Source organism: Stomoxys calcitrans, chromosome 1 (genome assembly GCF_963082655.1).
Source record: "Stomoxys calcitrans chromosome 1, idStoCalc2.1, whole genome shotgun sequence".
Classification (NCBI taxonomy): Eukaryota; Metazoa; Arthropoda; class Insecta; order Diptera; family Muscidae; genus Stomoxys; species Stomoxys calcitrans.
This window is the reverse complement of record NC_081552.1, coordinates 24,515,939-24,586,211: the sequence shown is the minus strand read 5'-3', so window position 1 is coordinate 24,586,211 and position 70,273 is coordinate 24,515,939. Positions and strand designations below refer to the sequence as shown.

General features: G+C 38.6%; 3 protein-coding genes across 3 annotated transcripts in view; 1 reads left to right on the top strand and 2 right to left on the bottom strand.

Moving 5' to 3' along the window:
- The window catches only part of LOC106094208 (probable cytochrome P450 12c1, mitochondrial), a 17,309-nt gene extending 16 nt beyond the window's left edge, over positions 1-17,293 (bottom strand). Inside the window, exons 1-4 of the mRNA XM_059364518.1 lie at positions 17,091-17,293; positions 10,677-11,047; positions 10,506-10,619; positions 1-1,011 (exon numbers count right to left, since the gene is read on the bottom strand). The exon at positions 1-1,011 is cut by the window's left edge and continues 16 nt beyond it. Of these exons, the coding sequence (XP_059220501.1) occupies positions 1-1,011; positions 10,506-10,619; positions 10,677-11,047; positions 17,091-17,186 (1,592 nt within the window). The 5' untranslated portion in view covers positions 17,187-17,293. The remainder of the gene's footprint in view (positions 1,012-10,505; positions 10,620-10,676; positions 11,048-17,090) is intronic.
- Positions 17,294-29,412: 12,119 nt separating this feature from the next.
- Positions 29,413-33,297, bottom strand: LOC131995669 (uncharacterized). The gene has a single exon (XM_059364513.1). It carries the CDS (start codon positions 33,295-33,297, stop codon positions 29,413-29,415), a length of 3,885 nt encoding a protein of 1,294 aa, XP_059220496.1.
- A 25,652-nt stretch (positions 33,298-58,949) lies between these two features.
- LOC106082093 (protein sine oculis) lies at positions 58,950-70,070 on the top strand. Its single transcript, XM_013244419.2, has 4 exons — positions 58,950-59,308; positions 64,320-64,780; positions 64,913-65,430; positions 69,538-70,070. The coding sequence occupies exons 1-4, from the start codon at positions 59,149-59,151 to the stop codon at positions 69,644-69,646; spliced, it is 1,248 nt and encodes a 415-aa protein (XP_013099873.2). The 5' UTR covers positions 58,950-59,148; the 3' UTR covers positions 69,647-70,070.
- Positions 70,071-70,273: the final 203 nt, after the last annotated feature.

The following is a 70,273-nucleotide window of genomic DNA, read 5'->3' as shown; positions in this document are numbered from 1 at the left end:
AAATCGGTAAACTTAAAATTCAACGGTATAATGCAGGTATTCATGAAGTAAGTCCTAAAGGCATTATCCGTCGAATAATTATACTCCATTTTAAAATTACGCACCACGTTGGCCAAAGTCATTTCCATTTCCATATCCACTATGCGTTTACCCAAACACGAACGAGGACCAAAACCAAAAGGCAAAAATATAAAAGGACTATTATTCTTCACGCAGAGTTCATCCATTTGGCCATCGGTGGAGCGTAACCAACGCTCCGGAATATATTCCAAAGGTCTAGGGAAATATCGATCATCATGCAGCAACATATTGGAGGCCATAAAGGCATTGGTGCCCTTGGGTATTTGATAACCACTTAAACTTAAATCTCTGCCCGTTATACGTATATTGCCAAACATTACAGGATAAATGCGCAGGGCCTCCTTTATGCAGGCCCTGAGATAGGGCAAATTTTTCATGTTCTCTAGTGTGAATGGTTGAGTTTTGCCTATGTTACTTAGTATCTCTTGACGCAATTTGTCCTGCTTTTCGGGATTTTTGGATATGCATAGAAATACAGCAGCCAATACGGTGGAGGTAATCTCCACACCACCCATCAACAAATCAATGGCAGTAATAATGGCCATTTTTCTATCGATTTTTAATAATTTCTCCAAAATACTTTTGTCCTCACCAGAGAAGTCATTTCTCTCCAGTCGCTGCACTGTCTCCATAACATATTTGGTACAAATCTCATATACCACATCCATGGCTCTCTCAAAGCGTTTATAGGCTGGAGTTTTCACATATTTGTAGATGGTGGGTTGTACCCCCAAATCATAGAATGAATCACCAAAGGAGAATAAATGTTTGAACATTTCCCGGGCCTCGGGAACCTGGGAGTTATCGCTTAACAGACCCATCTCTTTGTCCAGGGCTATGTGGGCCAATGACTCCAATGACAAACAATTGATTTGGGTCAAAAAATTGCTGGGCACTTCAAAGCTCACAGGATCACGAAGTTCATGGATTCTGAAAAGGTGGGTAGAAATAATTTAATAATTGTCATGCACATGAGAGAATACGGAAAAGACTGAAGAATGAACAAAACAGCACAATTGATGTGCAAGAAGTTAGCCCTCTCTCTCTGGAACTTCGTTCAGTCAGCGACTGTAGGCCTCTACGGTAATGCAGAATGACAAGAGTGAATGCTGAAACCGATAGGGATATGCACCCATCCTGTGTCTTACTTTCCAACTTCTCCTCATCATCACTCATCTTGCAGAAGTCCGCCTCTCAAACAACTTCGCAATAGCCAGTAAGGACTCCTCTCCTAGAGTTTACTGATTTTGTAGATTTGCACTAATCATCGAACTATTCTTGGCTAGCTTCAATGTAGTTTTCTTCAGGCTAAGATACGTTGCGCCTAAAGAGGGCGCAATTTTCATCCGATTAACGATAGAATCGGTTCTATCGATATTTATTATTACAAATATCGGAAATATCAAATTTGCGATTATCGAAAGTTTGCCAGCGCTAATGCAAAGGCATAACACGGAGTATGGCCTTTAACGTTGCTCTTGGGGCATCAGAACCGTTCTGGAACCCTGTAGCTTTTCGATATCGATACTTGTGGGTTCATAGTTGTGAATTGGCCAAACAACCGTCTAGAGTACCGTCCCCGGGCTATGCTCCCAACTCCTTCCTATCGAGTTCCCACAGGAGTAGAGTGCATTCTGTTCCCTTTTCACTCTTTTCTTGATGTTCATCCTCCAGCTCAATTTCTGGTCAAGAACCACACCGATGTACTCAGTTCCAGGATAGGTCCCATGAAAGCACTCTGCTTTCTCCTTCCGGTGCAAAGTATCAGCTCAGCCTTTCTGGTTGTCCCTAGACAAAGAGTAATTCGGTTTCTCCTCGTTTGGAAAAATCTCTTAAGCTCCCGCCACCCAGTCGGTATGAAGTCAAGCAAAACTCAGCATTTAAAAATCAACCCAAGCAGTCGTCTGTAGTGGGATAATATCGAAAAAACTAGTAAACCAGTAAGGAAAGGCAAAAGTCGGGCGGTGCCGACTTTATAATACCCTAAACCTATACTATAGGTACAAAGTGGGAGCTATATCAAATTCTGAATCAATTTTGATGGACCTCGGCGGATGTTTTCAGATAGGTTATTAAACAATTCGTATCAAATGTCGAGCAAATATATTCAAACTGTAATAAATATGGTAGACAAATGGCAACATTATTATTATTATTAAAATATGGCAGCTATATATAAATCTGTACCGATTTCTATGAAATTAGCCATAATATTAAAAGGCATAAGAAAATCTTTCTTGCCAAATATTGAGAAGATCGGTTAACAAATGAGCACTTTATTGCAATATTTCTCAATATCGGACGAACATATATATGGGAGCTATATCTAAATCTGAAAGGATTTCTAGCAAACTTCTTAGATATTGTGGTGGTCATCGGGGAAAGCGCTGTACAAAATTTTGGCAAGGTTGGTCAATAAATGTGTTTGCAGTGAAATAGAAATGAAAATCGGGCGATATATATATATATATATATATATATATATATGGGAGCTATATATTAATCTCGACCTATTTCTGTGAAATTTACCAATAATGTCGAGCATCATAAAAAAATCTTACTTGCCGAATTTCTAGAGAATCGGTTTAAAACTGAGCACTTAATTGCAGTATTTCCTAAAATCGTACGAACATATATATGGGAGCTATATCTAAATCTGAACCGATTTTGAGCATACTTCAAAGATATTGTAGAAGTCGTCAATCAAAAATGCGCATGCAGTGGCTATATTTAAATCTGGGCCGATTTCTATGACAATCACCAGTAATTTCGAGAGTTAAACGAAAATCATTCGTAAGTAAGAAAATCCTTCCTGCCAAATAAATTTTATAAATTTTTTGCAGAATCCATGGTGATGGATTCCCAAGATTTGGCCCGGCCGAACTTAGCACGCTTTTACTAGCTTTACCTCCAGGCTGTATAACTGTTAACCTAATGATCCAATAAGGAAACTTTTTGTATTCAAAGTGATTGTAAATTTGTCAGGAATCCAAATCATGTATAACAAGTAAAAGCGTGCTAAGTTCGGCCGGGCCGAATCTTATATACTCTCCATCATGGATCGCATTTGTTAAGTTCTTTTCCCGGCATCTCTTCTTAGGCAAAAAAGGATATAAGAAAAGATTTGCTCTGTTATTAGAGCGATATCAAGATATGATCCGTTTTGGACCACAATTAAATTATATGTTGGAGACCTGTGTAAAATGTCAGCCAATTCGAATAAGAATTGCGCCCTTTGGGGGCTCAAGAAGTAAAATAGAGTGATCGATTTATATGGGATCTGTATCGGGCTATAGACCGATTCAGACCATAATAAACACGTATGTTGATGGTCATGAGAGGATCCGTCGTACAAAATTTCAGGCAAATCGGATAATAATTGCGACCTTTAGAGGCTCAAGAAGTCAAAATCCCAGATCGGTTTATATGGCAGCTATATCAGGTTATAAACCGATTTGAACCTTATTTGACACAGTTGTTGAAAGTAAGAATAAAATACGTCATGCAAAATTTCAGCCAAATCGAATAGAAATTGCGCCTACTAGAAGCCCAAGAAGTCAAGTCCCCAGAGCTGCTAATATGACAGCTATATCAGGTTATGGACCGATTTGAACCATACTTGGCACAGATGTTGGGTATCATAACAAAATACTAAGTTAAAAAAATTTATTCAAATCGGATAAGAATTGCGCCCTCTAGAGGTTAAAGAAGTCAAGACCCAAGATCGGTTTATATGGCAGCTATATCATTGCGCCCTCTAGAGGCTAAAGAAGTCAAGACCCAAGAGCGGTTTATATGGCAGCTACATCAGGTTATGGACTGATTTGAATTAAATTAATTCTAATCGGATAAGAATTGCGCACTCTAGAGGCTCAAGAAGTCAAGACCCAAGATCGGTTTATATGGCAGCTATATCAGGTTATGGACCGATTTAAACCATACTTGGCACAGTTGTTGGATATCAGTACAAAATACGTCGTGCAAAATTTCAGTCCAATCGGATAAGAATTGCGCACTCTAGAGGCTTAAGAAGTCAAGACCCAAGATCGGTTTATATGGCAGCTATATCAGGTTATGAACCGATTTGAACCATACTCGGCACAGTTGTTGAATATCATAATAAAACACGTCGTGCAAAATTTCTTTCCAATCGGATAAGAATTGCGCACTCTAGAAGCTCAAGAAGTCAAGACCCAAGATCGGTTTATATGGCAGCTATATCAAAACATGGACCGATTTGAACCATACTCGGCACAGTTGTTGAATGTCATAACAAAACACGTCGTGCACAATTTCATTCCAATCGGATAAGAATTGCGCACTCTAGAGGCTCAAGAAGTCAAGACCCCAGATCGGTTTATATGGCAGCTATATCAAAACATGGACCGATATAGCCCATCTACAATACCAACTGACCTACACTAATAAGAGGTATTTGTGCAAAATTTCAAGCGGCTAGCTTTACTCCTTCTGAAGTTAGCGTGCTTTCGACAGACAGACGGACGGACATGGCTAGATTGACATAAAATGTCGCGACGATCAAGAATATATATACTTTATGGGGTCTCAGACGAATATTTCGAGTAGTTACAAACAGAATGACGAAATTAGTATACCCCCATCCTATGGTGGAGGGTATAAACATGTGGGTTCCAAAGCAAAAATACCAAAAACCGGTGCTACGTTTGTATGGGACCTAAACCTAAAATTTGACCAACCTGGATCATATTCGGTACAGTTGAAGATATATTTAAATAAAACTCCCTATTCCAAATTTCAGCTAAATTGGATGGAAACGCATTTTATAAGCTTAATACGCGTTTTATAAGCTTAAGATGTTAAATTTGGACATTTCTCTATATGGCAGCTATAGCAATCTCTAGATTTATAGCAAAAAAAAATTGACAAAGATATTAAAAACACACTGAAAAATCCCAAGTCAAAATTGTGATATTTTAAAATTAATTCAATTCATACCTCGTTAATGATACACGATGGAATAATACATTAGGCATACTCTCTTTCTCTAGAGTCCTAAATCATGCAAATCGGTTCAGTAGATCAAAATGTATGACCCCAGATGGTTGGAGAAGTCAAAAGGGGTCAACTATGACACCCTGTATCTCGCCACCTCTACAAATGTCTAGAACATTTTGTACCGCTAGGATCAATAGATAAAAAGTTGTAGACTTATTTCCGAGACTTATGTACCGAGACCAGGAATTTTGATAGGCATGCTGTCAGCAGTATATCTGGCCCCATATATATCTCCCAGAGAGGAGGATACTATTTCATGTCTCCATTAAGAGTCTGCGCCTGATGGGGAGAGACCCACCTATATTTACAATCAGTCGCCTCATTTGTATCGTTATCCTTTTGTCCTTTGTTGTCGCGGCCAGATTTATCGCAAGCCGAATTTTTAAAATAAAATGTCGCCTCTTGTTTGGTCTCTTTTCGATGTAAAACGCCGTTTCAGGCGCTTTCTCTTTTTGCCTCATCTTCCATAATCAGTGCAATTTTCCCTACTATTTTCGAAAAATATTAATTTTGCTTCACAATGTTATTGATGTGGTCCCTGGGTATTGCAAATGGGCAATATCGGTTCAGATTTGCATACAGCTGTCATATAAACCGATCTCCAGATTTGGGGCCGCAATTGTTATCCGATTTGGCTGAAATTTTCCAGCGAATGTTTTGTTATGACTTCTAACAACTGTATGATTCAAATCGGTCGATAACCGATCTCCCGATGTTACTTCTTGAGCTTCTGGAAGCCGCAGATGTTATCCAAATTGGCGAAATTTCGCACGGAGTTTATTGTTATGACTTTTAACTACCGTGCCAAGTTCGGAGCAAATCGGTTTATAATCTGATATTGCTCCCATATTCTTCAACCATAGGATGGGGGTATATTTACTTCGTCATTCCGTTTGTAACACCTCGAAATATTCGCCTGAGACCCTATAAAGTATATATGTTCTTGATCGTGACATTTTAAGTCCAACTAACCATGTCCGTCCATTCGTCTGTCGAAAGCTCGCTAACTTTCTAAGGAGTAAAGCAAGCCGCTTGAAATTTTGCACAAATACTTCTAATTAGTGTAGGTCGATTGGGATTGCAAATGGGCCAAATCGGCCCATGTTTTGATAAAGCTGCCTTATAAACCGGTCTTGGGTCTTGACTTCTTTAGCCTCTAGAGGGCGCAATTCTCGTACGATTTGACTGAAAATTTGCACGTGGTGTTTTGGTATAACTTCCAATGTTTGTGTGAAGTATGGTCCAAGTATAGGTCCGGTTCATAACCTGGTATAGGTGCCATACAAACCGATCTTGGATCTTGACTTCTTGAGCCTCTAGAGGGCGCAATTCTCGTACGATTTGACTGAAAATTTGCACGTGGTGTTTTGGTATAACTTCCAATGTTTGTGTGAAGTATGGTCCAAGTATGGTCCGGTTCATAACCTGGTATAGGTGCCATACAAACCGATCTTGGATCTTGACTTCTTGAGCCTCTAGAGGGCGCAATTCTCATCCGATTTAGCACAAATTTTGTACAACAGCTTCTCGCATAGCCTTCAACATACGTGAGCAATATGGTCTGAATCGATCTATAACTTGATACAGCCTATACAACCGATCTCCCGATTTTGCTTCTTGAGCCCCTACAATTCGCAACTCTTATCCGAATGGACTGAATTATTACACAATTACTTCTACAATGTTGAGCATTCAATTCATTTATAGTCCGAATCGGACTATAGCTTGGTATAGCTCCAATGACATACCAGTCCTTATTCATTATTCTTTGTTTGCCTAAAATGAGATACTGCACAAAGAACTCGACAAATGCGATCCATGGTGGAAGATTCGGCCCGGTCGAACTTAGCACGTTCTTACTTGTTTATAATACCATCTTACCTTTTAGGCTTATTTGCAAAACCTGGAGTCAATTGATATCGATCTGGCAATACAAAAAACCTCTTGAACTTGTTTTCGTTTTGGGGACAGGACCATCCATAGGATTACAACTAATATTGTCAATCCGTTTGTAACACATCGAAATATTGACCTAAGGCAGTGTCCGTCCGTCTATCTGTCTGTTGGAAGCATGCTTACTGTCCAAGGAGTAAAGCTAAGTGCTTGAGAATTTTGCACAAATTAATGTAGGTCGGTTGAGATCGTAAATGGACCATATCGATCCATGTTTTGATATAACTCCCATATAAACAGAATTCCCGATTATACTTCTTAAGCCTCCAGAGAACGCAATTCTTATCCGATTTGACTGAAATTATGCACAACAATTTGTCATATGGCCTTCAGCATACATATTGGGTTGCCCAAAGAGTAATTGCGGATTTTTTAAAAGACAGTAAATGCATTTTTAATAAAACTTAGAATGAACTTTAATCAAATATACTTTTTTTACACTTTTTTTCTAAAGCAAGCTAAAAGTAACAGCTGATAACCGACAGAAGAAAGAATGCAATTACAGAGTCACAAGCTGTGAAAAAATTTGTCAACACCGACTATATGAAAAATCCGCAATTACTTTTTGGGCAACCCAATAGTACAAATGGTCTGAATCGGTCCATAACCTGATATAGCTCTATAGGGCGCCATTCTTTTCAGACTTTGCACAGTGGCTTCTACTATGGTCTCCAAAATCCAAACCAAGTATGGACTGAATTGGTCCATTACCTGATATAGCTCATATAGCTTAGCAATTCCTACACTAGTAGAAAAATGACGGTACTTTTCCAATACCGCCTAGTATTATTTTGTTCCCGTCATTGAGAAAAATTTTTAATACCATTTGGTATCGATTCAATACCAGACAAAGGAGGCTTCACATTTATATTCACGTCATCGCGCCAGAAGTGTTGTTGAGCTTTGGTCTTAAAATATTGTCGCCATTATAAAATATATGCTAAAGAAATAAATAAAATATTTTAATATTGGGTTGCCCAAAAAGTAATTGCGGATTTTTCATATAGTCGGCGTTGACAAATTTTTTCACAGCTTGTGACTCTGTAATTGCTTTCTTTCTTCTGTCAGTTATCAGCTGTTACTTTTAGCTTGCTTTAGAAAAAAAGTGTAAAAAAAATATATTTGATTAAAGTTCATTCTAAGTTTTATTAAAAATGCATTTACTTTCTTTTAAAAAATCCGCAATTACTTTTTGGGCAACCCTATACAATGTGAGTGAATAAGAACCTGTTGAAAAACTCGAAAACGGTGAAAATCGAAATTGTAGAAATTCTAAGTATAATCTACATCAAAAACATGATAGTGTCTTGTGTGGAAAACAATGCCGTGTTGGTGCATTCGTACGAAAACCACTTCTGGGAATCGATGGATATGAAATCAATTACTGAATACAAAGAACAGAGTGTGAAATTACTTTTTATAACTATTAACAAAAATTATCGAAATAAAATTAAATAAAAATTATTTTTATTGTTTTTTTGTTCATAAGGGGGTGAAATAATCAATAAAGTTTTGGTGCTAAACTAATAGCGGTCTGGTGCTAAAACCAATACCAGCTCGGTAATAAGGCTAGTACCAAACGGTACTAATCATCACGGTGTTGCTTTACTATCAATACCGTATGGTACCGAAGTAAGGACGTTTGGTATCAACTTTTCTCTGGGTGTATCCCTTATGCTTTGTTTGTCCATAAAGAGATAACGGGTAAAGAAATTGAAGAATGCGATTCATGGTGGAAAGTATATAAGATTCGTTTCAACAACTTTTTCTTGCTTATTATACCCTCCACCATAAGATGGGGGTTATACTAATTTCGTCATTCTGTTTGTAACTACTCGAAATATTCGTCTGAGACCCCATAAAGTATATATATTCTTGATCGTCGTGACATTTTATGTCGATCTAGCCATGTCCGTCCGTCTATCCGTCCGTCCGTCCGTCTGTTTGTCGAAAGCACGCTAACTTCCGAAGGAGTAAAGCTAGCCGCTTGAAATTTTGCACAAATACTTCTTATTAGTGAAGGTCGGTTGGTATTGTAAATGGGCCATATCGGTCCATGTTTTGATATAGTTGCCATATAAACCGATCTTGGGTCTTAACTTCTTGAGCCTCTAGAGTGCGTAATTCTTATCCGATTGGAATGAAATTTTGCACGACGTGTTTTGTTATTATATCCAACAATTGCGCCAAGTATAGTTCAAATCGGTCCATAACCTGATATAGCTGCCATATAAACCGATCTTGGGTCTTGACTTCTTGAGCCTCTAGCGTGCGCAATTCTTATCCGATCAGAATGAAATTTTGCTCGACGTGTTTTGTTATTATATCCAACAACTGTGCCAAGTATGGTTCAATTCGGTCCATAACCTGATATAGCTGCCATATAAACCGATCTTGGGTCTTGACTTCTGAGCCTCTAGAGTGCGTAATTCTTATCCGATTGGAATGAAATTTTGCACGACGTGTTTTGTTATTATATCCAACAACTGTGCCAAGTATGGTTCAAATCGGTCCATAACCTGATATAGCTGCCATATAAACCGATCTTGGGTCTTGACTTCTTGGGCCTCTAGAGGGCGCAATTCTTATCCGAATAGAATGGAATTTCGCACGACGTGTTTTGTTATGATACCCAACAACTGTGCCAAGTATGGTTTAAATCGGTCCATAACCTGATATAGCTGCCATATAAACCGATCTTGGGTCTTGACTTCTTGAGCCTCTAGAGGGCGCAATTCTTATCCGAATGGAATGAATTTTTGCACGAAGTATTTCGTTATGATATCCAACAACTGTGCCAAGTATGGTTTAAATCGGTCCATAACCTGATATAGCTGCCATATAAACCGATCTTGGGTCTTGACTTCTTGAGCCTCTAGAGGGCACAATTCTTATCCGATTTGAATGAATTTTTGCACGAAGTATTTCGTTATGATATCCAACAACTGTTCCAAATAAGGTTCAAATCGGTTCATAACCTGATATAGCTGCCATTTAAACCGATCTGGGATCTTGACTTCTTGACCCCTAGAGGTCGCAATTATTATCCGATATGCCTGAAATTTTGTACGACGGATCCTCTCATGACCATCAACAAACGTGTTTATTATGGTCTGAATCGGTCTATAGCCCGATACAGATCCCATATAAATCGTTCTCTCTATTTTACTTCGTGAGCCCCAATGGGCGCAATTCTTATACGAATTGGCTGACATATTACACAGGTCTCCAACATATAATTTAATTGTGGTCCGAACCGGACCATATCTTGATATCGTTTTAATAGCAGAGCAAATCTTTTCTTATATCCTTTTTTGCCTAAGAAGAGATGCCGGGAAAAGAACTCAACAAATGCGATCCATGGTGGAGGGTATATAAGATTCGGCCCGGCCGAAGTTAGCACACTTTTACTTGTATTACACTACCATTTTTACCTTTGAATAAACTTGGCATTAACCTTTTGCATGGGGTCTATATAAAGCGGCATGCTTCTGGGTTGCATTAGTATTGGATTAACCATATGACGAAATTTGCTCCATTGTTTACCACTGAAAGGATAAGAAATTAGTTCTACTAGTTCCGTTATTAGACTTTTTTAAACTCACTTTCCCGCTACACCCAAATAGTCTTCACTATATATGCTATTTTTCCGTGACAAACGATAAAATTCTACAGCCTCCATGCCCGGGCGCAAAGGATTTGGACCCTCTGTGCGAAATACTTTCTCATGATCCTCAAGATTGAAGGTTACCAAATTTGTGCTCATGCCAAAGAGTCCGGGTAGCAGATAGATATCCCCATACCTCTGACGACACATACGTATTACCTGATCGAAAGGTTTCCCATGAAAATCACCACCTTTCATAAAACCTCGAAACATTTCAAATTTCGTTGGACCCGGCAATGATTTGTAAGGGCGGGCCTGATCCCATTCTCTTTGCAATATCTCTGTGGAATCAGAAGATGATGCTTCATGCTGTAAAGAAGAAGAAAGAGAATATTTAAAAGCGGGATGGATTAAGATTTAATAATAATGAAAATATATAGAGGCAGTTATTTTCCGTTTGTTTCTCTTTCCAGACAAGCTTATTGATCGAAGTTTTTTGCAACGGAAAAGGAAACACACCTGCTACAGTGGGACGCGACTCAACCACATTAGGTGTGAAAGCTTTAAGGGTCATACATTTGTACTCGTACTTGTACTTGGTCGTACTTTGTATTGAATATTCCTCGAACACGTATTTACGATGTAAGTACGACTCTAACCAACGTTGGCACCCCTCCCTCACACTAGCTGTTCTTTATTGTTTAAAAAGGAACTCAACGACTTTCAACAACAACAAAAAAACATTTAGAGCCTGTTTCACTAAAGCTGCCATTAGACGATAAGACATGTCATATGAGCTGTCACTTTCTGTTTTCTGTCTTATGTACGTCGAATACGAATAGAGCGCGCTGTAATCGGGATGTATTCTCATATGTTTTGTAATTTTTTAATATGCACATAGTATCCACATGTAGGTTCGATGAAATAAAAGCACGATTTAATCGAAAAAGTTGCATATTTATTCCAAAATCCATTTGTCATATTACATTTTTCGCACGTATCACACGATGTGTACAGCTTTCAGAGTTGCTGTTTTCGAAATTACATATGACATGTCTTATCGTTTAATGGCAGCTTAAGCTATGAGAAAGAGTGGTAGTAACTCACTCTCCCGATCTACAGTTTGGAAAAAACGTACATTTGGAAAAGAAAAACGTAAAAGCTGATAAAATACAGAAAAGTAGTCTTCACCAATCAGAGCAGTGGACACAATATGCAAAAAAAATGTTACAAAATAAATTTAATTGAACCTTCTAGGAACCGTACAAGGATTATCGAGAGACCGGTTTACATGGGAGCTATATCATGTTATAGACTGATGTGGACAGTATTTGGCACAGTTGTTGGAAATCATAACAAATCACTATTTGCAAAATTGAAGATAAATTGGACAAAAATTGCTGGGTGTAAGGCCTCAAGAAGTCAAATGAAGATCGGTTTATATAGGAGCTATATCAGGATCTTTAACGATTTAGACCATATTCATTTCAGCCAAATCGGATGAAAATTGAGGCATCCAGGGGCTCAAGAAGTCAGATCGGTAGATAACTAACTATATCAGATTCACAACCAATTTAGACCATACTTGGCACAGTTGTTGGAAGTCATAGTAGAACACCGCATGCAAAATTTCAGCCAAATTGGAAAACAATTGTGGCTTCCAAAAACTCAAGAAATCAAATCGGGAAATCGGTTTATATGGGAGCTAAATCTGAGCCGATATGGCCCAATTTCTATCCCCAACAACCTACACCAATATAAGGTATCTGTGAAAAATTTCAAGCGGCTAGCTTTACGCGTTCGACCGCTATCGTGATTTCGACAACTAGATCGACTCAGGATATTGAGACGATCAAGAATATATATACTATATATGGTCTTCGATTAATATTACGAGGTGTTACAAACGGAATGACTAGACTTGAACCATATTTTTCATAATCTTCCCCTTTAGCACTTTTTTTTATACCCTCCACCATAGGATGGGGGATATACTAATTTCGTCATTCTGTTTGTAACTACTCGAAATATTCGTCTGAGACCCCATAAAGTATATATATTCTTGATCGTCGTGAAATTTTATGTCGATCTGTCTGTCCGTCCGTCCGTCTGTCTATCGAAAGCATGCTAACTTCCGAAGGAGTAAAGTTAGCCGCTAGAAATTTTGCACAAATACTTTTTATTGGCGGAGGTCGGTTGGTATTGTAAATGGGCCATATCGGTCCATGTTTTGATATAGCTGCCATATAAACCGTTCTTGGGTCTTGACTTCTTGAGGAATATAAATTATTATAATTTCTTTATCCTAATTGATCTATTACAATATTCTATTTTTATACCCTCCTCCAAAGGATGTTTGTAACTACTCGAAATATTCGTCTGAGACCCAATAAAGTATATATATATTCTTGATCGCCATGATATTTTAAGTCGAGCTAGCCATATTCGTCCGTCTGTCTGTTGAAAGTACGCTAACTATCGAAGGAGCCGCTTGAAATTTTGCACAAATACGTTTTATTAGTGTAGGTCGGTTGGGATTGTAAATGGGGCTTATCGGTCCATTTTTATACCCTACACCACCACTGTTGTACAGGGTATTATAACTATGTGCATTTGTTTGCAACGCTTAGAAGGAGAAAAGCTAGACCCATTGATAAGTATACCGATCGGCTTAGAACCAATTCCTGATTCTATTTAGCTATGTCCCACTGTCCGTCTGTCTGTCCATGTATTCTTGTGATCAAGTCACAGATCGCATTTATTGTCCGATTGTCATGAAATTTTACACAAGCCTCTTTTTTGGCCCAATGACGAATGCTATTGATTTTGAACGAAATCGGTTCAGATTTAGATATAGCTCCCATATATAACTTTCTTTCGATATGGAATTTTATGGCTATATCAGCCACAATTTTGGTCGGATCTTTACGAAATTTAGCAAGAAATGTTTTCTTTGAAGTTTCAATACGAATGCAAAATTTCATAAAAATCGGTTCAAATTTAGATGTAGCACCAATTATTATCTGTTATGCGATATGGAGTTTTAAGGCTGTAGCAGCCACAATTTTGGTCCGATCTTTACCAAATTTGGCACGGGGTGCTTTATTTGACGTCTTCATATGTGTGCAAAAAATTTCATAAAAATCGGTTCAGATTTAGGTATACCTCCCATATATATCTTTCATCCGATTTGGACTTTAAAGGCTGTAGTAGACACAATTTTGGCCCGATTTCTACAAAATTTTGAGTGAGTTGTTTTATTTAAAGTCCCAATTCGAGTGCAAATATCATATAAATCGGTCTAGTCCGATCTTAACAAGATGTCGTACGAGGTGTTTTATTTGTCGTCTTAATACGTGTGCAAAACTTCATAAAATTCTGTTTAGATATTTCATTCGAAATTCGAAATTTTAACCTGTGGAAACCAAAATTTTCGTCCGATTTTGCATGAGACGTTTTATTTGACGCTCCAATACGTGCGCAAAATTTCATTAAAATCGCTCCTGATTTAGATACAGCTCCCATATATATAAAGGGTGATTTTTTTGAGGTTAGGATTTTCATGCATTAGTATTTGACAGATGACGTGGGATTTCAGACATGGTGTCAAAGAGAAAGATGCTCAGTATGCTTTGACATTTCATCATGAATAGACTTACTAACGAGCAACGCTTGCAAATCATTGAATTTTATTACCAAAATCAGTGTTCGGTTCGAAATGTGTTCATTCACCGTAACGTTGCGTCCAACAGCATCTTTGAAAAAATACGGTCCAATGATTCCACCAGCGTACAAACCACACCAAACAGTGCATTTTTCGGGATGCATGGGCAGTTCTTGAACGGCTTCTGGTTGCTCTTCACTCCAAATGCGGCAATTTTGCTTATTTACGTAGCCATTCAACCAGAAATGAGCCTCATCGCTGAACGGTGAATGAACACATTTCGAACCGAACACTGATTTTGGTAATAAAATTCAATGATTTGCAAGCGTTGCTCGTTAGTAAGTCTATTCATGATGAAATGTCAAAGCATACTGAGCATCTTTCTCTTTGACACCATGTCTGAAATCCCACGTGATCTGTCAAATACTAATGCATGAAAATCCTAACCTCAAAAAAATCACCCTTTATTTCATCCGATATGGACTTTTAAGGCATTAAAAACCACAATTTTGGTCACATCTCTACAATATTGGGCGTGAGATGTTCTTTTCGACGTCCCAGTATATGTCACAAAATTGGCACAGATTTCGATATAACTCCCATATAATCTTTTATCCGACATGGCCTTTTAAGGATGTGGAAATCCAAATTTGTTGACATATCGTAGGAAAATCTTACAAGGTTCTATTTGATATTTCAATAGGTATCCAAATTAAAGTGTTACTTGTTATAAATTCTACATATAAAAAGTACTACATATACCAGATGGTGTAGGGAATTATATAGTCGGCTCCGCCGGACTTTTGCCTATCCTTAGTGGTTTCATATAGATGCTATATTAACCTATCTTGGGAACTAGAGGGCACAATTCTTATCCGATTTGACTGAAATTTTGGACGACGTGTTTTGTTATGATTTGCAACAACTGTGCTGAGTATGGCTCAAATCGGTCTATAACCTGATATAGCTGTCATATAAACCGATCTGGGGACTTGACTTATTGACCCCCTAGAAGGCGCAATTATTATCCGAAATTATCTGAAATTTTGTACAACAGCTTCTCCCATGACCCTTAACATAGGTGTCGAATATGGTATGAATCGGTTTATAACCTAATACAGATCCCCTATAAAACGATCTCCCTATTTTACTTCTTCAGCCCCTAAAGTGCGCAATTCTTATTAGATTTAGCTGAAATTTTACACAATGACTTCTACTATGGTCTCCAAAAATTCAATTCAATTAAGGTCCGAAATGAACCATAACTTTGTTCAATAGCAATTCTCTTCTTTTATCCTTTCTTTGCCTAAAAAGAGATACCGTGGAAAGAGCTCGACAAATGCGATCCATGGTGGAGGGTATATAAGATTCGGCCCGGCCAAACTAAGCACGCTTTTACTTGTTTTGCCTAAAAAAGAGATGCGAAGAAAATAACTCGACAAATTCGATCCATGGTGGAGGGTACATAAGATTCGAACCGGCCGAACTTAGCACGCTTTTACATGTTTTAGTTTTTCACAATTCTTTTTCTTTTAAATTTACTATTCATCATTATGTGTTATCGTAATATGAGAAAATCGTATGTTAATCACATTTTGCTCCCTTTATTAAACCGGTAAATATAATTGTATTTAAAGGCTTGCCCAAAAAGTAATTGCGGATTTTTCATATAGTCGGCATTGACAAATTTTTTCACAGCTTGTGAGACTCTGTAATTGCCTTCTTTCTTCTGTCAGTTATCAGCTGTTACTTTTAGCTTGCTTTCGAAAAAAAGTGTAAAAAAAGTATATTTGATTAAAGTTCATTCAAAGTTTTATTAAAAATGCATTTACTTTCTTTTAAAAAATCCGCAATTACTTTTTGGGCAACCCAATATAATCCTGTACTGTCATTTATAAGAATATTGTCTTGTTGTGCAGGAGAAGCAAGCAATTAATATATAAATAAATCGCCCTTAACCTATTTTGGTATACCAATTGGAAGGCCTAAGAGTGCTTGACTGCTTGCAGCCTGGATCTGTCTGCATCATATTTGTCTTGGATATTAGCCAATTGTGATAAAAATTGAGTTTTCTACAATGTTAATAATCCCTACAAGGGGATATGATTCTTTTGCAATTTCAAAACGGTAGACGAGTTGGTAGCGTGCTTGGATTACTAGTACAGGGGTCGTGGGTTCGATTCCCACCAGAAGCCTTGGTCTATCGCTACTGTGGTATCACAATGGACTTAAAATTGTCTAAGTGAGTCTGTAAAGGACTGCCACTCTTATCTAACCTAACCTACATACACGATTTCAACGATGAAACGAACATGGGTAGATCAGCTAACGATATGAATACCTCTATTCTATCCTAGTGGGTATATTAAGGAGAGAATAACTCGCCTGTAAAGAGAAAAAAAATCGAACAGCATCTTTCAACCTAATTATTTGGATATTGTAGAGCGTTATTTTACATTGAAGATTTTTTGCTCTTACAAAGATACTAAATCGGTTGCAGGGTAGTATGGTACTCTTCGGGTCGTTAAAATGCTAAAAAAAATACCGAATTACTAATTTTCCATCCCTGCTTTCAATTCATAATGACATCCGCATAGTACAATAAATGAAAGATCTCAATTTCAAATAGTAACATCAATATATAATTAAATAATAATTAAATAAAAAAAAAACTCATCATTATATATATTTATTTTATTTTTTGCTTACTCATTCAATATACTAAAGTCAACAACTCGGACAACATACCTTAACATTAACCACACTGCTAGAGTATTTGTTGTGAATCTGCCGCCATATGAACAAATTATGAGGTTGTTTCAATAACAAGTTTTTTGTTATCATTTCTTAATTTTGTTTTTCTTTAAGTTTTATTTTTTGGAATAATCCTATGTTTTTTTTTGATTCACAATGACTTGCAAAAAACAATTGGCCAAATCGTTAGAACCTTACGCGACGAATGAAAATTTTAGACTGAATGTTGTAGACATTCTAAGGCAGTGCACCTATGGACACATCAGCAAAATATTTATAGCTTCACTTTTGTTTGATTTTTATACCCTCCACCATAGGATGGGGGTATACTAATTTCGTCTTTCTGTTTGTAACTATTCGAAATATTCGTCTGAGAGCGCATAGAGCGCATCTCGAACCGAACACTGATTTTGGTAATAAAATTCAATGATTTGCAAGCGTTGCTCGTTAGTAAGTCTATTCATGATGAAATGTCAAAGCATACTGAGCATCTTTCTCTTTGACACCATGTCTGAAATCCCACGTGATCTGTCAAATACTAATGCATGAAAATCCTAACCTCAAAAAAATCACCCTTTATATACATTTTATGTCGATCCAGCCAGACCGTCTGTCTGTCCGTCCGTCCGTCAGTCTGACGAAAGCACGATAACAGCCGAAGGAGTAAAGCTATTAGTGTAGGTCGGTTGGTATTGTAAATGGGCCATATCGGTCCATGTTTTGATATAGCTGCCATATAAACCGATCTTGGGTCTTGACTTCTTGAGCCTCTAGAGGGCGCAATTCTTATCCGATTGGAATGAAATTTTGCACGACGTGTTTTGTTATGATATCCAACAGCAAATCGGTTCATAACCTGATATAGCTGTCATATAAACATATCTGGGAACTTGACTTCTTAAGCTTCTAGAGGGCGCAATTCCAATCCGATTTGGCTGAAATTTTGCGTGACGTATTTTATTCTTACATTCAACAACTGTGTCAAATAAGGTTCAAATCGGTTCATAACCTGATATAGCTGCCATATAAACCGATCTTGGGTCTTGACTTCTTTAGCCTCTAGAGGGCGCAATTCTTATCCGATTGGAATGAAATTTTGCACGAGATATTTTGTCATGATATCCAACAACTGTGCCAAGTATGGTTAAAATCGGTCCATAACCTGATATAGCTGTCATATAAACCGATCTTGGGTCTTGACTTCTTGAGCCTCTAGAGGGCGCAATTCTCATCCGATTTGAATGAATTTTGGCATGACGTGTTTTGTTATACAACTGTGTCAAGTATGGTTCAAATCGGTTCATAACCTGATATAGCTGTCATATAAACCGATCTGGGATCTTGATTTCTTGAGCCTATAGAGGTCGCAATTATTATCCGATTTACCTGAAATTTTGTACGACGGATTCTCTCATGATCATCAACATACGTGTTTATTATGGTCTGAATCGGCCCGTTACAGCTCCCATATAAATCGATCTCTCTATTTTACTTCTTGAGCCCCAAAAGGGCGCAATTCTTATTCGAATTGGCTGACATATTACACAGGTCTCCAACATATAATCTATTGTAATTGTGGTCCAAACCGGACCATATCTTGATATCGCTCTAATAGCAGAGCAAATCTTTTCTTATATCCTTTTTTGCCTAAGAAGAGATGCCGCGAAAAGAACTCGACAAATGCGATCCATTGTGGAGGGTATATAAGATTCGGCCCGGCCGAACTTAGCACGCTTTTACTTGTTTTTTCTTACCATATGTTCGATTATGTATGACCACTAGACAAACCGGTAGATAAAAATGCAGATAACAGTGAGTAGCAATGTACCTCATTTTTTAACATTTGAAGGGGGATCCAACATTAATAACTAATTTAAATGTTCAAAATTAAAAAAATGCCCAAAAATATGTTACAATTGTGAACAGAAAAACAAAGAAGCTCAAACTCGACTCGGCCACTATCAGCAAAAAGTTAATGTTTTATAATTAGTTGGTGTCTTCTTATCTCATTTACCTTTCAATGCTTTGCTAATGCACAAAGCATTGAAAGTTAAAATCAAGTTGAACCTTAAAACCTTTGCAGACTGCCCAAAATAATGCACTGAAAATTGTTTTAATAATCTGTCTGAATGGTTTTGAACAGTTAGGATGTTGACCGGGATGCTAAATAGAGCTGGCAAACTATCGATAATCCCAAAATTCGATATTTTCGATATTACTAATAATAAATATCGCAAGTAACGATACTACCGTTAATTTCTCATTTCCCGTATTTCAAACGAAAATGAGAAGTAACAAGTAAAAGCGTGCTTGGTAAGTTCGGCCGGGCCGAATCTTATATACCCTCCACCATGGACCGCATTTGTCGAGTTCTTTTCCCGGCATCTCTTCTTAGGCAAAAGCAAGTAAAAAGGTGTTAAGTTCGGCCGGGGCGAACTTTGGATACCCACCACCTCGAGAATATATGTCAACCACCTTTCGTCAAAATCCGGTGAAAATTGCATACATTATGCCCCATAACAGCTATATCGAAATATGTTCCGATTTGGACCAAATACTAATAAGTAAATGTCATTGTTCAACTGTGTATAACAAAATATTGATCTCTTTAGTAGCTATATCTAAAATAATAAAATGATCTGAACCATATACGACACGGATGTCGAAAAGCCTAACATAAGTAACTGTGCCATATAGGTCTCTATGGCAGCTATATCCAAATCTGGACCGTTTTGGGCCAGGTTGCAGAAAAATGTCGAAGAGCCTTACACAACACACTGTCCCAAATTTCGGCGAAATCGGGCAATAAATGCGCCTTTTATGGCCCCAAAACTTTAAATCGAGAGATTGGTCTATATGGCAGCGATACCAAAATCTGGACCGATCTAAGCCAAATTGAAGAAGAAAGTCGAAAGGCCCAACACAACTCACTGTCCCAAAATTCGGCGACATCGGACAATAAATGCGCCTTTTATTGGCCCAAAACCTTAAATCTAGAGATCGGTCTATATGGCAGCTATATTCAAATCTGGATCAATCTGGGCCAGATTGAAGAAGGATGTCCAAGGTCCTAAGATAACTCACTAACCCAAATTTTTCCAAAATCGGACAATAAATGCGACTTTTATGGGCGCAATATGAAGGGCTATATGAAGATATAGTACGATATAGCCCATCTTCAAACTTAACCTGATTATGGACCAAAAAAGAAACTATGCAAAATTTCAGCTCAATATCTCTATTTTTAAAGACTATAGCGCAACAGACAGACGGACAGGGCTAGATCGTCTTCGCCTTCGGTGGTGGGTATAAAAGTATAAAAGAAAAGATTTGCTCTGCTATTAGAGCGATATCAAGTTATTGTCCGATTCGGACCATAATTAATTTATATGTTGGAGACCGGTGTAAAATTTCAGCCTATTCGTATAAGAATTCCGCCCTTTAGGGGATCTAGAATAAAATAGAGAGAGCGGTTTATATGGGAGCTGTATCAGGCAATAGATCGATTCAGACAATATTAAACACGTATGTTGATGGTCATGAGAGGATCCGTCATTCAAAATTTCAGACGCATCGGATAATAATTGCGCCCTCTAGAGCCCTCAACAAATCAAGATCCCAGATCGGTTTATATGGCAGCCTAATCAGGTTATAGACTTATTTGAACCACATTTGGCACTTTGTTGGAAACTATGACAAAACACTTGATGCAAAATTTCAGCCAAATCGGATAAGAATTGCGGCCTCTAGAAGCTCAAGAAGTCAAGACCCCAGATCGATTTATATGACAGCTATATCAGGTTAAGAACCGATTAGAACCATACTCAGCACAGTTGTTGAAAATCATAACAAAACACGTCATGCAAAATTTCAGTCAAATCGGATAAGAATTGAGCCCTCTAGTGCCTTAAGAAGTCAAGATCCAAGATCGGTTTATATAGCAGCTATGTCAAAATCGGATAAGAATTGCGCCCTCTAGTGCCTTAAGAAGTAAAGATCTGACATCGGTTTATATGGGCTTAATCAAAAAATGGACCGATAAGACCCATTTACAATACCAACTTTCAAGCGGCTCCTTCGAAAGTTAGCGTGCCTTCGACAGACAGACGGACGGACATGGCTAGATCGACAAAAATTGTCATGACGATCAGGAATACATATACTTTATGCGGTCTCGAAATTAGTATACCCCCATCCTATGGTAAAGGGTATAAAAATCGGGAGATCGATTTATTGGGTTGCCCAAAAAGTAATTGCGGATTTTTTAAAAGAAAGTAAATGCATTTTTAATATAACTTAGAATGAACTTTTATCAAATATATTTTTTTTACACTTTTTTTCTAAAGCAAGCTAAAAGTAACAGCTGATAACTGACAGAAGAAAGAATGCAATTACAGAGTCACAAGCTGTGAAAAAATTTGTCAACGCCGACTATATGAAAAATCCGCAATTATTTTTTGGGCAACCCAATATATAGAAGCAATACCGATGCACAGACCGAATAAAACCGAATTTAATAAGTCAGTTGGAAGTCATGAGAGAAATCATTGTACAAAAGTGTAACCCAATCGGATGAAAAATGCGCCATCTATTGGCGCAATGTATCGTATAGGACACATTCAGTGTCGGATCGCTTAATTTTGTTCAATATTGCAAAAAATTGTACTTTGCCGATAATATCGATAGGAATAATATAAATCGATATTCAGACAAAAAATAAAATATCGATAGTGCCATCCGTATTTTGCCAGCTCTAATACTAAAGGGGTAGTGATGCGATTAATATTTGGGTTGCCCAAAAAGTAATTGCGGATTTTTCATATAGTCTGCGTTGACAAATTTTTTCACAGTTTTTGACTCTGTATTTGCATTCTTTCTTCTGTCAGTTATCAGCTGTTACTTTTAACTTGCTTTAGAAAAAAAAACGCGAAAAAAAGTATATTTGATTAAAGTTCATTCTAAGTTTTATTAAAAATGCATTTACTTTCTTTTAAAAAATCCGCAATTACTTTTTGGGCAACCCAATAGCATCTCTTACCCAATTGACAGCCGCATCTACAAGTGGCGTATCTTCCCGATAACATATGGGACTATGTCGACCGATATTGGTCGGAAAAGCCCTGAACCTTCTGAAGTGACTGAATCCACTACCACACCAGAATGAATGGCAGCTGGTTCATCTTTGGGAAGCCTAACGAAGAAAACGACGTGTCTACCACACATCAGCAGTCGGCGCAATGGCAACTACATAAACGGTGGCTGTACAGCGAAAAATCGGATGTCTGCCTTGGATCAAGCAATTCACTATACAAATGTGGATTTACGCAAGGTGGAATTAAGTCTTGAAACTGGCAGTCCCAGTACTATCCTAAGATACATTAGGTCAATCACCCGCATATCGGAACAATCAAACGATTTGTGGAACCACTACAAGAATAAATGAAACCCCAATCTCGATGACAACCTTTGGCACTCGTAAACGGATAAGAATAGGACAATGAAACGTGAGGACACTATGAGAACCGGCAAGACAGGCACAGCTAGAAGTTCAAGTAAGCAAACTAAACGTGGCTGCCTTGGGCATCAGCGAAATGCAATGGTGTGAAAATGGGCACATAACAACAGCAAATGGTAACGTGATGTTTTTGAGTGGAGAAAAGTAGATGCGAAAGCGGAGTTGGCTTCTTAATATCAAAGGAACATCGGAAAGCCCTTAAGTAATGGAAACGGATATCTGATCGTATAATAACGGAACAGTTAGAAAATGTAATACTATTATGTAATGATGTTAGGGGCCCACAGAGGATGCCAACGATGTTACAAAAGATGAATTTTATGAGAAACTGGCTGCTACTATACGGCAAGTACCATATCGTGATATTCTTCTGCGGACGGGAGGCTTAAATGCGCAAATTGGTAATGCAAATAATGGATTAACTCATCCAATGGGCCCTCATGGCATGGGAACAAAAAAACTAAAATGGAGAACAGCAACCAGAGTTTAGTTAAAATTAACTAAATGTCAAATAAATTGAACTTCGTCAAGCGCTAAAGACATTTTTATTCGATTTTAGTTTATGTTCTTGTTAAAAATAGCGAAATCATATAAACTTGTAACTAGTTTAGCGATTACTTTGCCAAATTATTTTTTTTTTTCTTAATTCTGTACATTTGCAAGGAAAACCTTTTTCCAAATTTTATTAAAATTGATTAACTCAACTGGAATAAGCTTTTTAATAAATTTTCTGAACCACTTTTTTTCTGAGTGTATGTCAAACATCTGACTTGGTAATTGGTGGTTCAATCTTCCCTTACAAGAACATTCATAAATATATCTGAACGTACCCAAACAGACGCACGCTTAACCAAATGGACCACATTTGCATTCGCCGTAAATGGAGGAGGTGCCTGGAAGACGTGCGCTCTAAAAGAGGAGCCGACATCGACAGTGATCACGAGCTTTTGATTGCCACGATAAAAATTAAACTTTACAAAACAGAGGCACATAAAGGGTAAGAGAAAAGAATTGCCATGACATTGGAGCTATATTAAGTTACTGTCCGATTCTGGCCATAATTGAATTAAATGTTGGAGACCCTAGTAAAAGTCATTGTGTAAAGTTTCAGCCAATTCGAGTAAGAACCTTTAGGGGATCAAGAAGTAAAATAGAGAGATCGGTTTATATGGGAGCTGTATCAGGCTATAGATCGATTCAGACCATATTGGACACGTATGTTAAAGGTCATGGGAGAAGCCGTTGTATAAAATTTCAGCCAAATCAGATAAGAACTGCGACCTCTAGTGGCTCAATAAGTCAAGATCCAAGGTCGATTTATATGGCAGCTATATCAGGTTATGGACCGATTTAGATCATACTTAGTACAGTTGTTGGGAGTCATACCAAAACACTTCATGCAAAATTTCACCCAAATCATATGAGAATTGAGCCCTCTAGTGGTTTAAGAAGTCAAGACCCCAGATAGGTTTAAATGACAGCTATATCTGGTTATTGACCGATTTCAACCATACTTATCACTGTTGTTGGAAGTCATAATAAAATACTTTATGCAAAATTTCACCCAAATCGGATAAGAATTGCGCCCTCTAGATGCTCAAGAAGTCAAGATCCAAGATTGATATATATGGCAGCTACATCAGGTTATGGACCGATTTGAACCATATTTGGCGTCATGTAAAATTTCAGCCAAATCGGATAGAAATTTCGCCCACTAGATGCTCAAGAAATCAAGACCCCAGATATGGTTAAATAACTGCTATATCAGGTTATGGAACGATTTAAACCATACTTAGAACTGTTTTTGGAAGTCATAACAAAACACTTCATGCAAAATTTCAGCCAAATCGGATGAGAATTGGGCCCTCTTGTGGCTCAAGAAGTTAAGATCCAAATTGGTTTATATGGTAGTTATATCAAAACATGGACCGATATGGACAGACCATTTACAATCCCAATCGACCTACACTAGTAAGAAGTAAATATTTGCGCAAAATTTCAAGCAACTAGCTTTACTCCTTCGAAACCTAACATGTTAGATGGTAATCCTTCTTGGGGTGAACCCCACTTTTTACTTTTACTGCAAATTTTTGGCCAAATCGGACACAAATTGCGACTCCCAGGGGCTCAAAAAGTCAAATCGGGAGATCGGTTTATATGGGAGCTATATCAGGTTATAGACCGATTTGGACCGTACCTAGCACAGTTGTTGAAAGTCATAACAGAATACTATGTGCAAATTTTTAGCTAAATCGGACCAAAATTTGCGGCTTCCAGTGGCTCAAGAAGTCAAATCGAGAGTTCGGTTTATTTGGGAGCTATATTTAAATCTGAACCGATATGGCCCATTTACAATCAATATTAAGTATCTGGGCAAAATTTCAAGCGGCTAGTTTTACGCTTTCGACCTCTATGGTGATTTCGACAGTCGGACGGACATGGCTAGATCGACTCAAAACGTCGAGACGATCAAGAATGTATATACTTAATGGGGTCTTAGATGAATGTTTCGAGGTGTTCCAAACGGAATGACTAGATTAGTATACCCCAATCCTGTGGTATATACTCGGGTATATGTGTATGTTAACTACCGTTCGCCATAATCTGGTGAGAAATGCATCATTTATGGACCCATTGCAGCTATATCGAAATATGGTCCGATGTTGACTAAACTTACCAACGTCAAGTGGTCTAAAAATACAATTTTCTATTCAAATTTGTAAAACAGAATATTGGTCTTAATGGCACCTATACCCAAATATACACCGATCTAAGTCATGTATGGCACGAATGTCGAAAAGCCTACTTTTGGTCACTGTGCAAAATTTCAACGAAATCCGGCAATAATTTCGGCTTTTATGGGCTTAAGATACAAAATCGACAGATCGGTCTAAATGAGGGCTATATCCAAATATAGACCGATTTGGCGCATTTAAGAACTTAACCTGCGTATGGAAGAGATACGAGAAACGCATTATGTTCGGCCGGGTCGAACTTTGGATACCCACCACCTCGGATATATATGAAAACCCCCTTTCGGCACAATCCGGTGAAAATTGGATAACTTATGCACCCATATTCGACACGGATATTGAGTGAGCTAATAAATATAAGTCACGATTTTGTTGAAATTTGAAATACAAAATTCAATAAAATCGGGTAATAAATAAAGCTTTTATGAGCTTCAGACCCTTAATCGGCACATGGGCCTATATAACAGCTATATCTAAATATAGTCCGATCTTTACCATATTTGGGTCGGATAGCGGCTGGCCTAAAACTACTTACTGTTTTAAATTTCAGCGAAATTGGATAAAAATAAAGCTTTTATTCGCTTCAGACTCTTTATCGAGATATCGGTTTGTATGGCAGATATATCAAAATATAATCCGATCCGTACCATATTTGGGACGGATGTCGGGAGAACTAAGACTATCCACTGTTTCAAATTTCAGTGAAATCAGGTAATAAATAGAGCTTTTATGGGCTTTAGACCCTTTATCGGCAGATCGGTCTATATTGCAGCTATATCTAAATACAGTCCGATCTGAACCACATTTCGGTCTTATGTTAGGAGGAGTAAAGGTTTTAAATTTCAGCGAAATCGGTTAGAAAATAAAGCATTTTTGGGCTTAGACCATTTATCCGGAAATCGGTCTATATGGCAGATATACCAAAATATAGTCCGATTCGATCCATACTTAGGTTAGATATCAGGAGGCTTAAGATAGCCCTCTGTTTCATATTTCAGCGAAATCGTGGAATAAATAAAGCTTTTATGGGCTTCGGACCCTTTATCGGCAGATCGGTATATATGGCAGTCTGGGGTGTAGCCCCGCCCATAATGATTTTGTCTGAAGAAAAAAAATTAAATTATACTTATTCTAAACAAAAACTTTCACTTCACATGCAAAATGTCATACAAATCGGCCAAAAATTGAGGCTTCCAGGGGCTCAATAAATCAAATCGTGAGGTCGGTTTATATGGGAGCTATATCAGGTTATAGACCGATTCGGACAGTCTGAGGCACAGTTGTTGGAAGTCAAAACGGAACACTACATGCAAAATTTCAGCCAAATGGGACAAAAATTGCTGCTTCCTGGGGCTCAAGAAGTCAAATCTGGAGATCGGTTTATATGGGAGCTATATCTAAATCTGAACCGATTTGCAATTACCAACGACCTACATCGATACTAAGTATCTGTGCAAAATTTCAAGCGGCTAGCTTTACGCGTTCAGAACGACGAGACGATCATGAATATAAATACCTTATGGGAACTTGACGAATATTTTGAGGTCTTACAAACGGGACTAGATAAATATACCCCCATCCTATGGTGGTGGGTAGAAAAATGTGGTGCAATGATAGATTAAGGAGAATAATTTATTAGAGGCGCTATGTTCCTTTAAGGAATAAATAAAGGAAAAAATCGTGTTAAAGTTCCGCCGTGACGAATCTTATTTTAGATACCCTCCACCATGGATAGCATGTGACAAGTTCTTTGAATTAGTTTTTTAAATATTTCAAAAAATTTTTAAATAATATACTTCTATATCCTACAAGTTTTTGTAAACGTTTGCATTAAGATATGATCAAATCTTTGTATTTTCATAAATGGGAGGTGTTAAGAAAACTTTTAAATTCAAAATTGGTGCATTTTTATGTCTTAACCACCCAGCCATCTTAAAGTCAACATGGCTAATATTGTATTTCTTACTAAATTTCAAAAGTTTCACATTCCCGCTTATTATACCCACCACCGACGGACATCTAAATATCCATTTCCGACCCTATAAAGTATATATATTCTTTATCAGCGTAAAAATCTAAGACGATCTAGACATGTCCGTCCGTCTGTCCGTCTGTCTGTTGAAATCACGCTACAGTCTTCAAAAATAGAGATATTGAGCTTTGCACAGGTTCCTTTTTTATCCATAAGCAGGTTAAGTTCGAAGATGGGCTATATCGGACTATATCTTGATATAGCCCTCATATAGACCGATCCGTCGATTTAGGGTCTTAGGCCAATAAAGGCCACATTTATTATCCGATATTGCTGAAATTTGGGACAGTGAGTTGTGTTAGGCCCTTCGACATCCTCCGTCAATTTGGCTCAGATCTGTCCAGATTTGGATATAGCTGCCATATACACGGATCCTCCAATTTAGGGTTTTAGGCCCATAAAAGCCACATTTATTATCCGATTTTGCTGAAATTTGGGACAGTGAGTTGTATTAGGCCCTTCGACAGCTTCCGTCAATATGGCTCAGATCGGTTTAGATTTTGATATAGCTGCCATATAGACCGATCCTCCGATTTAGGGTCTTAGGCCAATGAAAGCCACATTTATTATCGGATTTTGCTGAAATTCGGGACAGTGAGTTATGTTGGGCCCTTCGACATCCTCCGTCAATTTGGCTCAGATCGGTTTAGATTTGGATATAGCTGTCATATAGACCGATCCTCCGATTTAGGGTCATAGGCCCATAAAAGCTACATTTATTACCCGATTTTGCTGAAATTTGGGACAGTGAGTTGTCTTAGGTCCTTCGACGTCCTCTGTCAATACGGCTCAGATCGGTTCAAATTTGGATATAGCTGCCATATAGACCGATTCTCCGGTTTAGGGTCATAGACCCATAAAAACTACATTTATTATCCGATTTTGCTGAAATTTGGGACAGTGAGTTGTGTTAGGCCCTTCGACATCGTCCGTCAATATGGTTCAGATCGGTTCAGATTTGGATATAGCTGCCATATAGGCCGATTCTCCAATTTAGGGTTTAGGCCCATAAAAGCCACATTTATTATCCGATTTTGAGAAAATTTGGAACAGTGAGTTGTATTAGGCCCTTCAACATCCTCCGTCAATTTGGCTCAGATCGGTCCAGATTGGGATATAGCTGCCATATAGACCGATCTCTCGGTTTTAGGTTTTGGGTCCATAAAAAGCGCATTTATTGTCCGATGTTGCCGAAATTTGGGACAAAGAGTTAAGTTAAGCCCCTCCACATATTTCTGCAAGTTGATCTAGATCGATCAAGATTTGCATATAGCTGCCATATAAACCGATCTCTCGATTTAAAGACTTGGCCCCATAAAAGGCGCATTTTTAATCCGATTGCGCTGAAATTTGACACACTGACTTATGTTATGCTTTTCGACATCCGTGTGGTATATAGTTCAGATCGGTTTATTTTTAGATATAACTACTAAAAAGACCGATATTTTGTTATATACAATTGTTGAGCTGAATCTAAAACGCACTTCTCTGATGCTAGATTTATACTGACTATTTATTTTCAAATTTCCTATCACTACAATAAATGAAAATCTTAAAACTAAACTAGAACGAGATACCAACGCAGTGATATCTCCGTTTCTCCTTATCTGATATTTTACGATCCTAAGTAAACACACACATGCATTTCTTAGACTCATTATCTATTCCCTTTTTAAAAGTACACATGCAGGGTTTATACGGCTGTGCGTATTGGTTTTATGAGATAGGCGATCGTACAAATAGACCCTAAACCGCACACAGACTCTATAAGATAACAACGCGTGGGCTATGAAATGCTAATGCGTTATCTCTCATGTTCAAAATAAATGTATTTTGAACATTCTGCCGGGCGCGTAAGTCTACATAGTGGACTGACTGTATTTTTGTCTAATTATATCTTTGATTTGTCGTTCGATAATTTGTAATAGTGGACTGTAATATTAGATATATTATTTTACATAAGTTCTAAAGATCTAAAAATTTAAAGCTGATACATTTTGCCTTTGAATAAACTTCTTAATAAAACATATCGCTAATATTATTATTATGAGAATAACTAAAATAAGAGCAGCATGACCACTCATATGATGAATACCTTTCTATCAAATCGTTCAATAAGGTAGGTGCTTCCTTGGAAGCCGTGGAAGCGCATGTCTTCAATTCTGGAGGGGTTAGAGACCATTCCGCCTCCGGCAACAGCAGCCACTGGGGACCTTCCCACCATAGCTTTGAGTCTACAAGTTTATCTGGGGACACGCCTCTTGACCCCAAGTCTGCTGGATTCTCTTTTGACTTTACATACCGCCACTGCGCCTGAGATACCAAATTTTTTATGCCGGTTACTCGTGACCTTATAAATTTATCTTTGCTCTTGTTATTTTCAATCCAAGCAAGTGTAATTGTGGAGTCACTCCAGGCATAAACTTCCGATTCGGCTTTGACCACACTAATTATTCTATTTAGCAGCCTGGCCAATAGGAAGGCTGCACACAGCTCTAATTTCGGAAGCGTCTTTTTGTTTTTAATCGGGTTTACTTTGCTTTTTGCAGCCATCAAGGAAACTCCTTTATCGGTTTTAATATAAACCACTGCTGCATAGGCCTTCTCTGATGCATCCGCAAATCCCAAAATTTTAATTTTACTTTCGGATGAAGAGTTTAGCCATCTAGGTATCTTAACGTCTTGTAGAGACGAAATACGTGTCACGAATTCTTTCCAGCTGATCTCCAAATCTCCATCGATTTTCTGGTCCCATTGCATCTCTAGCAACCATAAACTCTGAATAAACAACTTCGCCGTTATTATGACTGGTGTCAGCAACCCAAGCGGATCAAATATTTTTGCTAGATATGATAAAGCCAGCCTCTTTGTTGTACTCTCCGCTGGGTATTCCGATATTTTAAATCGAAATTCGTCTTCCTTCGGTTTCCACTGAAGTCCCAGGGTTTTTACATTAGTGGTTTCATTGATGTTTATTATTTCGTTCTCCTTGTCTTCTTTCGATGATTTCACAATGTGTTCATTGTTTGAACACCATTTTCTGAGATGGAATCCATAACCCTCTAAGTGCCTTGATATTTTGAATCGAAGCTGGAGACACTCTTCTATTGTGTCTGCCCCCGTAAGAAGATCATCCATATAAAAATCTTCTTCAATTATTTGCTTCACCTTCGTATCCGCGCATTCTTTCGCAATCTGCATTAAGGTTCTTACGGCCAAGAACGGGGCACTTGCTGTTCCGAATGTCACTGTTGTCAGCTGATATTCTTTGATTTCCTCATTCCTATCTTTCCGCCACAGAACATGTTGATACCGCTGGCTCTCCTCATCCACCATTATTTGGCGGTACATTTTTTCAACATCTGAAGAAATCACGAACCTTTTTAAACGAAAGTTGAGTAGTATGTCGAAGACGTCTCTCTGCAACCGTGGCCCGACATGCATTATGTCGTTCAGACTTCTTCCATTATTTGTACTCGCGGAACCGTCGAAAACCACTCTGACTTTCGTAGTCAGACTGTCCTCTCGAACAACCGCTTGATGTGGTAAATAATATTTACCGCTATGAATCTGTTTCACTGGCTTCATGTGCCCCAGTGCAATATATTCCTCCATAATTCTTGAGTATTCATGCTTCATAGCATTATCCTTGATGAGCTTTTTCTCCAGGCTAATGAGTCTGGCTGCTGCCTGTTTATACGATGTTCCCAGCTCTTTATCTTCTTTGAAGGGGATTTGAACTATAAACCGCCCTTCTTCATTTCTTTTCGTTGTAGCAGCATAATTATCCAAACATTTTTCGTCATCGTTTGTAACCATGTCCATATCCAACTCTTCAGTTTCCCAAAATCTTTCAATCTCTGTAGTGACATTGACACCTTTTTTCGCTACTGGGACTCGAATCGTTAATGGGCCGGACAACATTAATCCCAGCTTGGTATGTTGCCCCAACATTCCATGCTTCTTATGTATTCCGTTCTTTAGTATGTCCACATACACATCTCCGCCAAGCACCATATCTATCCTCTCGTTCTTGTAGTAGTTTGGATCAGCCAATTGAAAGTTTTTCCATACACCCTGGTTGTGTACTAACGAAGAATCCAAATGGACGGAAGCTAACGCTGGTAAAATAAGAGCTTCGACATCGAGTGAATAGTTGCTGGGAAATCTCGGATGGATCCTAACTTTTACTTTTGATTTTGCAACTCCCACCAAATTGTCACCTAGTCCATGCAATTCCATATTGGCCTTTTCTCGAGGGATTTGAAGTATCTGTGCTGCTTCTTCCCTTAAAAACGTTGACTGTGATCCTTGGTCCACCAAAGCTTTCAAGGTAACCATCTCTCCATGTATATTCTTGACCTGCACCTGAGCCGTTGCCAGTAGGACACTCCTTGTCCCGTTAGCAACACATGTAGTGGATGTCTTAGTTAGATGGAGTACCGAATGATGTTTAAACCCACAGGTTCCACATTTGATGGTACTATCGCATCTTGCATTCTGATTGTGGTTCAAGCATCTATGGCATATATTTTTTGTTTTAACCCATGATACTCGTTCCGCCACTGGCAATCTCAACAGACTTCGACATTCTTCCGTTAAGTGTCCTTGTTTTCTACAGTATAGACACGCACTTTTATCCGTATAGAGTGTCGTACTTTTCATAGGCTGCTGTTGCCGATGATTGTAATTGCTGCTGTACTTCTTTGTACCTGCTGCCTCCAAATTTTGATATCGTTCCTCCAAGAACTCCAAAACATCTTTAAGCTCCTGAATTTCTTTCGATTTCTTTGTATGCTGCTCGTATAATAATAAACCTTCTTTGTCTAGCTTACGGATGATTACACGCGCCATTACAGCATCCTCGATGTTGCATTTCATTGCTTTTAACCCTTGGACGCATTCAATTGTTGTATCAAGTAATCCTTTTACTTGTTTAGCGTTCTCACTACACACATGGGGTTGATCTAACAATCGGTCTAGTATCGTTTGAAACAAAATTCTTTTATTTCCAAAGCGTTGATTTAGTATCTCCCACGCTGGCTGGTAATTGCTTCCATCTGCCGGTAAATGTTTAATTACTTTTGACGCTTCTCCTTTAATATGAGCTTTCAGATAAAACATTTTCTCAACGTCCGATAAGCTCTCGGCATCATGTACGAGCTTTTTGTATAAATCATGGAAAGATGGCCATTCTTCCACGTTACCGTAGAAGTCCGGTATTTTTATCTCCGCTAGTTTTATAGGACATCTCTCCTCCTTACATTTGTCCAATCTTAAGATCAGCGTTGTTTTACTTCTTTTGTAGAGGTTTTCTACTTCATCAACTTCTTTAGTGATGTCTTCGTAAGACCCCTCATGGTTGATAGTGAGTTCCCATAATAGATCATTAATTTGATTCATCTGTGTTTCCCATGATCTTTTTGCTTCTTCCAGCAAGACTTTAATATTGAGTTGTTCCAACTCTAGTAGTTCTCCTACTAACTTTCGAATAAGTTTTCTTATTCTTTCCTTCCTTTTTCCCGCTATTCTTTCCTTCTCATTTTTGGACTCCCCATTTTCCTGCGGTTGGATTTGTTGTAATTTCAACCCCGACGATTCAGTTTTTCCAGTTTCCAATTGGCTGGCTGCATCCTCGTTCGTCTCTAGGGCTGCACAGATTTCCTCCACCAATGAGTTCACCTTCTCATAATACTTGTTTTTAAAGTACGGTTCCTCGGTGATACCCAATTCGGTTAACTTCGTGTGGTTATTTTTGAATTCCTGCCAAACTTGCCCCAACTGGGCTTTGCAGGTTTCCTTAGCCACACTTCTTGCGGTTTCCTTAAGGCAGCTTTGCTTCAAATTGATGATATATTCACCAATCTCATTTTGACGCTTGTATAACTGCTGACGAACCATTTTACTTTATTTGTAGTTTTGTTTGTTTATTTTGCTGATATTTTTATTATGTGTTTTTTTTTTTTTTCTTCTCGTTGTCTAAAGCCACGAGAACGCTTCTTCACTGTATTTCCACTTTTTAGTGGATTGTGATTTCTATTATTATTTTTCTTCTCGTTGTTTAAAGCCACGAGGACGCTTCTTCACAGAATTTAATTTTTCAGTGGGTGTTAAACAATTTTTATTAAATTGCTTTATAGGCCTAGTTCCATTGAGCTTCTTACCTCGGGTGGGGGATAACTCAATTTTACGAAGGACCAAATGTTGAGCTGAATCTAAAACGCACTTCTCTGATGCTAGATTTATACTGACTATTTATTTTCAAATTTCCTATCACTACAATAAATGAAAATCTTAAAACTAAACTAGAACGAGATACCAACGCAGTGATATCTCCGTTTCTCCTTATCTGATATTTTACGATCCTAAGTAAACACACACATGCATTTCTTAGACTCATTATCTATTCCCTTTTTAAAAGTACACATGCAGGGTTTATACGGCTGTGCGTATTGGTTTTATGAGATAGGCGATCGTACAAATAGACCCTAAACCGCACACAGACTCTATAAGATAACAACGCGTGGGCTATGAAATGCTAATGCGTTATCTCTCATGTTCAAAATAAATGTATTTTGAACAACAATTGAACAATAACTTTTACTTATTAGTATCTAGTCCAAATCGGAACATAGCTGCTATGGGACATAAGGTATGAATTTTGCACCGGATTTTGAGGAAAGGTGGTTCACATATATATCCGAGGTGGTGGGTATCCAAAGTTCGGCCCGGCCGAACTTAACGCCTTTTTACTTGTTTTTCCCTTTTTTACACCCTACACCACTACTGTGCTTTGCTTGTAACACCCAGAAGGAAGAGAGATAGATATACCGAACGACACAAAATCACTTTCTGATTCGATTTAGCTATTATTTTTATTTATTTATTTATTTTATATATAGCGGTTTATTTATATATATAGCTACTAAAAAGACCAATATTTTGTTATACACAATTGAAGAATAACTTGTACTTATTAGTATTTGGTCCAAATCGGAACATATTTCTAATTAACTGCTATGGGACATAACGTATGCACTTTCACCGGAAAAAATGGTTTACATATATACCCGAGGTGGTGGATATCCAAAGTTCGGCCCGGCCGAACTTAATGCCTTTTTACTTGTTTTCTTCTCGCTTCTAGTTTTTCCATATTCAATAAACCGTTGTGCTTTGCGGCACCACTTCCCACTAACGCAAGTTTCAAGTTTGTGGAACTCATCAAAGAAATTCATCATATAGGCATTCCCACCTTTATTTCTTAACCCCTTGGCAATCCTATTATTGTAACCATTGGCAACACCCTTCAAGTGTTAACCCTCGTGTTGGGCGCCAAGTGCATAGCTTGTCAATACCCTTCGCATAGCATTGTCTGCTAATTGGCTGCGTGTCGAAGATTAGCACCCCTTGGATTTAATTAAACCAAATAAGGCAACAATAACAAAACTTCAACCACTATCAACGAATGACGCATTAAATTAGCCATACGTTATGCCAATTGCCAATATTCTGGCAATTCCCTTAAAATTTTGCGTTTCACAATTGAAGTCCAGATTTTTGTGTTTCAGTTTTTCCCCCCTTCTTTGGTTTACATTATGAAACAATAACCCCAAAACCAAACAGCAGAAAAAATCGTAACATTTAATTTTTTTTTTATTTTTTTTTTTTTTGAACGGTAATGCTATTATTAAATTACTTTGGTTCCCACACTCGGGAAATTGGAAATATCAGCAAAATATGGTAGAGGAGCTACGTATTCGTTTTTTGCCATATACCTTCCCAAATAAGAGGTGATTAAGAGGTGCTTTTATTTATTTCGGACATTAAAACATTGACTTTGTTTGTCTGCATGCAATTTTTCGTTGTTGTTATAGTTGGTTTAGAGCAACTGGTGTCATATTTAATTTATTGTAGTTGTTGTTTTAGCATTTTGAAGCACAGAGACAATGATAAGGAAGAAGAATTCTGACAAACAAAAACAATGCAATGACTTGAAAAAAATGCTGAGAGTAAATCAAATGAGAAACACGCCACAAAAGCTTGAAAATATTCTCTGGAAATATAGTTAAATTTTTAACAATATTTACATTTTAACAACAATCTTGGAGAGCCGAGTTTAAAAATAGTGTTTATTAAAATCAAATTCAAAAAATTTTTTCTTATATATGAAATTTTGATGAAATTTCCTATCAGAACATCAAGGGTTGACAAATTTTTCTATAAAATCTAATTTTTTTAGCTCACCATAACGATGAGCTCACTCGCAGATCTATCCATTTCCGACCCTATAAAGATTATATATTCTTGATCGCTGTAAAAATCTAAGCCGATCTAGCCATGTCCGCGAAGTCATGCTAGAGTCTTTAAAAATAAAGATATTAACCTGAAACTTTGCACAGTTTCTTTTGTTTTTGTCCATAGGCAGGTTAAGTTCAAAGATGGGCTATATCGGACTGTATCATGATATAACCCCCATACAGGGCAATCTGCTGATTTAAAGCCTTAGGCCTATTTAAGCCACATTTACAATCCGGTTTAAAATTAAATCGATAAAGTGAGTTGTGTTAGGCCTCTCGACATTCTTGTTTAATACGGCCCAGATCGTCCAGATTTAGATATAGCTGTCATATAGACAATCCTCGATTTAAGGTCTTGGGCCCATTAAAGCCACATTTATTATCCGATTTCGCTGAAATTTGGTACAAATCCCCTCAACTTCCTTGTTACATTTCGCCCAGATAGGTCCAGATTTGGGTATAGCTCTGACCGATCTCTCGATTTACCCAGGCAAACGAAAAAGGACAACGTTGGACGCAACGTTACGGTGAATTAACACATTTCGAACCGAACACTGATTTTGGTAATAAAATTCAATGATTTGCAAGCGTTGCTCGTTAGTAAGTCTATTCATGATGAAATGTCAAAGCATACTGAGCATCTTTCTCTTTGACACCATGTCTGAAATCCCACGTGATCTGTCAAATACTAATGCATGAAAATCCTAACCTCAAAAAAATCACCCTTTATTTGCGGATCTGCACCTGGAATGTTCGTACTCTCTATACAGAATTTGGAGTATACGCGTATGCCAATACAAGGCAGATATTACCGCCTTGCAGAAAGTGCGATGGATGGAAATGGCGTCACAACGACAACAAACGTCGACGAACTATACTATAGCTGCCATGACACGAGGCATGAATTTGAGTTTAGTCGGAGACTGAAACACCTTGTCTCCAGCTTTACTCCGGCGGATGAAAGGCTAGCCACAATCCGCAGAAAAGCTAATTATTTCAACATAAGCCTTTTTAATGCCCACGACCTGACGGAAGACAAGGACGAGCAGACCAAGGATATTTTCTACGAGCGCCTAGAGATAATACGACAGCTGCCCCGTCCATGATATTAAAATCGTTCTGAGAGATTTTCATGCCAAGATAGGGAAGGAAAAAAAACGTTCGATAATGGGTTGAGGTAGATAGAAACATGGTAGTTAGCAATAGAGGTGTGCACGTGAGATGTCGTTTCATGCGTGAGTCACATGATTCGTGAGTGAGATCCAAATCTAATTACGTAATCGTACGTGACCGTGTTTGAATTAAAATTCATTCGTGCATGAGCGCGAGTGGGTAAAATCATGCTCACGACACTAATCACTACTCACGAGAAAATCACGACTCACAAAAAGATCACGAAACAAACAAACAAAAAATAACGACAAATAAAATTTTTCGCATGGTCTCAAATTATACGGTATTTTAACGTACGAATTTGTCTACAGGTGCAAAGACAGGAAGAGAGCAAATTTATTCAAATGATGTATGATTTGAGACGCATGGTAAAAAAAAACATGACTAGTGAGCGCCTGGTGAGTCGTGAATTTCTGGTGAGTCGTGAATGCCTCGTGAGTCGTGATTGTGTCGAGAGTCGTGAATGTCTCGTGAGTCGTAATTTTGCGTGAGTACCATTTTTTTTCGTGAGCGTGCGTAAGCGTGAGTGAAAAATCACTCTCGCCCACATCTCTAGTTAGCAGCAGCAGATTTCAGCATGAAACCAGTAAAGAAAGGCAAAAGTCGGGCGGTGCCGACTATATAATACCCTACATCTACCCTATAGGTACAAAGTGGGAGCTATATCTAATTCCGCACCAATTTTGATGGACCTCGGCGGATGTTTTCAGATGATTTATTAAACAATCAGTATCAAATTTCGAGCAAATATGTTCAAACTGTAATAAATACGGTTGACAATTGACAACATTATTGCAGATTACCCAAAATCTGACGAACATTAACATATATGGGAGCAACATCTAAATCTGAACCGATTTTGGACAAACTTCTTAGATATTGTGGTAGGCATCGAGAAAAGCGTTGTACAAAATTTCGGCAAGATTTGTCAATAAATGCGCTTGCAGTGGCTCTAGGGGTAAAAATATAATATATATATATATGAGAGATGTATCTAAATCTGAAACGATTTCTATGAAATACACCAGTAGTGTTGAGAGTCAAGAAAAAATACTTGCTGCTAAATTTCGAGAGAATCGGTTAACAAATTACCACTTTATTGCAATGTTTCTCAAAATCGGACGAACATATACATGGGAGCTATATCTGAATCAGAACCGATTTCGACCAAACTTTATGGATATTGTGGAAGTCTTCGAGAAAAGCGTTGTACAAAATTTTGGGAAGATTGGTGAATAAATGAACTAGCAGTGGCTCTACGAGTGAAAATCGGCTGATATATATATATATGAGAGCTATATCTAAATCTGAACCGATTTTTATGAAATTCATCAATAATGTTGAGATACAAGAGAAAATCCTTCCTGCCATATTTCGAGAGAATCTGTTAACAAGACACTGATACTACCCCTGTTGTTATATGGTTCCGAGGCTTGTGTACCAGAGAACTGCATGAGACCCAAAATTTGTGGACTCAATAGCCACTTTGACCAAAGCAATTGTCTGTATCGCATGCCACTTAGAAACAAAGTTAGCTAGAAACATACGCACAAATACAATAGAGTGAGAGATCTCCGAACGTTTTAGTAATCGTTCGGTGTATGTAATTTTTAATTTGGTCATATGTTATTTGCAAAACAAAAAACAAAAAAAGGAAAAGCGTGCTAAGTTCGGCCGGGCCGAATCTTATGTACCCTCCACCATGGATTGCATTTGTCGAGTTCTTTTCCCAACATCTCTTCTTAGGCAAAAAAGGATATAAGAAAAGATTTGCTCTGCTATTAGAGCGATATCCAGATATGGTCCGGTTTGGACCACAATTAGATTATATGTTGGAGACCTGTGTAAAATGTCAGCCAATTCGTATAAGAAATGCGCCCTTTGGGGCTCAAGAAGTAAAATAGAGTAATCGATTTGTATGGGAGCTGTATCAGTCTATAGACCGATTCAGATCATAATAAACACGTATGTTGATGGTCATGAGAGGATCCGTCGAACAAAATTTCAGGCAAATCGGATAATAATTGCGACCTCTAGAGGCTCAAGAAGTCAAGATCCCAGATCGGTTAATATGGCAGCTATATCAGGTTATAAACCGATTTGAACCTTATTTGACACAGTTGTTGAAAGTAAGAATAAAATACGTCATGCAAAATTTCAGCCAAATCGAATAAGAATTGCGCCCTCTAGAGGCTCAAGAAGTCAAAAGCCAAGATCGGTTTATATGACAGCTATATCAGGTTATGAACCGATTTGAACCATACTTGGCACAGTTGTTGGATATCATAATAAAACACGTCGTGCAAAATTTCATTCTAATCGGATAAGAATTGCGCACTCTAGAGGCTCAAGAAGTCAAGACCCAAGATCGGTTTATTTGGCAGCTATATCAAAACATGGCCCATTTACAATACTAACCGACCTACATTAATAAGAAGCGGCTAGCTTTCCTCCTTCGGAAGTTAGCGTGCTTTCGACAGACGGACGGACGGACATGGCTAGATCGACATAAAATGTCGCAACGATCAAGAATATATATACTTAATGGGATCTCAGACGAATATTTCGAGTAGTTACAAACAAAATGACGAAATTAGTATGCCCCCGTCCTATGGCGAAGGGTATAAAAATATAATTGTCAATTAGATTATGCAATACCTCAACGAATTTAAAGGAGCATTTTTTGTCTTGATCCTTGAGAGTCGTAAGCCTCATCAACAATTGCTGGTAAATTGTGTGAGCGTGCCTTTCGCTTCATGTGTACGTGAGCACCCAATTTTATTTTGGCTTGCTGCTGTTCTCTGGTGGGTACTTTTGAAAGCAGACGAGGCAGTGCTTGGAGTGTTTGAGAGAAAGATTCTTTGAAAAAATTTATGGACCAGTTTACATTGATGGAGAGTATTGGCGTCCTATGAACCACGAACTGTATGAGCTGTATGAAAACATTAAATGTGTCAAAATACAACGGTTGCGTTGGCCATATTGGTCATATTGTCTGATTAAAAGAACAGCTCCCGGGTCGGCCAAGAGCCCGATAGAACGATCAAGTGGTGAGAGACACCTCAAAACTTGGTGTCAGAGATTATAAAAGGAACGCTTCGAACGCTGTTCTACAACAAACAAACAAATAACAAATTTTGCCCATGAACATTCCACTAAGGAACAGGGGCAAACTTTGCACATATTGTTGAGTGCAGTCCGGTTCAAGTTTTAAGCTCAATGATAGTCGAGTCCGAACGGCGTGCCGCAATGCGACACCTCTTTGGAGAGAAGTTTAACATGGCATAATACCTCACAAATGTTCCATTTCCAGCATTAGGAGTGGAAAACCACCGCTGAAATTTTTTTTCTGATGGTCTCGCCAGGATTCGAACCCAGGCGTTCAGCGTCATAGACGGACATGCTAACCTTTGCGCTACGATGGCCTTCTATTCTACGTTCGGCAAATGGGACAAATGTTATGTCATATCCAATTAAAGTAAAGTAAGTTGCGTTAGGCCCCTCGATATTTGTTCCGAGTATAATAAAGATCGGTCTATATTTCGATATATCTGTCATATATGCCGATCATTCAATTTAAGGTGTTGGACCCGTTACAGGCGTATTTATTGTCCTATTTCGCTGAAATTTGGTACAGCGAGTTGCGTTAGGCTTCTCAGCATAGCTGTTATGGCTTCAAAAGTGGTAAATTTATATATTCGAGGTGGTGGGTATTCAAAGTTAGGCCCGGCTGAATTTAATGCCTATTTTATACTGAATTGTTCCTGAATATGGTGCAGGTCGGACTAAATTTAGGTATAGCTGCTAGGGTTCATAAATGATGCATTTCTCACAGTATTGTGGCGAAAGGTCGGTAATACATATATCCATGGTGGATAATGCTTTTTACTTGCTATAAATTTATATAGATCGAGTAAATTTGAGTCGATCCAAAAGATATTTAGGTTCCTGTTTGTATATAATCTTGTACAATGGACTGTCATCAGTATACTTCGATGTTCTTGCGCAATTTCCTGGGGGGCTGATAAAGACTAATTGCCTTCGGGGATCAACGCTGAATTGAAATGTATCGTTGCACCTTAAAAAAGATTGGTGAGATCTGGCTAGGAGCAGCACTAGATTTAGTCAAGAAGGAAGATATTCTTTTTTTTTGACCAATGATGCATGCTTGGATACCAAGGATTCCCTCAGATCCTGAATCTATACTTAGAAAACTTAGGGAATGTAATCCCAATCTTTCAACCACCGACTGGAAGATTGGTATATTGGATGAGACTGATGGCGACCGGAGAAATGCAGACTTTTTCGCAGACCTCAACAAGAATCCTACGGTTTCAATAAGTTGAAACTAAAGGTCTATAGAAGCGGTGGGGTTGGGGAATCAGGAGACGACTCAGCAGTTGTTGCTGAACACTTGCCTGGGAAACCATCGACCACATCGCTAAAGTCTGGCGGATAGCAGGAGACTGAAAATACCCCTGCCACTATCGTGACAGGAGGGGAAGGCATCGAAACGGGACCCGACAAGCCCTGTGTGGGTTGAACTGGGCTCAAGGTGAACGCCAGCGGGGAAGGACGGAACCCATAAATTACTTCGACAGCAGCAGCTAGTGAAGCATCTAAGTGTCCTGAGGAAGATTGGTTCCACAGCTTTCTCACCTGCGTACGGAAGCTCATCATAACAAGATCTAACGAATCTTGTGAGAATGAACTCATTGTGGAATCATATGATGAGGCTAACACAACAGTGGCGGAAGTTTTGAATCCTGACTATGGTCCGGTTTCTACAGATAAATCTCCACCATTGTAAGGCCGCTTCGGCGGCACTAAAGGTCCTCCTGATGGCAAGGGGATTTGACGTGGTTCTTATCCAGGAACCATGGGAGTGTGAAGGAATGGTTCGTAGACTAAGAATTCCCTTAATTTTAGGGGAATGGGAGACACAGGGCCTGTATTCTAGCAGGGAGTAGTCTAAATGTTTTTCTTCTTCCGTCGCTTAGCACTGAAAATTTAATAGTAGCCAGACTTTAAATGAATAAGTCTTATTATTGGCTGGCTTCCGTATATATTCAGAGATGCCACCTTCAAACCTTAAGTTGCTGGTTGAAGCCGCTTCTGCAGGGAAAAAGAGCCTCATTGTAGGAAGTGATGCTTATGCACATCACCAGCTATGCGGAAGATCGGATGTCAACGAAAGGGATGAGCTGCTAATTTGTAATAAAGCGGCTAAACCGACCTTTATTACCAGAAACAGGCAGGAGGTACTAGATATAACCTTTGTATCGGAAGATATAAGCGCAAAAATATGCCACTGGGAAGTATTGTATGACCACAGAGAGAATTTTCCATTTATAGAAATCGCAAAATACTTGGGTGTTTTTTGATGGACAGGAAATTAAACTTCAAATCCAACATTTTGAAAACGGCAAGAAAGGCAACTCTTGCCCTATACACCTGCAAGAGAGCAATTGTCAAAAGTTGGGGGTTTGGACTCCGCGTCATGCATTGGCTATATACTGCAGTTATCAGACCTATAATGCTATATGGTGTTGTGGTCTGATGGACGTCGCTTCAAAAGTCCACCTACTGTTCAATAGTCAACCGGATCCAAAGGATTTGTGTTGTTTGTGCATCACAGCCGCATTGAGTACGACATTGTGCTCAATGTGCAAAGGACATTGTGTTATCCTTAATACAATGTCCGATGTTCCAGGCTGTGTGGATTACACCCTACCTGAGCAGCTTTATGATAAAAAGTACTGTACCACTATTCCCGATAGAACCGATTGGAACTACAATATCCCTGGTAATAGAACTTACAAAGACTTATATACGGATGGTTCCAAACTTGACGACCAGGTGGGCTTTGGGGTGTATTCTAAAGATCTAGAACTGGTTATATCGAAAAGGTTACCCGACCACTGCAGTGTGTATCAAGCGGGGATCCTGTAAATTAAGTAAGTGGTGAAATGGCTAAGATATAATGTCATTACGACGATTGGGATAAATATCTTCTCAGACAGCCATTGAATCCCTGGAGAACGTATTTCTGAACACAAAAACTGACCTCGACTGTCGCAGATCAATCAACGAAATGGCTGGCAGTTCAACATTCACCTGTTCTGGGTGCCGGGAGATATACCAGGGAATTGTAAAGCGGACGAGCTTGAGAAAATAGGAACTACAATACCTTACACATTCCAGGGAAATTCGAATCTGTGGGTATGCCTATAGCGACATGTAAGCTAAGTTTTCAGGACCAGGCCCGAAAGTCAGCGAATGATAGATGGTCACAAGGAGGGGGCTGTGAACATTCCAAAATTAATCTAGACTTGAAGAGGTGTACCGCTTTGCTGTCCCTGGCTAGAACCGACGTCTCAGTTATTATGTCCGTCATGACAGGTCACTGTCTAATCGGAAAACATGCTGACAGACTGAAGGTTACCAGCAACGACTGTGAGGTCATCGAAGAAGAAGAAGAAGAGACTATTGAACACCTTCTATAGTATGTGTATCCCGCACTGGCAGTCAGAAGTAGTTCCGCTTTAGGTTCTCATTTCTTTGAAAACCTGTCTTATTTAGTGGATGTGAACATTCGCAAGTTGTTGGGCTTTTTAAAGCGAATTGGATAACTCAACGGTAGGAACTAGAAGGCATCTTCCTTCTTCTGTTCCTGTGGTATCACAATGGACGAAAACTACTAAGTGAATCTGAGGGCAAAATGCCTCTTAACCTTACCTAACAGCTTACCGTAAGAAGTATAGCTCTCGGTATCATAACGGGGCACATAGGACTATTGGAGAATTTCCTATGTCATTGCCCGGCTTTTGCATCTAATAGATACCGCCACTTAGGTGGGACACAATACAAGACATGGAAAACAATCAAGGATTTTGGAAGTAGCACGGTATTCCTAACTTAGATTTGCTTTTTCGAGGTTACTTTTTTAGTATTTAGAGCGCACCGATGTAGTCGAGAGTACTGCTTCAAGCCCACATCCAGTCGTCAAACTAACAAATGAGGAAGAGACGGATAAACCAGAGGGATGCGCAGTTCGTCCCCAGCCTCTAAGCGACAATGAAACAATCATCACAGCCGAATCGAGAGATGAGAACAACGGGACAAGAGATAGAGAAAATTAATTAAAATGAGCTCCCACGATCACGGAATGCGTGAGGTGGTGTGGTGTTCACGAGAGGACGACGAGGGTAAACTGGCCATCAGGGCAAAATCAACCAGGACGGTAAGGTCATGAACAGTCTTGGAGGGTAAGAAGGAGATTAACGCCTTCTCTGAGGATGGAACAATCCGCACCGTTTGCGTGCCGGGTCATAGGGGAGTAAGGGGGAAAATGAAAGAGCAGACGATTTAGCAGTGAAGGCCAGAGGACTGCCGTCAAAAAACTTGGTTAACCCTAAGCCTTTCGGGTCCACGCAGTCCGAGTCAAGAGCGTAGTCGACAAACGCGCATCGTCGGGTCCCTGTTCGCTAGGCTGTATTGTGGCTCCCGTTCCCGCACTGACTTATGTTCCAATATTAGGTGTAGCTTTGCGCACTTCCGACGAGCTATTTGACGTATCAATATATTCAATATATTCTGCTGATGTCAAGATATCCCTTTATACTCGCAGCTCATCATTTGTATGGATGGATCCTCTTTAGACTTCCACACATGTACGATCGTTAATGAGATCCTCCACTTGGGACCCATGATCTGGAAGAATCCTACCGAATGTACTGCCGATATCGATGAATGCATAAGTCAGTCCATCTTTGTTGTGATTCCTTCCCACTCTGGTTTTAGAGGGCGGCTTCTTACCATTTTCGGCACCCATCTTCGCCATACGTGTGGCTGTGGCGTCCCTTTGAAAGTCACAGTCCTCCATAAAGACTCAGGGGCCGTGCACGATTTCTTCGTTCTTGTAACAATTTTGTCTCCCTCCGCAGGATAGTGCCTGGGATCTCCATTTCGGGAGGGCTGGCTTGGCCTTCCCAGAGCACTTGAAAGCAGGGAGCTTTTTTCGGGAGATTCTGATTATCCTTCAGCTTCTATAGAAGTGCCTGGAATATCCGTTCTATCCCTTCCAGCATCTGCACTTTCGCCCGATTACTCTGCCGGTGCATACTCCTCAGTCTGCTTCGTCGTACCCCGGATTGTGAACTTAGCAAAGTCCTAGCTCACTACTGCCGTCATCCCGCTGTCCTCATCTCTCGATTCGACTGCGATGACTGTTGCATTGACACTGTCGCTATCTGAATCTGATCGGAAACACCACCTTTAACTAAAGGCTCGGGGGACGAACAGCTCATCTTTTTGTCATCAGTCTCTTCCCCATTTGTTAGTCTGACGACTGGTTGTGTGCTCGAAGTATTACCCTCGAATACAGGTGCCAAGGATCTGATGCCATCACCGCAGCTGTTGTGTCTTTGGAGTGCAGTTTGATCCTACTCCTGAAAGGCTTTAGCAGTATATGTTCCGAGATACGGATATTTTTCAATGGGGAGCAAAATGAAAACGCATCCACTCCACTCAATGGTTACTTTAAGACCAAAAATGATGTACCGAATAACTCCGAGTGAAGAGCACCAGCCCTGTCTTCCTTGGTTTAGTCCCAATCGATAGCCTATTTCGACAGACATCTCTGTGACATTTCCAGAAGCACAACATCATCTGTATATGTGATTAAATGCGTGCCATCCTTGAAAGTGAAAGTCCAATTTTGAAAAAAATTTCTATGAAAATCTGAATTTGATGATTTAAAAAAAATTGACAAGGTTCTCATTAGATATTTAATTTCAACACAATTTTCTCCAAAAATTAAGCTTTGACAAACATTTTATGAAAGTTCAATTTTTTATTCCAGTGTTTTATTCCAGCTGAATGATCAGTCGAATGTTAAACAACAAGTAAGGGCGTGCTAAGTTCGGCCGGGCTAAATCTTATATACCCTCCCCCATAGACCACATCTGTCGAGTTCTTTGCGCAGTATCTCTTTTTAGGCAAACAAAAAATAATGAATAAGGACGAAGAAGGAGCTATATCAAGTTATAGTCCGATTCGGGGCTCAGGAAGCAAAATCGGGAGTTCGGTTTATATGGGAACCGTATCAAGCTATAGATCGATTCAGACCATATTGCACACGTATGTAAAAGGCCATGGGAGAAGCCGTTGTACAAAATTTGTACAATTTCGGATGAGAATTGCGTTCTCTAGAGGCTCAAGAAGTCAAGATCCCAGATGGGTTTATATGGCAGCTACATCAGGTTATGGACCATACTTCGAACAAATGTTGGAAGTAATACCAAAACACCACGTGCAAAATTACAGCCAAATCGGATAAGAATTGCGCCTTCTAAAAGCTCAAGAAGTTAAAACCCAAGATCGGTTTATATGGTGGCTATATCAAAACATGGACCGATTTGGCCCATTTACAATGCCAACCGACCTACATTAATAAGAAGTATTTGTGCAAAATTTCAAGCGGCTAGCTTTACTCCTTCAAAAGTTAGCGTGTTTTCGACAGACAGACAGACGGCCGGACGGACGGAGGGACGGACATGGCTAGTTCGACTTAAAATGTCATGACGGTCAAGAATATATATATTTTATGGGGTCTTAGACGCATATTTCGATGTGTTACAAACAGAATGCCGAAATTAATATACCCCCATCCTATGGTGCAGGGTATAAAAAAGCCAAAACAAATAAAAATTAATTTAGTAAGATTTCGTATAAAAATCCAGTTGTACCAAATTTTCTATGAAAATCCAATTTGACATAATTTTCTTAAAAATTAAATTTCACTAAAATATTCTCTAAAAAAAAATTTTAATTTAAGAAATCCCTTTTTCCTATGATAACACTCATTTCATATACTATGCTAAGACAGCATTTCTTTACACTTCACATACCCAGCCCCATTATCACACGACATTGTTGAAAATACTAACTTAACACTTGTCGTTCTCACGTAGTTTTTGCATTTACTGCTCAGAGAATATGAGAATATCCCCGATAATTGTCAATGGATCTTTTCTCAAAGTGGTCATATTGGCATACAAGAAATTTCATGTAAACGAGATATGAAGGCATGTATGTGTGTGTGTGTGTGTGTGAGTATGTAACCATATTACTGTTTTGTTTACATTTGCAAACGTTTTATTTATTTTAAACAGACTTACAAATGCATATATTGGGTTGCCCAAAAAATAATTGGGGATTTTTTAAAACAAAGTAAATGCATTTTTAATAAAACTTAGAATGAACTTTGATCTAATATACTTTTTTTACACTTCTTTGCTAAAGCAGGCTAAAAGTAACAGCTGACAACTGACAGAAGAAAGAATGCAATTACAGAGTCACAAGCTGTGAGATTTGTCAACGCCGACTATATGAAAAATCCGCAATTACTTTTTGGGCAACCCAATAAAATAATATTTGTATGGGAACAACACATACAAGCATACGCTAATAACGTTTGCTGCAAACATTTTTCAATGAATGGCTTTTTTTTAATGAATGATAGACAAGCCTTTGAATAAGCACCGAAAGCAGGGGAAATACAGGTAAATCTCTGAGTATGCAAAATTTGAAGTTAATGAGAGTAGCATTTGGAGAAAAAAAAAACTTGAAATTCAGTGCTACTGCATGTCATTCCACACAACCACACAAATTTTAATAACCATATGTGACGAACATCAAAAGGCTATCAAATATTGGTTGCCTAAAAAGTAATTGCGGATTTTTAAAAAGAAAGTAAATGCATTTGTAATAAAACTTAGAATGAACTTTAATCAAATATATAATTGCCAGTTTGTTCGGTAACCTTTTGCCATATTCTTGGCAAATTTAGTATTCCACGCTCATAGAACTTCTGGCTTTTATCTGCAAAAAACTGAACCAAGTGCGTTTTTATAGCCTCATCATTGCCGAAAGTTTTACCATTTAAGGAGTTCTGCAAAGATCGAAATAAATGGTAGTCTGATGGTGCAAGGTCAGGGCTATATGGTGGATGCATCAAAAGTTCCCAACCAAGCTCACTCAGTTTTTGGCGAGTGACCAAAGATGTGTGCGGTCTAGCGTTGTCCTGATGGAATATGACACCTTTACGATTGACCAATTCTGGTCGCTTCTTCTTGATAGCTGTATTCAATTTGTCCAATTGTTAACAGTAAACATCCGAATTAATCGTTTGGTTCCTTGAAAGCAGCTCAAAATATACCACACCCTTCCAATCCCACCAAACAGACAACATAACCTTCTTTTGGTGGATATCAGCCTTTGAAGTGGTTTGAGCTGGTTCACCATGCTTGGACCATGATCGTTTTCGACTAACGTTGTTGTAAACAATCCATTTTTCATCTCCAGTTATGATTCGTTTTAAAAACGGATCGAATTCATTGCGTTAAAGGAGCATATCACAAGCGTTGATTCGGTTTGTTAAATGAATTTTTTTCAATACATGTGGTACCCATATTAAAATTGACGCCAAACAAACAAATGTAAACAAACTTTCGCGCACTTTTTTCTAAAGCAAGCTAAAAGTAACAGCTGATAACTGACAGAAGAAAGAATGCAATTACAGAGTCACAAGCCGTTGAAAAAATTTGTCAACGCCGACTACTATATTACCGACAATTACTTTTTGGGCAACCCATATGACATTGAGTATTTGGGTATAGTTGGAATCGTTTGTATCATTGGGGAATCTTTACACCATCGACTCTCACCACGAATATATATAAAGGGTGATTTTTTTGAGGTTAGGATTTTCATGCATTAGTATTTGACAGATCACGTGGGATTTCAGACATGGTGTCAAAGAGAAAGATGCTCAGTATGCTTTGACATTTCATCATGAATATACTTACTAACGAGCAACGCTTGCAAATCATTTTCAGTGAATCATTTTCAGTGAAATCATTTTCAGTGAATCGACAAATTTTGTTCAGCGATGAGGCTCATTTCTGGTTGAATGGCTACGTAAATAAGCAAAATTGCCGCATTTGGAGTGAAGAGCAACCAGAAGCCGTTCAAGAACTGCCCATGCATCCCGAAAAATGCACTGTTTGGTGTGGTTTGTACGCTGGTGGAATCATTGGACCGTATTTTTTCAAAGATGCTGTTGGACGCAACGTTACGGTGAATGAACACATTTCGAACCGAACACTGATTTTGGTAATAAAATTCAACGATTTGCAAGCGTTGCTCGTTAGTAAGTCTATTGATGATGAAATGTCAAAGCATACTGAGCATCTTTCTCTTTGACACCATGTCTGAAATCCCACGTGATCTGTCAAATACTAATGCATGAAAATCCTAACCTCAAAAAAATCACCCTTTAGATATATACATATAGTTATATGTATATATATATATACATATATATATATATATATATATATATATATATATATATATATATATATATATATATATATATATATATATATATATATATATATATATATATATATATATATATATATATATATATATATATATATATATATACATATATATATACATATATATATTTTCTCAATTTCTTTATTTACAATCTGCTTTGTAGCAATAAGTAAATTTGCTTAAAATATTGTATTACAATTGACATCTTCTTATATATAAAACTAGCTGAACAGGGTGCTACTCGCCTTTGCCAACGATATCGATATCATAGGTCGGCCACCGGAAGTAGTAACTGCAGCCTTTGAAAGAATCGAAAGAGAGTCAGTGAAAATGGGTCTGGCAGTAAATGGAGATAAGACGAAATGCATGGTTTCAACTCCCAAGAAGCCTTGCACAACCGAGCAGATAAAGAAAATGGAGAAAGTTGGGAACCACAACTTTGAGATAGTCAGTAACTTTATCTACCCCTGCACCGCCGTAACCGAAACGAATGACACCAATCTTGAGATAAAACGAAGAATAATACTGGCAAACAGATGCTACTTTGGACTAAGTAAGCAGTTTAGAAACAAGGCCTCCTCTCGACAGACGAGGCAGTGCTTGGAGTATTTGAGAGAAAGATTCTTCGTAAAATATATGGACCAGTTTGCGTTAACGGAGAATATAGGCGACGTATGAACCACGAGCTGTATGAGCTGTAGGACAACGATAGCATAGTTACACGCGTCAAAATACAACGGCTGCGTTGGCTAGGTCATGTTGTCAGAATGGATGAAGAAGCTCCAGCAAAGAAGTCTTTTGAAGGCAAACACGGGGGTACACGCAAACCGGGAAGACAGGTTTGTCAGAGATTTTAGAATGAGCGCAGAAGATCGAGGCGCTTGGAACGCTATTCTACGCTCGGCTAGTGGAACAAATATTCTGTCATAGCCAATTAAAGTAAAGTAAGCTGGACAGGGTCCGCTCCGCTGCCCCTTCTTTCAGGGTAACATCAGGAAATAAGTCCTGTTTGGGGGTGCTGGTACGGCCTTTCAGATATTTCGCGCAAATGTGGATATTATATTGGTGCTCTTCTCTCAAATACCTTTCCTTGGGGCCGTATACTGCTATGGTCGGTAAATATGTGCGGAATGGTGGTATTTTTGAGAGTGAGGCGGATCCCCATATATCAGATTCGTGCTCTGGTTTCAAATATCTTTCATTTGAGTCCCATATTCTCATTGTTGGCTTATATTTCATTTGGCTGGTGGCTTCGGAGGGGGGGGCGGCTCCCTAGATATCCCACCCATCTCCGAGATCTGGCGTTTTTGGAAACAGGGTGAGGGGAGGGTCCTCCCATTAAAGTTTGGATGTTAGATCAACTTCATTCTCTTGGACTTGGTGGGGGTAGGAGTAGCCAAACTCTTTGCCCCAAAAGTGGATATCAGATTCATACTCCCCTCCCAAAAACCACATTGAAGCTGCGTATTGCTATAGTCGGTATATATGTGTATTGAGGCGTCCCTGAAACGTTTGGCCGTGAAAAAGATACAGATTTGAGCTCCTTTTTGCCATAATCCACAAATAGGCCCAGTTTGAGGGGTATGAAGGGTGGGGCGGCCACCCACGTACTTAGCCCTAAAAATATATCAGCACCGTGCTCTACTCTCAATTTTGTTTTTTTAATTTGAGCCCCAATTGCCCTTGGTTTAAGGGGAGTTTATGGGTTGGCACGACCCCCAAACATTTGGCCTCAAACTTGTATATCAAATTCGTTTTCTACTATCAAATACCTATTATTTATCGCCATAGTAGGCAATCATGACCGGTTTGAAGGGACTTTAGAGGCGGACTCTGAAGTAATATCAGCATCGTGCTAGAGCACGATTTTGTTTGAGCCCCATAATATCAAGCATTTTGAAGGACGCTGTCAAGATATTCACGGCTAGAGGGTCTCGTTCAGATTCACACTAATTAATTTTTTTGTATTAGTTATCTACATTCAAAATCATATTTCAAAGCGACCACTTGGGATACTACATTCTTAAAGATCCTCAGGTCCTCCTGTGTCCATCCCAATCTGAGGGTAAAAAGCGTACTCTACTACCAAAGACCTTCTATTTCTGTCCTATTCTATCCTGATCGGCCTTCATATATTATTTCATATTATTCACATATTATTCTTAATTACTTTTTTATGGGTAGGATATGGTGAGGGACCCTATCCTACCCTCTGACATGTCCTTTCATTTGAGTACAATATGTTCTCGGTCATCCTACATGACAGTTTGGCGTTGCATTTATTGGGAGGAGAGGGTCGGTCCCCCCACGCTAAGAACCAAACGACAATTTATTTGAGCCTTTTATTGTCGGGTTCTACTGTGCTGCGGAATAGTAGGACGTGATACTTGAATCCTTATACCAACATTGGATTCGAAATATACTGTCATAGACCTACACGTCCTATTGAAGGGTATTTAGTGGGTGGGCAGGGTCCCAGACTCTGTCCTAATTGTACATACCAGACAGGCAGTCAAGTCCAAAAGACCATTCATTCGATACCCATTTTGTGACGTTGGACATTTATCCCGTTTTGGGGCTTTTTGAATTAGGGAGGCCCCCTAGACACCTTGGACCAAATTCTTATAACAGACTTGTACTCAGCTCCCAAATATCTTTCGTTCGATACCCATATTGTCCTAATCGGTAAACATGTCCTGTTGAGGGGTTTTGGGGGGTGGGGAGGCGCCTCAGACTGCAAGGAATACATTTTTATACCATCCACCATAAGATGGGGGGCATACTAATTTCGTCATTTTGTTTGTAACTACTGGAAATATTCGTCTGAGACCCCATAAAGTATATATATTCTTGATCGTCGCGACATTTTTTGTCGATCTAACAATGTCCGCCCGTCTGTCCGTCCGTCCGTCTGTCTGTCTGTCGAAAGCACGCTAATTTCCGAAGGAGTAAAGCTAGCCGCTTGAAAATTTGCACAAATACTTCTTATGTAGATGGGCCATATCGGTCCATGTTTTGATATAGCTGACATATAAACCGATCCTTGGTCTTGATTTCTTGAGCCATTAAAGTGCGCTATTCTTATCCGATTGGAATGAAATTTTGCACGAAGTATTTTGGTTCAAATCGGTTCTTAACCTTTGGTTCAAAATCGGTTTATAACCTGATATAGCTGTATGAGGGTATAAAAGATTCGGCCCGCCGAACTTAGTACGCTTTTACTAGTTATATCTTCTATGGACTCTACCTTTAAATAGCTTTCATTTGATATCCATATTTTCCCAATAGGTAAATTTGTCCTGCTATGGGGTTTTGGGTGGTAGAGAGGGCCCTCAAACATCAAAAAATAATTTTTTGTCTCAGATTTGTATTCTACTTTTAAATACCTTTTATTAGATCCCCATATTACTCAAAAGGGTTAAAGTGTCCTGTTGGGTGGTGTTTTTGGGGGTGGGGGCCCCCGACACTTAGGGTAACGTTTTAATGCCAAGTTCGTACTCTAAATCCTTTCTCTCTTAAATACCTTTCATTTGATACCCATATTGTCCCAATCAGTGCACACGTCCGTACGGGTGGGTTTTTGGATGGGGCGTCCCCCCGTTTATTTGACCCCCAAAATTTTTCGTCATTCTGTTTGTAACTACTCGAAATATTCGTCTGAGACTCCATAAAGTATATATATTCTTGATCGTCGCGACATTTTTTCTCGATCGAACCATGTACGTCCGTCTGTCCGTCCGTCTGTCTGTCTGTCGAAAGCACGCTAACTTCCGAAGGAGTAAAGCTAGCCGTTTGAACTTTTGCACAAATACTTCTTATGTAAATGGGCCATATCGGTCCATGTTTTGATATAGCTGACATATAAACCGATCTTTGGTCTTGATTTCTTGAGCCATTAAAGTGCGCTATTCTTATCCGATTGGAATGAAATTTTGCACGAAGTATTTTGGTTCAAATCGGTTCTTAACCTTTGGTTCAAAATCGGTTTATAACCTGATATAGCTGTATGAGGGTATAAAAGGTTCGGCCCGCCGAACTTAGTACGCTTTTACTAGTTATATCTGCAATGGACTCTACATTTAAATAGCTTTCATTTGATATCCATATTATCCCAATAGGTAAATTTGTCCTGCTATGGGGTTTTGGGTGATAGAGAGGGCCCTCAAACTTCAAAAAATAATTTTTTGTCTCAGATTTGTATTCTACTTTTAAATACCTTTTATTAGATGTCCATATTACTCAAAAGGGTTAAAGTGTCCTGTTGGGTGGTGTTTTTGGCGGTGGGGGCCCCCCGACGCTTAGGGTAACGTTTTAATGCCAAGTTCGTACTCTAAATCCTTTCTCTCTTAAATACCTTTCATTTGATACCCATATTGTCCCAATCAGTGCACTCGTCCGTTCGGGTGGGTTTTTGGATGGGGCGTCCCCCCGTTTATTTGACCACCAAAATTTTTACGAATTTCGTGTTTTTGGGGTACCATAAATCGGTGCACGCATCTCCGAGATCTGGCGTTTTTGAAAATTGTGGTGTGGGGGAGGGTCCGCCGACACTAGACTACGAATCTTACATATAAAATTCAATTTGTGCATGTTTGTTCCGTAGACTCACAAACGGCTAAGAAGATTACCTTGAAATTTTCAGGTTAGTCTGAAAGGAAACATAGTCTATATAATTTTTTGATATCGGGAGGGGGACGGATCCTCCCCCTTACCCCCAAAGTACTACTCAAAAATAAGCATAACCTGATGTAGCTACCATAGCTACGATTCATAACCTGATATAGCTACCATATAAACCGATCTGGGATCTTGACTTCTTGGGCCTCTAGAGGTCGCAATTATTATCCGATTTGGCTGAAAAACGACGGATCCTCTCATGACCATCAACATACGTGTTTTTATGGTCTGAAACTGTCTATAGCCCGATACAGCTCCCATATAAATCGATCTCTTCTTGAGCCCCCAAAATGCGCAATTCTTATTCGAATTGGCTGACATTTTACATAGGTCTCCAACATATAATTTAATTGTGGTCCAAACCGGACCATATCTGGATATCGCTCTAATAGCAGAGCAAATCTTTTCTTATATCCTTTTTTTGCCTAAGAAGAGATGCCGGGAAAAGAACTCGACAAAGGCGATCCATGGTGGAGGGTATATAAGATTGGGCCCGGCCGAACTTAGCACGCTTTTACTTGTTTTGATATAATTTCTTGCAAGAATTTGTGAAAAATATAAACGTTTTTTTTTTTTTCACTGACAATACCTTTCATTCTAGATAAATAAAATGTTGTTCGGGGTTTCAAATAGTTTTTCTTCACTTATAATTTAGTTCAACCTCATGCTTATGTGTTTGTATATTCTTTTTATACCCTCCACCATAGGATGGTGGAATACTAATTTCGTCATTCTGTTTTTAAATCCTCGAAATATTCGTCTACGACCCCATAAAGTATATATATTCTTGATCGTCATGACATTTTAAGTCGATCTGGACATGTCCGTCCGTCTGTCTGACAAATGCACGCAAACTTTCGGAGGAGTAAAGCTAGCCGCTTGAAATTTTGCACAAATACTTCTTATTAATGTAAGTCGGTTGGGATTGTAAATGGGCTATATCGGTCCACGTTTTGATATAGCTGCCATATAAACCGATCTGGGATCATGACTTCTTGAGCCGCTAGAGGACACAATTCTCGTCCGATTTGACTGAAATTTCGCACGTGGTGTTTTGGTATCACTTCCAGCAACTGTGTTAAGCATGGTTCAAATCGGTTCACAATCTGGTATAGCTGTCATATAAACTGATCTTGGATCTTGACTTCTTGAGCTAATAGAGCGCGCAATTCTCATCCGATTTGGCTGAAACTTTGCATGAAGTTTTTTGTTATGACTTCCAATAACTGTGATGAGAATGGTTCAAATTGTGTTAAGAATAGTTGAAATCGGTCCATAACCTGATATAGCTGCCATTTAATCTGATTTGGGGTCTTGACTTTATGAGCCACTAGAGGGCACAATTATTATCCGATGTAGCTGAAATTTTGCATGAGGTGTTTTGTTATGACTTTCAGCTGATGTGCTAAGCATGGTTCAAATCGTTCTATATCCGGGTATAGCTGCATATAAACCAATCTGCGATTTTGACTTCTTGAGCCTGAAATTTTGTACAATGCGTTCTCTCATGATCTTTAACATACGTGTCGAATATGGTATGAATCGGTTTATAGCCTAATACAGCTCCACTATAAACCGATCTCCCTATTATACTTCTTCAGCCCTTAAAGTGCGCAATTCTTACTCGATTTGGCTGAAATTGTACAAAATGACTTATACTATGGTCTCCAATATTCAATTCAATTATGGTCCGAAATGAACCATAGCTTAATATTGTTCCAATAACATAGCAATTCTTTTCGTTTATCCTTTGTTTGCCTAAAAAGAGATACTGTGGAAAGAGCTCGACAAATGAGATCCATGGTGGAGGGTATATAAGATTCGGCACGGCCGAACTTAGCACTCTTTTACTTTTTTAGTTTAAAATAATGGGTTGCCCAAAAAGTAATTGCGGATTTTTTAAAAGAAAGTAAATGCATTTTTAATAAAACTTAGAATGAACTTTAATCAAATATACTTTTTTTACACTTTTTTTCTAAAGCAAGCTAAAAGTAACAGCTGATAACTGATAGAAGAAAGAATGCAATTACAGAGTCACAAGCTGTGAAAAATTTGTCAAAGCCGACTATATGAAAAATCCGCAATTACTTTTTGGGCAACCCAATAGATTGTGCATACTCAATTTTATGTTGTTACATAATTCTAACTCAAATTTTTACCAACTTTAAGCAAATCTAAATTGGTAATCCATACTCTTCCAGAGTATATTTGGATTTATTTCGATGTTATGATACACTGTTGCATTAAAAGCCTGCCATGTTGCTCTAATATTTTTGCCATTGAACTTACGTATTGCGAAATTTTACGAATTGTCAATATCCGAGTTTACCATCTGCCCACCACTTTTTATCCATTACTGGTCTATACGTTAAAATACTCACCCTCTCTCTCTAGTAGGAGAGACACTAGATAATAACTATTGGTTTGGTAAACGAATACTCGTTTGTGGATATCAAAACACTTTTGCCATTAAAGAGTTTTTGGATGCTAAAGGGTTTACAATAAACAAAGTTAGTAACATTCAATTATGACACGTTTATGGCTAACGTTTAATATGTTGAAGCGAACCGTTGCATAGTTGCAATAAATGAAAACTTCGTAATTAAAGCATTTTCTTTCTCGTAAAAATGTCTCAACCGTTTTATTTTTTTGCGTGTAGAAGCTTAAATTTTACCTGAATTGGCAGAAATTTTTAGCAGAACCCATGGTAATGGGTTGCCAAGATTCAGCACTACCCGACCGGAACCTTTTATATCATAATGGCAAAAAATTTTATTTTATTTATTAGGACTTTTCGTTATTCTGAGAAATAATTATACAAATTTCCTCTAATGACATCCCTAGTCTCAACTAACATCTCTTTTGCAAAATCTCAACGTAATAAAAAAACTTCAACGAAATGCAAAATTTGTTTTTTACTTCATTCCAATGCAATAAAAAATGGAACTGGGAAAATTCTTAAGAATTTCAGCAAAAACATTTGATACTTTGAATGGCAATTGCGCTAAAATGACAACTAGACAACAAAAACAACGACACGCCACTTTGAACAAGAGATAAACAAACAAATCAGCCAAGCAACTACAAACCAAACTGTACTCGCAGCAAGAGATAATATAAAGGGATTTTGGAAATAATAACAAAAGAAAAACAGTAAAGAAAGGCAAAAGTCGGGCGGAACCGACTATATAATACCCTTCAATTATAAATTCGGGCAATATATAAATACATATGTATATGAGAGCTATATGTATATCTGAACCGACTTTCGAACAGATCGTTTGAAAATTGTCGTTACTACGGCAATATAAGTGCAAATCCGACGATAAATATGTATGGGTGCTACATCTAAATTTGAACAGATTTTGATGAGATCTCGCAGATATGTTAAGGTCAGTAACAAATCAATCCGTGCCAAATTTTATGCAGATCGGTTACAAATTGTGTTAATTACAGCCTTATAAGTGTAAATCGGGCGATATATATAGATGGGAGCTATATCCAAATCTGAACCGATGAAATCTTGTTAATATCAGTAACAAGTGCAAATCGAGCTCTATCTTAATCTGAACCGATTTTGATGAAATCTTGCACATACGTTAAGATCAAAAACAAAACAATTCGTGCCTAATTTTGTGCAGATCGGTTGAAAATTGTAGCTACTACAGCCATTTAAGTGCAAATCGGACGATACATATATATGGGAGCTATATCTTAATCTGATCCGATTTTTACCAAAATCAATAGCATTCGTCCTTGGGCTAAAAAAGTGATATGTGCAAAATTTAGTGATGTTTGGACAACAAATACGACCTGCACTTTGATTACAAGATTACATGGACTCACAGACGGACATGGTTTAATCGAATAAGAAAGCGATTCTGAGTCGATCGGTGTACTTAGCAATGGGTCTAGCTCGTCTACTTCTTAGCGTTACAAACAAATGCACAAACTGATAATACCCTGTACGACAGTGGTGGTGTAGGGTATAAAAACAAAGGCAACTAAACTTTGTAGAAGTAGCAAAAACCTAAATTAGCCAAAAGGATAAACAAAGAGAGGAAGAGGCAAATTTAAAATATAGAAAATTATCTATAACCCTTGGCCAAATCTAGGTCAAGGCTGTAGAGAAAGGAAAATTCAAACAAAAAAGTGAATAAAAAAAATTTACCAAAAAGCATGCTCAAATTGGCGTCTTATTTCTTCCCTGGAAAAAACCGGCAACAAATGATGTCAATGAAAATTTAAGCCGGAATTTAAAGAAGAAAGGTGATTTTAATTTTTCCTCCTATCGGCTCATATAACCGGGGAACTTTTCAAAAACAATGATGTAACATTGAACAATGGACAATGAACGAATAAGAAACCCTGACACACAACAATAGCCAGCAAAGCCTATCAACCAGTTCCTCTTAAGGGCCTTTATCTAAAATGGCGTAACGCGATGCTTTGTTGTAGACAACCAACAACAGCAACAAGAAAAAGTAACGCCCTCTTCAAAAGGAAACAGGATATGGAATGAAACAACCCCTAAAAATGTATAAAATAAAGTGTTTCAATTCCATGGCGGTCAACATAGCAACAATAGAGATAAACACACAAACACACACACACACACACCCAACTGAAACAGTAGCCCTACAAAAGTAGCCCTGCAATTCGTCCGTTTTCGTGCGTTTATGAATGGGGTATGATTCGTTGAATGCGAACACATTGTCTACTTCTCATCGCAATGCATGGGTTATTGCATGAGTGGGTGTGTACGTGTGTGCATGACTGTGAATTCTTGGCCAAGGGAGGCTCGCTCTGTCAAATTCATTCTCAATCTGTGTATGTGTGTTTGTGTAAATGTAGGTAGCCAATTGACAACCGGTTGTTGTGGCTCTGAACAGTTCTATTAGAACTTCGCAGGCGTAAGGTTCTCTAGCTGTTTGCTCTCAAATAGAGTACAACTTGCATGTATTTATAAAAAAAATTGTAAAACGGAAGTGAGAAAGTGTTAACAAAAAATATTCAAAAAAGTTCTAAAAAAATAAAATTATAAGAAACAACAAATAAATAAAAATGCAATTTTAATTCAGAAAAATATAAAAAAAAAACAACATATAACCACTTTTGTGATTACCATTAACAGTTTATGCGAAATTTTTGGAAAATGTTTTAAAAATCTATTGTTAGCAAAAAAAATATTACTTTAATGTTTATCAAAAGTATGGATACTACCCTATCGTCATCATTGAATGGTGGTGATTTAGATTCAACAAGTTCCGGCGGTGCTTCTTCAGATAATTCTACACTTAATCAGGATAATATGCATTCTCCCATATCATATGGTGCTCTCTTCTTACCAAATTCAGGTAAGTTGACAAAATTAATAAGAATAATACAATTTAAGCTTCAATAAACTACATTCCGGCGGATCAACGTATTCCCCAAAGAAGAAAAGGCTTTAAAGTAATATGTCAAAGTCTTATCTTCCATTTCAATTATCTCTCATAAGTTGCGTGAGTTTCGTTAAGCCAACAAAAGTCCCAAACAAGTAAAAAGTGTTTAGTTTGGCAAGGTCGAACTTTGGATACCCACCTCCAAATTCCATAAAAAATTCACCGTTTACGAACTCAAGAACTTTATTCGGTAGATCGGCCTATCCACTTCGCTACCCTGTTTTTGATACCCCCTTTTTAGTGTAGGGCTTCCACAAACCTAGGTAGTCGCTCGATTTATAATTAGCTTGCATGCTACTAGAGGTTACATGCCTCGCAAGCTCGTCTGCTCTCCAAGGTGAATTTTGAATTGTTCAGCCATCTGCTTGAGAGATATGCGACTGTCGAGGGCGCCTATCTCTGAATTCAGAAATCTGTTTTCCATTTAATGGTTGCCTGGCTGCCTGAGAAGACATTTATGCCAATCAACCACCATTTCTCAATAGCAATGACACTACAGTGGTAGGCTAACCTTCTCAATATGACCAGTCCAAGTTCCACCCCAAAGCCCAACTGGTCGTCGTTTTGTTTTACCAGGAATATCGTTGTTCCAATTGGTTCTATCAAGAATAGTTATGCGGTACTTTTTTTATCAAAAAGGAATGTGTAATCCATAACACAGTGTTAATAGCCGCTGCATGCTTACAGCCACCTTCCTCCTGGAAGTCCTGGTGAAAAGGACCAGATCTGTCTTTCAGAGATTTATGCCAAGTCCGTTGGCCCTCGCCCATCCGGACAGCTTCCTCAAAGCTCCCTGAACGAGGTCCGTAATAATAGAGAGGAAACGGCCACCCACCATGATGACGACGTCTACCGCGTAGGCAACGACCTTCACCCTCTCCCTCTCGAAAGATCTCAGAATCTCTCAGAAAGAGATAAAACTCCTCCTCTGAGATCCTCTGTTCACAATCTTCCTTATCGAGCCCTCTGCGAGTGATGTTTTACGAATCCGGCCTTTCAGTCTTCAAAAAGAAGAATGAGAGGTTTATTGACTCGGTTTTCTCACTTTCGGGATAAAAACCTTCCTTACCTCCCGCCACCCAGTCGGTACATAGCCCAGCAAAACGCAGCCCCTAAAAATCATCTCAAGGTGTCGTATAACAATCGGACCTGTCCCGTTGACATGTTGGGCGCAAACCAATTCACCGCCCAGTCTATCCTTCCCTCCGTTATCGTGTCCTCAACAACGGACGGTGACACGCTGTAGTACATAGGACACATAGTCCTCTGGTCATTATGGACCTCTGAAGAGGCTTGAATTTGCTGGCTAGACCATCCTCCCATCGGTACGAGTTCCTCCCCGGTACACCTGGTTAGCTAATTTTTTCCTTGTGCGTTGGTTTCCTTTTCTGTTGCTAAAAGCCTCTATCTGCGCTTTCATCGCAGTTTTTATACCCTCCACCATAGGATGGAGGGCATACTTATTTCGTCATTCCGTTTGTAACACCTCGAATATTCATCCAAGACCCAACAAAGTATATATATATTCTTGATCGCCATGACATTTTAAGTCGATCTAGTCATGTCCGTCAGTCTGTCCATCCGTTTGTCGACAGCATGCTAACTTTCGAAGGAGTAAAGTTAGGCGCTTGAAATTTTGTACAAATATATCTTATTAGTGTAGGACAGGTGGGATTGTAAATGGGCCAAATCGGTCCATGTTTTGATATAGCTGCCATATAAACCGATCTTGGACCTTGAGTTCTTGAGCATCTAGGGGGCGCAATTCTTGTACGATTTGGCTGAAATTTTGCCTGAAGTGTTTTGGTATCACTCTCAACAACTGTGCTATGTATGGTTTTAATCGGTGCATAACTTGATATAGCTGGCATATATAGCGATCTTGGACCTTGAGTTCTTGAGTATCTAGGGGGCACAATTCTTGTACGATTTGGCTGAAATTTTGCCCGAAGTGTTTTGGTATCACTCTCAACAACTGTGCTATGTATGGTTTTAATCGGTGCATAACTTGATATAGCTGGCATATATACCGATCTTGGATCTTGACTTCTTGAGCCAATAGAGGGCGCAATTCTCATCCGATGTGGCGGAAATTTGGCACGAAGGGTTTTGTTATGACTTCCGATAACTGTGCTATGTGTGGTTCAAATCGGATTATAACCTGATATAGCTGCCATCTAAACCGATATGGGATCTTGACTTCTTGAGCCATTAAAGGTCGCAATTCTCATCCGATTGGCTGAAATTTTGTACAACGTCTTCTCCCATGACCTTCAACATGCGTGTCAAAATTGATCTCAATCGATCTATAGCCTCATACAGCCCCCACATAAACCGCTCTCCTGATTATGCTTCTTGAGACCCTTCAAGGCGCAATTCTTAACCGAATGGACAAAAATATAACGCAATGACATCTACTATGGTCTTCAACATACAATTCACTTATGGTACGAATCGGACTATAGCTTGATATATTTTCAATAGCATAACAATTCTTATCCATTATTCTTTGTTTCCCTAAAAAGAGATACCGCGCAAAGAACTCGACAAATGTGATCCATGGTGGAGGGTATATAAGATTTGGCCTGGCCGAACTTAGCATGCTCTTACTTGTTTTTTCTATCTTCTTCTAGGGCGAACACAGTTGTCCGACGGTCTCCGAGTGAAGCGGCTTGCAACCGAGGTTCCGAAAGACAAAACTTCACATGTACTTAATCTGAAAACTTCCCAAAGAAATAAAAACCTAAAGTGGAACTCCTGGAGACCACCGTAGCGCAGAGGTTAGCATGTCCGCCTATGACGCTGAACGACTGGGTTCGAATTCTGGCGAGAACATCAGAAAAATTAAATCTCAGCGGTAATTATTTCCTCCTAATGCTGGCGACATTTGTGAGGTACTTTGCCATGCAAAAACTTCTCCCCAAAAAGGTGTCGCACTGCGGAGCGCCGTTCAGACTCGGCTAAAAAAAACAGGCCCCTTAACTTTGAGATTAAACTTAAATCGGTTAGTTCCCATTGATATTTGATAAGTGCCCCTGTTCCTTAATGAAATGTTCACGGGCAAATTTGCATTTGTAAATTTGTCAGAAGGAGTTCTGACTACCAGTGAGGGACACACACACAGCAGATGTTCCCTAAAAACTAAATTTCAAGAAAAATTTTCTTAAATACAGCTTAAACACAAAATTTCGTGGAATTTTTGCTTAAAGACAAATTTATATCATAATATAAGACAATGTCATTAATTTTTTATCTTTGAAAAAAAAATTTGGCCACTAAACAAAATGTCATAGATAACAGATAAACATTTGTCGTCTTTTTTTTTGTCTCAGGAATTTTCAGTAGGACATATTTTTATACCCTCCACCATAGGATGGGGGGTATACTAATTTCGTCATTCTAATTGTAACTACTCGAAATATTCGTCTGAGACCCCATAAAGTATATATATTCTTGATCGTCGTGAAATTTTATGTCGATCTAGCCATGTCCGTCCGTCTGTCCGGTCGTCCGTCTGTCTGTCGAAAGCACGCTTTATTATGATATCCAACAACTGTGCTAAGTATGGTTCAAATCGGTCAATAACCTGATATAGCTGCCATATAAATCGATCTTGGGTCTTGACTTCTTGACCCTCTAGAGTGCGCAATTCTTATCCGATTGTTATGAAATTTTGCACGACGTATTTTGTTATGATATCCAACAACTGTGCCAAGTACGGTTCAAATCGGTCAATAACCTGATATAGCTGCCATATAAATCGATCTTGGGTCTTGACTTCTTGAGCCTCTAGAGTGCGCAATTCTTATCCGATTGGAATGAAATTGTGCACGACGTGTTTTATTATGATATCCAACAACTGTGCTAAGTATGGTTCAAATCGGTCAATAACCTGATATAGCTGCCATATAAATCGATCTTGGGTCTTGACTTCTTGAGCTTCTAGAGGGCGCAATTCCTATCCGATTTGGCTGAAATTTTGCAAGACGTTTTTTATTGTTACTTTCAACAACTATGTCAAATAAGGTACAAGTCGGTTCACAACCTGATATAGCTGCCATATAAACCGATCTGGGATCTTGACTTCTTGAGCCTCTAGAGGTCGCAATTATTATCCGATTTGCCTGAAATTTTGTACGACGGATTCTCTCATGACCATTAACATACGTGTTTATTATGGTCTGAATCGGTCTATAGCCCGATACAGCTCCCATATAAATCGATCTCTCTATTTTACTTCTTGAAGCCACAAAGGGCGCAATTCTTATTCGAATTCGCTGACATTTTACACAGGTCTCCAATATATAATTTAATTGTGGTCCAAACTGGACTATATCTTGATATCGCTCTAATGGCAGAGCAAATCTTTTCTTATATCATTTTTTTGCCTAAAAAGAGATGCCGAGAAAAGAACTCGACAAATGCGATCCATGGTGGAGGGTATATAAGATTCGGCCCGGCCGAACTTAGCACGCTTTTACTTGTTGATTTTTGCCTCTTTTCTATCAAAACCTTTTTTTAACAAAAACATCGCAACATATCCTCCTTTACAACAGGCGTTTCATATAGCATTATTTGTCATCAAATGCAAATCGTGTGACCAAAATGTTAAGCGTCATATTGACGCTGGGTTAGATGTTTTATTTTTATAAACTAGATCAGCACATTTTTAAGGGATCCCATTGCAAAAAGCAATGCAATGCAATATTCAACGTACAAGCAACAACACAACAACAATTTACTGTTCACTGAAGGCATTAACAAATAAAGAGAGAGTAGGAGAGAAGGAGAGAGAGAGAGAAAACTTGAGCAATGGATTGTGAGGGGGAATCATAAATGCTCATTCTATATTTACACTTAGGACAAAGAACATACATCACTATCACCTAAAACAAAATAATCGTTGGCTCTACCCTCCCTATAGGTTATCGCGGCAATATATCCTGCAAGACTGTCTTACATTTAGATAAATTCTCTCCCTATGCCAACGACAAAGAATTGGATCGGCGATTTCATGATATAACCAGCGACTACGATAAATCTCCACCGCCGACGGCAACTACTTCACCCGTATATCCTTCGCTAAACGGCATGATTTTTGACAGTGGTGTTGGCGGCGGTGTGGTGAGTGGTGGTGGCTTGCATAATGATCTCAGTGGCAACACCAAACCTTTGCCTTTGAGTAGTAGTAGCATGAATATTGGTGCCCAGATGAACATGTCCAACAACACACCCACCACACAGACAGATGCTTTAAGTAGCTTAAATCGAACAACGGCGGGCCTGAATGTCACCGGGGGCCTGCTGTCGAATATCACGGGTTCACACAACAGTGCAAGCAACATACAAATGGATAGAAAGTTTTTGCAATTCACCACGGATCAGGTAGGTCAAACGAAAATGTCAACAAGCTAATATTAATGTAAGGAATAACTGTCTTAATATCTGCTTCCCTTATCTTAACTTGCTTTTAATTCCTTGTTTACTTTTTTTATTATATTCCTTATTCTCTTTTAGATTCAATGTATGTGTGAGGCCCTGCAGCAAAAAGGCGATATAGATAAACTCACCACCTTCTTGTGCAATCTACCCACCTCGGAGCTTTTCAAAAACAATGAAAGCATTTTGCGAGCACGCGCCATTGTCGCCTATCATCGTTTTCAATTTCATGAGCTCTATAATTTATTGGAGTCACACTGTTTCTCCATCAAATATCATGCTGATCTACAAGCTCTGTGGTTTAAAGCCCATTACAAGGAGGCGGAAAAAGTGCGTGGTCGCCCCCTGGGTGCTGTCGATAAATATCGCCTGCGTAAAAAATATCCCCTGCCCAAGACAATATGGGATGGTGAGGAGACGGTTTATTGTTTCAAGGAGAAAAGTCGCAATGCCCTTAAAGATTGTTATCTGACCAATCGTTACCCCACACCGGATGAGAAAAAGACTTTGGCCAAGAAGACCGGCCTAACACTGACACAGGTATCGAATTGGTTTAAGAATCGCCGGCAAAGGGATCGAACGCCGCAACAAAGATCGTAAGTAAAATTTGAAAGTTAGGTTAGTTTGAAAATAGGGTGCAGATATTAATCCGCCCCATGTCACATACACCTAAGCCAGTAATAGGCTTGTTGTGTGCTTTAAGAACTATAAAGTAACCTCTAAAAGAAAATTTTAAGTAAGGAATTCCGTGCTACTTAGAAAATCCTTAATTGTTTTCAATACCACACCACTTCACGCATTCCGCGATCGCCCGGATCTCCGCCTGCAGGACCGTATTATGGTTAGGCAGTCTAAAACAGATCTCAGTCCCTGGGTTTTCAATGTAAACCCCCAGGTCCACTCTCTCCTCTAGCTTTGGTCCATCCGTGTAACATGATCTTCCAGATGGCAAAACTAGGGTTCCGTCAATCCACGACAATGCCGATGGCAGCAGTGCGTCGCACTCGACTTCAAGGTTCATCTCAGGTATCCGAAGGGAAACCTCTTCCCTTCCTTCCAGGTTTCCTATCGTCGCCTCGATGGTATGAGCTGCTCCCATCCTCAATACATTCTCCCATCGCCTTAAATCTCATAGCCATAGTGGCTGCCTCACACTTAATCTGTATGACAATGGGTCGAATATCTAGAATAGTATCCAGTGCCTTAGTCGGCGTGGTCCTCATTGCTCCGCCTATGCCAAGACAACATGTTCTTTGAACCTGTTGTATGGTCCTTATGTTGCAATTTTTCTCCATAGCAGTCCACCAAACTACAGAGGCTTAAGTAGGAATTGGTCTAATCACGCTCCTGTAGAGCCAGTTGACTATCCTAGGATTCAGGCCCCATTGCAAGCCTACGGCCCATCTACATAGTGCCCAACATCTGTGAGCCTTCTCAGTACGCTCCTGAATGTGACACTTCCAATTCAGTTTCCTGTCCAAGATCACACCCAATTATTTGACCTTGTCAGATATCGAAATTGTCTTATTGAGGAAACCTGGTGCGTTAAATTGGCCCACCTTCGTCTTCCTCGTGAACAGGCATATTTCAGTCTTCTCTGGGTTACCATTGAGACGTCTGGGTCTAGCCCAGTCATATGCCATATGCAAGACCCTTTCGGCCCTTCTGTATAGCTCGTTTGGATCCTTACCCCTTAGAAGTATTATAACATCGTCTGCGTAGCATACGGGCTCTAATCCCTCCTCAGTCAGCATCCGTAATAAGTCATTTATGGTGGTCACCCATAGGAGAGGCGTTAAAATTCCCCTTGTGGCATGCCCTGTGCCACTTTCTCCCTTATTCTTATGCCATTGAACACACAATTTATCCACCTGTTCCTTTGCAATATGGTTTATCCAGTCTCTAAGGACCGGGTCCATCCGGTACTGGTCCAAGGATTGGATCAGTGTGTCAGTCCGCACATTGTTAAAAGCCCCCTCGATCTCAATGCATACCGCACGTGGCATCGAAAGATTCTTCAATTTTATGCACAACCTCGTGCAGGGCAGTCTCCACCGACCTTCCCTTGATATACGCATGCTGTTTGTATTTGAGCAGTTCGCTGGATGTCCTACTCTTTATCATGGTGTCCACAATACGTTCCATGGTTTTGAGTAGAAAGGACGTAAGGCTTATGGGTCTGTAGGCAACTGATGTCGTATAACTTGCCTTGCCGGGCTTGGGTATAAACATCACCCTTGCCTCATGCCAGGCTTTCGGAGTAAATGCAAGTCCTTGGAACGGTGTGAAAATTTCGGCCAGACGAGGCGCCAGATAGTCTGCCTCTTTCTGTAGTAACGACGGAAATATTCCATCAAGTCCGGGTGACTTGAAGCTCCTCAAGGATTCCTTCACCATAAATTCCGTAATTAAAATCCTTCGATCAACGTCATTATTCCAGAATTTTAAAGTTAAAATGGTTCAAAATCACATTATTAAAAATTTTATGGCATGAGAGAATTTTTATCTAAACAAAATTTCGCACTTGAAAAAAGACAAAATTTGTTCTCCACCTGAGACAAGTTTTCTAACAGAAACTTTTTCTCCTGAGATAAAGTTTTGCTATCGGAAATTTTGTCTCCTGAGACAAACGTTTTCTTATAGAAAATTTTGTCTCCTGAGACAAACGTTTTCTTATAGAAAATTTTGTCTCCTGAGACAAACGTTTTCTTATAGAAAATTTTGTCTCCTGAGACAAACGTTTTCTTATAGAAAATTTTGTCTCCTGAGACAAACGTTTTCTTATAGAAAATTTTGTCTCCTGAGACAAACGTTTTCTTATAGAAAATTTTGTCTCCTGAGACAAACGTTTTCTTATAGAAAATTTTGTCTCCTGAGACAAACGTTTTCTTATAGAAAATTTTGTCTCCTGAGACAAACGTTTTCTTATAGAAAATTTTGTCTCCTGAGACAAACGTTTTCTTATAGAAAATTTTGTCTCCTGAGACAAACGTTTTCTTATAGAAAATTTTGTCTCCTGAGACAAACGTTTTCTTATAGAAAATTTTGTCTCCTGAGACAAACGTTTTCTTATAGAAAATTTTGTCTCCTGAGACAAACGTTTTCTTATAGAAAATTTTGTCTCCTGAGACAAACGTTTTCTTATAGAAAATTTTGTCTCCTGAGACAAACGTTTTCTTATAGAAAATTTTGTCTCCTGAGACAAACGTTTTCTTATAGAAAATTTTGTCTCCTGAGACAAACGTTTTCTTATAGAAAATTTTGTCTCCTGAGACAAACGTTTTCTTATAGAAAATTTTGTCTCCTGAGACAAACGTTTTCTTATAGAAAATTTTGTCTCCTGAGACAAACGTTTTCTTATAGAAAATTTTGTCTCCTGAGACAAACGTTTTCTTATAGAAAATTTTGTCTCCTGAGACAAACGTTTTCTTATAGAAAATTTTGTGTCCTGAGACAAATGTTTTCTTATAGAAAATTTTGTGTCCTGAGACAAATGTTTTCTTATAGAAAATTTTGTCTCATGAGACAAACGTTTTCTTATAGAAAATTTTGTCTCATGGGACAAACGTTATCTTACAGAATATTTTGTCTCCTGAGACAAACGTTTTCTTATAGAAAATTTTGTCTCCGAAAATTTTGTTGACAAACGTTTTCTTACAGAAAATTTTATCTTCTGAGACTAATTTTTTTTTCACTTTTACGCCAAAAATGGAATTTATTGCCAGAAATTATTCCAATTACTTTGCCTAAGGCCCAAAAAATTCATTAGAAATTTCAATTTATTATTAGTTCTCGTTAAAATGATTTTTGGAATTGCATGCCTAAACTCCCATATAAACATACAAAACTCAATAATCGCTCATATTTCGTAATACAATAAAAAATTGATTTCCACACAAAAAAACTCCCCACCAAGTCTGCACTTCTCTTTGGAAGTAAAGTGCTTCGAAAAACTTAAAAAAAAAATATTTTTAAGGGAATTCTTTTGAACTACAAAAGGCAAATCGCCAAACGAAAAAATAAGCGGCACATAAATTTCACACTTAAAACATAACACTTAATATGAAATCAATCGGGATAGCAGAAAACCAGAGTAGATGAATGAATGAACGTTCCGACAGAAGAGCAGAAATCCCTAGAGCTCTGTTAACCCCAACCATGTGTAAATGAGAAATTTGGTATGAAATGAAAATATATTTTCAGTTCAAATAGCCATTAAAATGCGATAAAAATTGACCATTAAAAAGGCACGTACTCTACTCAAAAAGGAAATAATGACAGACAGGCATACAGATGGTTTAGAACACACGCACTCACAATCGGCTTGTGCGCATGCGCAAAGGCCATTGAGAGAAAACGCTTGCCCTAAAACCACTTGAATGAATATTATTGGATTTTTTTTTTTTTTTTAAAAAAAAAAGGATACAATTTTGTATGGTTTATAGAAACGAGGAAAAGTCACACAAAAATTAGACCAAGGGATGCCTTGAGACCATATTTAATTAGGGATTTGTACTTTTTCATTGGTCTGGCAAACACATTGTTCCAGTTAAACGTAGCACCAGGGGGCGTTAAGAGTGCCAAGGCATAAAAAGGACAAGTGTCATAGCTTGCTATAGAATTGTGTCATATAGGCAGCACATGTTTTTTACAAACTATTTGTTTAACTATCCTAAAGTTTTCTCTATTTTTTCTACTTTCAGTGACATTATGTCTGTTTTACCCGTCAATCATCAGCTGGATCCCAATGGTTTTCCCCGAATGTTTAATGCTCCAAGCTATTATCCTGACACCATATTCAATGGGCAATAACATTAGATAACCAAATCTGTGGATATAGGGTTATAAACCTTAAAGGCTATGGTAGATGCAGCAAAATGTTTCAAGTATCTAAAGAATCCAAAATTTTGATTGCCGTTCGATATATTTACCTACAAGGTTTGCTGGAAAATTTGTAAGAAATTTGAAACGTTGTGCATTTATACTTACTCATATCAAGATTCAACAAATTTCGCAAAAGAAACATGGAACTTGTCATTAAAATGCACTGAATGCAAAATTTCGAAATATTGATCATCAAAACTTGAGTTATCGGTCCTAATCGTTTATTATCGAGGGTAATGCTAGCAATCTTCTTGCTACATAGCTAACTAAAACAACTTATTTGTTATATATTGGGTTGCCCAAAAAGTAATTGCGGATTTTTCATATAGTCGGCGGTGACAAATTTTTTCACAGCTTGTGACTCTGTAATTGCATTCTTTCTTCTGTCAGTTATCAGCTGTTACTTTTAGCTTGCTTTAGAAAAAAAGTGTAAAAAAAGTATATTTGATTAAAGTTCATTCTAAGCTTTATTAAAAATGCATTTACTTTCTTTTAAAAAAAATCCGCAATTACTTTTTGGGCAACCCAATATAATCCCTAACACTGTTATCCAGT

Bases quoted from the DNA above. Each gene is read 5' to 3' on its own strand.
- LOC131995669 (XM_059364513.1), bottom strand. From the start codon at position 33,297: ATGGTTCGTCAGCAGTTATACAAGCGTCAAAATGAGATTGGTGAATAT.
- LOC106082093 (XM_013244419.2), top strand. From the start codon at position 59,149: ATGTTTATCAAAAGTATGGATACTACCCTATCGTCATCATTGAATGGT. The intron at 64,781-64,912 runs GTAGGTCAAACG...ATTCTCTTTTAG, and splicing joins TGCAATTCACCACGGATCAG to ATTCAATGTATGTGTGAGGC. The intron at 65,431-69,537 runs GTAAGTAAAATT...TTCTACTTTCAG, and splicing joins CGAACGCCGCAACAAAGATC to TGACATTATGTCTGTTTTAC.